Below are 72,089 nucleotides of genomic sequence, written 5' to 3' on the forward strand. Positions count from 1 at the left end.
AGGTTATGATTGTGAGACGGGAAAATTCCCTTGACTCCCTCATGGGACTTGTGACTGGGGTGGCTTGTTTACTTGGCAGCCTCACTCAAACCCCTTCCAGGAGGAGGAGCACACAGATGAGCAGGTGCAGGAGCTGGGACAAGTGCCTTTGGGTGCTGGCAGGAAAAAACCCCGTACCAAACCATGGCACAGTGTCTTGGGGTAGCCCACGACCTCTGGAGTCCCAGAGGGCATGTGTTACAAACAATGCTGTTTTAGCTTTGCTGTCTGCTGATTCCTTAAGTGTTAAACTGCTCAGTGACTAGTCAGTGTGATAGCCTTTTTGAGTTCTTGCACCCAGTGCATCCTGAGTTCTTGTCCAGCATCTAGGAAGAATCAGGTCACATGAATGGATTGAAGGGTGCCGTATGTGTAGGACTCTATGGAGTGATGGAAGTGGTTCTTAGTGGGGTGGGGAGCTGGAAAAGGGATGGAGTGGGAAGATAATCTTCCCCTGGAGTTTGGCCATCCCTAGTCTCCAATGTCCAGCTGCCTATTCTTCTCTTGACATTCAGACACTTCTCTTCCCTTCTCTGCTGCACCACTCTGTTCCTCTGCCAGTAGAGTTTGGGGTTTTTAATGGGTACATGTTGGGGGGCATTGTGAACCAGGATGGTTTTGGAAAAGGCAACATTCAGGCAGGAAAACAGGAGTGCATGTTCTCATTTATGGCCACGGGTCCAGGCTTGACAGCAGAGCCCTCGCCAGAGACCCCACACTTTGCTGCCTAGTATTTCCCTGTCTCCTTTCTGTATCAATTGTAGTTACATCTAAAGATGTATTAAGCTTTGAAACACGGTTAGTGGTTTATAAGAGGAATCTGGAACTAAGACTGTGAGAATTGCAGGCAGCAAGAAAAAGCATGGCTGCAAAGGATGCTGTTCAATGTTCAACTTTACTAACTTTTCAGGAGACAGTTAAGAAAATAGCAAGATAACTATTAGATATGCAAAGTCACTGAAGTCACAGCTTCTGATAAATCCTTGATATTAAAGTATCTTTAAATAGATTTGAGAGGCAAGTCTGTATTTCTTTATAAATTTGGCTTAAACTACTCATTCAAACAATGTTTCTTAGAGATAGAAGAGTCAAATTAACATAACTGAATTCTTAAGTAGGTTAAACCAAGGTGTAATTATACATTACTATCAACACTTAAATCAAAATCCTAATTTGTTACATAAGGAAGCTTTATTAATTCTGGTAATATCTCATCATCCATGATTAACTTATCATATGAAAGTGATCAGACATACAATTATGCTAAACCCATAAAATGCTGGGTAAGTTTTCTTATTTTTATTATTCTCAGACATCAAAATGCAAAAGAAAATAAAATATTTTAAATTTTAGTATATCAAAGCATATAGTCTAATGTTTTTGTAACATTTTTGAACACTCATAATTGAAACTCATATTAAATAGGGAAATAACCATGGGTATCTAAACAAATTTTCATAGTACAAAGTTTAAAATACAAACGTCTTTATATTGTACTATAAATGACCATAGTTCTCTAGATATATGACCCATTAATGGTATCGTACCATGATATTCAAGTATTCAAGTAAGTGTTTATATGTACAGTGTTAGAAAACTAATCAAAATAATATAATGTTCATTCTTATGCAGACACAAGGTAAGATCCAGAAACCCTTCCAAAACTTCTTAAGACCAACCTATTCCATTATTCATTGAAGAGGAAAATTGTGAACTTCCAGTTTGGACTCCATATGGGTGAGTAGAGGTTATTAAATGGAATTAAAACTTTCATCAAACTGTAATCAAATGATATAAATTGCTAAAAATTATATAAGGAAGGTCAGAAGTCCCATTACACTCATTTTCCTTTTAAAGCTATAATATTAGTCTTTAATATTCAATAGCCTGCTAACAACAAGAAAAATTCATGAAACTAGTATGCATCTAGTATACTTGGGCTTAAGCAAGATTCTATGGCAAGCAACTCTCTCTGTTATTTCAGCATTTTCTCTACCACAACCAGCTTTGCCCTCCATGGTCCCTGCTGCCCTCCAGCTAGCTCATGCCACTTTTTAATATCCTCCCATGGGCACTGACACATTCTATTACCCATCATTCAATTAAAATTTAATCTAATGAGCTACCTTTACCTATAAGACTTAGTTGCCTATATAAAAAGGAAAAGCTTATAGATTATATTTCACATTTTTACAGGGAATAAATTGACAATAATTATACCATTTATATAATCATTAATGATTCTTTTTTTAAAAAGTCCAAATAGTGTCAGACCAAGAGGAAAGATGTTTTCATATATTCATTCATTTAATAGACACACACACACACACACACACACACAGGAATTAAGTACCTAGTGTATATCGGGCCTAATGCTACTATTGAGAATGCATTGAGGAGAAAAGCCACACTATTCCTGCCCTTCGGTAGCTCACTTTCTGGAGTGATAGAGGCATTAATCAAATAATATAAGAATAAACATGTAATTTATAACTGGGTTAAGTGCAATAACAAATAACTTAGTTGTGCTATGACGGGGTATAATTGGATATTTGACCTCATTGGGGCATGATGGCTGAACTGAGAGAAGAATATGTAGATGTTCACTAGGCAAGGGAGGGGGATGGGGGAATGAAAATGGTCTAGGCAGAAGCATCAGAAAGGGCAAAATCCCTTTGAGGAGTGCATGTGTATGAATCACCACTGCTTCAAGCTCTCTGAGTTGGAGCCAGAGGTCATGGTGGCATTCTTTCCCTTTACATCCCACTGTTTTCCCATACATGGCACCAACTCACCAGCTTGGTCAATCAATCTATGCCATAAGTCTGAGGGGTCTTATGAAATGAAAAAAGCAAAGCAAAACAAAACAAACAATAAACAGAATAAGCCAAGTTATTTGTGAAGTAACTATGATAAATAAAATATGCAATTTCCTAGTTTCTTTAGTTAAATATCTTTAACAATTTAAGCACTTACAATGTGATTGTGATACTGATTATTTCTAATGATTTGGCAATAAATCAATTAGATGGTGTATTCTAAAAGATTTTTAAATTTCTGAAGCAAAGACCTATTTAACCTATATGGAATTTAGATATGATTGATAATATGATTATTAGCATACATCTTTTTGGATACTTAATATTGCTTTGACATTTTCACACATCGATTTCTTTGCATAAACAAGTTTTTATAGAGAGAGCATAAAGAATAAAGAAAAAAGGTTAGAAAAGTCGTTCATTTTCTGACAAATTAGTTTTCTTTATCTGTTAAATGCTTTTTTTCTCTTTTGGAGCATTATGCTCCAAACAAATAGTAGAACTTGATAGTGATTATTCCCTCATGCCAGACCTGGAATGCTCTCTATCACAGTCCAACTGTCCACAGGGTCCAAGTCAGAAACCAAGGCATTTTAATCTTGAAAAGCAGGTAGTTTCTGGAAAAAGATAATCAGTAGTGATTCTTTATGCAAGATAAGAAAGATAGGAAAAAGAAAGAAAGAAAAAAACCACAAATGCTTCCACTCTGGAAATACTCTAGTGGACAGGCAGATGTTTCCATCTGGGATGTGTGCGTGTCTGTATCTATCTACATATCACTACATTTTCTGGTAGTGATATTATATGGAGTATCAATAACCTGCCATGTTATTTCTCACTATTACTACATATATTCCTTCTCCCTAGGAAAATAACATGGCAGATTATTGATACTACATAAATATCACTACTGGATACTATATTTATACTACATACAATATAACTTTCATCTTCTGGGTCTGAAGATAAAAGTGATAAACATAATTATTTTTACCCTAATCAATGTTTTATGTCTTACCAAAAAGTAAAACCACTTTACAGATAATAGCATGAAGTTCATGGCTGCCTCAGTTCTAATCCTAGGACATTGGTAAAATTATGTAATTCTTTTAAATATTTTAAATCTTTATCTGTAATATGGAGGTATTGCCTTATAGGGGAGTTGAGAGAATAAAATGATATAGGCTACATATACATACATATACGTAAATATATTTTTACATCTACAAAGTATTATATGATCATGTATAATATTAAATACTTTATAAAATATATATAGGTACGTATGCACAAATTTATGTTTCTGTACTTATCAAGGGCAATATAATGATGCTTAGAAAAAAGACAAAATCTGATATCATAATCAGATTAATAAGAATATTTTTGATTTCCCATCATAAGCCTTATGTAACCTAAAACATGGTGACACAAATTATCATCTACTACACCAAAAATATTCCCCGCTGTTTCTTGTACCGTTACTGCTTTTGGCTTGGAAACAGGTCCCTCATAGCCTTCCTCTCTGGGTTGCTCATGTATTCATGCTTTCTTGGCCCTGCTGTTTATTTCCTATTAGACAGCTGTCTCCCTGAACCCAGCAGTCTTTCATAGGGACTCCCACTGGCTTTTATCCCAATATTGGATCCAAACTCTACCATTTTTCCCTGGATTCTAACTGAAACCAGGCTGTCATTCCTAAGGAATCAGTGATAAAGGTTGGGATATAATGGAAAGGAAGAACAATATATAGAATGTTTTTCTCAGGTTCCCTTGTAAGTTCTGCTCCCTCCTTGTGGCTAGGGTTAGGAGGTTTTCTCTTCATTACATTCAAAATGTTGGTTACCTCCTTGCCCGAGAATCCTGGCCAAATCAAACTCTTACTTTTGAATAGAAAAAGACTTTATACTTAGTCCTGCCTAAAGCTTGCTTCTTGAATACATCAATCTGATTTTTTCCAAGGTATTTGACTCTGGGAACATCTGTTCCCTTCAGGGGAAACCTCATACTGGACTCTGGGTGTATGGTCTGGTCATGTGGTTCTAACATGACAGTCACATAAAATCTGTTCAGCCAATCTTAAAAACACCATGTGTGTTAATCATAGCCAGGCCAGGTGTGGATTGCCAAGCTCAGTTCTGTTCATTTTCATTGTCTTCTCATTCCAGGTTAACCATGTTTTAGGATTATAGTAAATTATTTTGGCATACACCCCACAATGGATCATAAATTTAGATATGTTTAGGGGTTTGACAAATAATGTAAATGCAGAAGTCGTGTAGGACAATGGTTCTCAAAATGTAGTCCTGGCACCAGCAGCATCAACCTCAATCACCAGGGAACTTATAAAAATGCACATTTTCAGGCCCCACTGAACACCAAGCAGGTCAAACACTTGGGGAGGGGCCCAGTAATATGTTTTAACAATCCCCACTGGTGATTCTGACTCATGCTTAAGTTTGAGAACCACTGGTATCAAATAATGGGGAGTACTGGGTGACAGTAAACTAGAAAGTGCTAATGCATTTCTATGTTGAATCTAAGGTCAACAAACTGTGTTGCCCCAAACAAAATAAAAACACCACATCTGAGAGGACAATATATCCCAGGGAACATGAGTTTATGCACGCAGATTAAAAGGATTTGACACCTTTAATTTCTAGAATGCCTCAGATTTTATTTAGTTGGTTAAGTTTGAACTGTCTAGAAAACACCTTCCCTGTGGTTATCCATCTTGCTGTGTTCAATTATTTGCTCTCTAAATAGCATAGTCTTAACCATTCAGATCCTTTGGAGTCAATGGGACATTCTCATAAAATAAGAATAGTAGACCATATTTGCACATTCTGTGGAATAGAATGACCTGTCTCAATCAATTTTCTTATTGAATTGAAAATCAATAAAGCTCATAAAAAGTCTTGCTGAAAATGTAGTCCAACATATTTGCTTTATAGACAAAGAAAATGAGATTGGGAGAGGCTGAGCAACATGCTGAAGATCAGTGAGTTGATGTAAAAGAGTTTATGTTTTGGTTAGCAGAAGAAATCAAATGCATATATATACTACACACTGGAAGAGCTATATTCTCTTTGAAATTAATATTCAAATTTATAAATTATGAGTATGCAACATATATGAAACAAAAATTCTCAATATAAATGCATATGTGAAATTATAATCAAGGCCAGGGTGAAAATTACTCAATCTTTATGAAAAAGGGGTATGTATGAGGAATTCTTTAAGTATTCCTATTATAATTAATACTTTTGAATATGTGCAGCATGCAGCATGACAAAATAACTCAATTTTATTTTCTGTCTTGATTCTTTTATCCATGGATCATATGTTAGAGTGCCATATATACTTGAAGCTCCTTTCACTAAATGACAGATTTATAAGAGAAGGGTTCTTGTTTGCCAGGTTCCTGTAGTATCCCACTTTCAAGAGTTCTTGGCACACCGTCAGTTTTCAATAAATAGTGGTTGAACAAATGGAAGTGAAGACAAGCTATTTATTTTTCCTGCCTACTCACATCCCTTTTTCTGAAATTATGCTCCTTTAGCCTTAGCTGAGTACACAGCAGAACCTGTATTTCAACCCTTTCCACGATGACTGATGGAATGCATACCTGAGAGAGCCTGGGATAAATATGGCCAATTACTTCCCTGTCTGGAAAATATGTAATTGGGACACAGAGGCTTCATGAGGCTGTGTTCAGCACTTGAACTGGGTGACTATTAGATTGACTATTTTCTGTGAATTTGTTATGGTCAAGTGATGATGAATCACTTCTAATCTCTCAGGTGCTAAGAATACTGCAGTCAATAAAATGTGCCTTTATGCTTGTATCTATAAGAATGTATAGATTATAAGAAATAATTCCATAAATCATGTTAAGAAGAAACTAGTGTTATGAAGAAAAATAAAGCAGGGTAAGATGATAAATTTTTCAGTAGGGCAGTTGGGGACCGACTCTGCGCTAGTAACATTTGATCAGAGACTTGAATGAAGTGAGGAGCAAATCATATGGAGATTTGGAAGGATAATGATGTAGGCAGAAAAACATCAAGCGCAAACACTTGAAAGAACAAAGACTTGGTGGAGTGAAGTGAGTGAGATAGATTATGATAGGAGATGACACTAGAGACATATTCAGGAGCGGGATTGGAGTGCCAAAGTAAGGACTTCAGAAATTATTCTAAGAGCACTATTAAACATTCGAAAGTTTTAAAAAGAGGTGTGACTTATGTTGTGAAAAGGTGGTTCTGGTTGCTAAATAAATGGAAACAGAAACAAATTGAGGTGCTAATGCTGGTGAAGAATAAGATAATCGCTTAGATTTAGATGGCAGTGGTTGATACGGTTTGGCTCTGTGTCCCCACCCAAATCTCATGTCAAATTTTAATATCCAATGTTGAAAAGGGGCCTGGAGGGAGGAAATTGGATCATGGGGCAGACTTCTCCCTTGCTGTTTCATGATAGTGAGTGAGTTCTCATGAGATCAGTTTGTTTAAAAGTGTGTGGAACCTCCCCCTTTGCTCTCTTGCTCTCTCTCTCATGTTCTACCATATGAAGATGGTGCCTGCTTCGGCTTCTCCTTCTGCCAAGAGTGTAAGTTTCCTGGGGCCTTCCCAGAAGCAGAAGCCTGTACAGCTTGTAGAACCATGGGGGAAGTCTGCCCCATGATCCAATTTCCTCCCACCAGGCCCCTTTTTCAACTTTGGAGATTATAATTTGACATGAGATTTAGGTGGGGACATAGAGCCAAACCATATCAACTACTATCACCTAAATCTAAGCCATTATCTTATTCTTTACCAGCGTTAGCACCTTATTTTGTTTCTGTTTCCATTTATAAGCCACAGGGGTGGAGCTGCCCAAGTCTTTTGGAGGCCACCTTTTGCATCAGTGTGACCTGGATGTGAGGCATGGAGTCAAAGGAGATTATTTCAGAGCCTTAAGACTTAAAGACTGCTCTGCTGGGTTTCAGTCTTGCATGGAGTCTGTGGTCCCCTGGCTTTGGCCAATTTTTCTTTTTTGTAATGGGAGCATTTATTCAATGACTGTACCCCCATTGTATCTTAGAATTAATTAACTTTTAAAAACTATTTACAGATTCATAGGCAGAAAGGACTTGCCTTGTCTTAGATGAGACTTTGGACTTGGACTGTTGAGTTAATGCTGGAATAAGTAAAGAATTTGGGGGCTTGTTGGGAAGCCATGATTGTGTTTTGAAGTGTGAAAACGACATGAGATCTGAGAAGGGCCAGGCCCAGATTAATATGGTTTGGCTCTGTGTCCCCACACAAATCTCATGTCAAATTGTGATTCTCATTGTTGAAGGGGGACCTCGTGGTAGGAGATTAGATCATGGGGTGGACTTCCCTTTTGCTTTCACTGTTATATTGAGTGAATTATCATGAGATCTGGTTGTTTAAAACTGTGTAGCACCTCCCTCTTTGTTCTCACGCTCTCTCTCCTTTTCTGACATGTGAAGATGGTGCCTGCTTTTCTTTTGCCTTCTGCCATGATTGTAAGTTTCCTGAGGCTGCCTAGATCAGAAGTCTGTATAGCCTACAGAACTGTGAGACAATTAAACCTCTTTACTCCATAAATTACCCAGTTTCAGGTATGTCTATAGCAGTATGAGTATGGAATAATACAGTGGTTGATGTGCTAATGCCTACATTCAAGATATATTGTGAAAGTAGAGCTGAGAGGAACTGATGGTTTAGATGTGAGGTGTTAGCTAAATAGATTTACTGGGTAAATCTGCTAAGTGAATATGATGTCATTTATGGTAATGAGAACACTTGGGGAAAAACAAGTTAGCAGGAGGTTGAAGTGGGCAACAGAATCAAGAGTTTGGTTTTGGGCATGCTAAATTTAGGATTCCTATTAGACATGGAAACGAATATATTAAGTAGATACCAGGATATGTGTCTAGAGTTCAGCAGAGTGATTTATCAAGGCAGTTTTACTGGATTAGTGGAGACAAAAGGATGTTTGAGGTGAGTTCAAGAGAGAATAAGAAGAAAGGAAGTAAAGACAGTGGGTACAGACAATTGGTACAAAGAGTTTTTTTGAAAGGAGATGGAGAGAGGTTACAAGCCATAAGGGGATTGTTGGTCTAAATAATTTTTAAGATGGAATATTTTAAAACATTTTAACTTGAACATATGTACAACTATGGTAATAATTTTGAAGAGTATAGGAAAATGATGACACAGGAGAAAGGGAATAATTGTTAGACTGATATCCTTGAGAGGATATCCTTGAGATGAAGGGGTTGGCTATAGACAGGGAAAAATTCATCCACACTAACAAGAATGGAGTCAGTATATATGGGGACAGACACAGGATAGTTGGAGGACAGTTGGTCAGTATGATGATAGAGGAACATATGCTTTTCTGATTGCTTTTATTTTTTAGTGTAAGATGAGGTAAGTTCATCAGTTGAGAGTAAGATATGAGAAGGTGTTGGAGGTTTCTAGAGAGATGAGGTATAACATTGTCTTCTCCAAGTATGTAAGAGCAAATTAACTAGGAAAATATCTTGCGCACAAGAGAAGACTGAAGGAAGAATAAACCTAAAATCTAGAAAGAAGATCAAGTGTTACAAAAGAGACAGAGAGAGTAACCTTGGTTCTAGTCCCACAAAAGGCTCATTATACCATTTGCCATTGGCGATGTCTCTGTTGCATAAATCCATTTCCCCTCCCCGCGTTTTTTTTTCTGAAGCTATTTGAAAATAGCTTGCAATTATTATTGATTCTTGATGAAGATACTGCATAAAGATAGAAGATATTATTGTCATGTACTAATCAAACTGTATTTGGTTCCTGGCAATTCCTTTGAAGTCTTTAAAGCCTTTCCCACTTAGTGAAAATCATCACCTCATAAAGGCAGAAAAAAAAGTTAATTTTCATCCTTAGAATTACGTCCTGGAGGACACAGACTGAAGTTTACATCATTAAAAGGTGATTTTGAAGAACATGAGATCAGTCAGTGTCAATTTGTTTCCGAATCCCCTTTCCTCTCTATACTAGACAAAGATTCTACTGGCCCAGGAAGATGTAGAAAATTGGGTATGTGTACTTCCAAACTTTTTACAAACCATGGCATTCCTAAAAATTTAAAATATTTGCAAAGGCAACCAGCTAAGGGCATTCTACAACAAGCCCTAGCCAGCCACTCCAAAGAATGAGAAGATCAAAACCTTATTACACTTGCACATTGTATGCTTTTATTAAGATATTACATTTACCACACAAATACACACAACTATTATGTATCTATAATAATTTAAAATTTTAAAAATTTAAAAATTTTATTACACCTGTAAGCCATTTCCAGCACAGGTGCACTGTGGTACAACTGTCGGGAAGTTGTGATAGAAGAAGGGGGAGGGCACAGATACTGGTACCTGTCCATTGGGGAGATCTGAAAAGACTGAGTTCTAATTCTTACACATACACTTCTGGCCTGAAGATTGTGATTCTTTAAAAACAAAAAGGAGAGGGAGGTCAGGAAGGGAGAAAGAGAGAAAAAGAGAGAGAAAGAAAAAACACTTTATGAACTTACGAAGAGATAAGAGAGTATGGCTTCTTGTTCTTACTTCCTCCTCTCCAGCTGCCTCTATTTCAGGATTAGACAAAAGAGGCTTTCCTTCCTTTCAGGAAGCACGTTGATATGTACTATACTTTGCCAGTGAAAGGAGAGAAATGAGAGCTATAGATAATGTGTGAAATCAACTAGCCCTCAGGTGTGGCATAATATCAGCGTTAGAAATTTACTGAATAAGTTGAATGACTGAAATTTTAATAACTAGTGTAGCTTAAAATGTCCTGATTGGGAATGTCGTGTATCTTTGATTTGCTTCTGTTGACATGGATTTGAGCCTCTTCTTGTTGAGTATGACTTTTTATTTTGGGGTGATTTAAATGAATTCATACAGCATTTGAAACATCCCCAGACAATTTATTAATTATCTTTACAATGGAAATTTTAGTTTCTTTTCTGAGATGTTTTCTCTGGGCTATGAAGTAATTCAGGTAAAAATTGTGAGTATTAAGAGAGATAAGTGCACACGCTGCCGCTAGTGCTGGAAATAAACGTCCTTCAAGGGCCATGATCAGTAGAAGAGAGAAGGGGGTTTTGGGGGAGTGAGACTTCCCTAAATAACTTGCACTGAGTGGCCCAAAATAAATCACATCACATGACTGTGTGAGAGTCAAGTAAGAAAGAAACATAATTGAGTCATTACAATATTGATTCCAATTTGGAGATGATAACTGTCCTAAGAATTAAATCTACTTAGTACATAGATTCATCAGAGAAAATCTTGATTGTAGATAAAAGACAACAAATTCAACAAATAGGAAGAAAAATTTATATGCCTATTAATTTGTATTGATTTCTTATAGTATGTGAATTAGAAACTTGACTAATTTTATTTGCAGCAAAATTTTTAAGACAGTGATGGACCTTAGGAGGAATGTAATTGTGATTTCCAAGAGTATGGGACACAAGACTGAGGTTCAGACATACATGCTGGTGTGTAGTGAGATGATACAGGAAGAAGAAACGTGTATTTGGATCTTTATCACAAGCAGAAGCTGAAATACGTTTAGAGAAGAATATTCAAGATTCTTTAATCTTGCTGTTCAAAATATATTCAATTTTTTTGAGAAACTTGAAGTTTTTGTCACATTTTCCCATTAATGATTAAAATAAGAAATGAAATTTAGAAATGTTTTTATATGCAGTGTATCTAGATAAACTGCAGTAATTTAACTGTCTATTTTTCTAACCTGTGAATAATCTGTGGTAACATGTCTTGTGTTCTGTTAATTTGGTGTGAAGACGTAGACAGCCTTCTGTTCTTTTGTTTACAGAGTCTCTTAACTTTGTGGCTCCCCTGGCACTAATTTATTTTTTTGCTAAAAGGTAACAGAGTTACAAGTGCAAACATTTATTTAATTTGTTTAGATTTATAAAAACCATGCCCATTCTCTAGGCCTTCGGGGCATGAACCAGATAAGAACATATGGTGTAATTTATTATTTTCTCAACTGTAGTTATGTGGAAAGGCATTGTTTAAATGTCAATGAGGAAATTTCAGATTGCACCTCTTAGAACAGTGATTTCTTGGATAATGCTTAGATATATTTAATGAAAGTAAATTTTATTTTCTTTAAATAATTCACGAAGACCACAATTTTCAATCTTTTTAGAGTAGTAGGATTTGTTCAGAATTCCTTTCTACTCCAGGAAATTCAACTAACCTTTTAGTTACTGCTGTTGGGCACATCATTTTTTAGAATATCTTTGTAGTATACTGTAAGTAAATTTATAATATATTCAGACTGCTACCAGTCATGATTTTTTTTCCAGCACCAATAGTCCAAATTCCTAAATGAAAAGTATATTTTAAAATGTGATGTCAAAGAATATATTTTTAAAGAGCACAATTTTATCCACATTAAGTTTATATTTTCATGATTACCGTTGGCAGAATGGTTATCATTATTTTAGATAGTATAAAAGTGACTTCTGAACAGGGAAAGAATGGATGGGTCATGCAAGCCAAAGTTTCAGAAAACAACAAATTGTTTATGTATGTATTTATTTATTAATTTATTTTTACTAGAAACCAAGCCCAGAAAATATGAGTTTAAGGTTTACCTATATGTCCAATACAAGAGAAAAAAGAACAATCTACTTCTTTAGAAGGTTCTACTTTGATCTCCTGGTAAGTGGTTGAGAACAATTCTGAAATGCTGGTTGATTTTTTTCAATTCTTCCAAGTTGCTAATGTTGTTCATGTGCCTGAACACACACACACACACACAGACACACACACACACACAGACACACAGACACACACACACACAGACACACACACACACACACACACACAGACACACAAACAGACACACACACACATTCTTCCAGGGTATTCTTCAGTGGCACCGTGGGTTGTTTTTTTCTCTCAATTTATATCTTAATTTTTTTTTTTTTTTTTTTTGGAGACAGAATTTTGCTCTTGTTGCCCAGACTGGAGTGCAGTGGTGCAATCTCCACTCACTGCAACCTCCACCTCCCGGGTTCAAGCAATTCTCCTGCCTCAGCCTCCCAAGTAACTGAGATTACAAGCATGCGCCACCATGCCTGGCTAATTTTGTTGTATTTAGTAGAGAGTGGGTTTCACCATGCTGGTCAGGTTGTTCTCCAACTCCTGACCCCAGGTGATCCACCTGTTTTGGCTTCCCAAAGTGCTGGGATTAGGGTCGTGAGCCACCGCACCCGGCCTATGTCTTAATTTTTATTGCTATTTTTGTCAGAAAGTCTTTGCTGAACTCTTGGGGTACTCATATTTTAGGGATCTGTACTATTTTAGCTGGTAAACACCACCAAGAATCTCAAATGTGTCAGGATTACATTATCCTTCCTCTGCGTTCTTAGACAGGTCTACATGGCCTACTGTAATTTTTGAAGAAATCTTCCATTTGGCGAAAACTACGTATGTCCTATACTGTTAACATAGAGTGTCAAAAAACGTAATCCCAGAACTTTGGGAGGCCGAGGCGGGTGGAATACGAGGTCAGCAGTTCGAGACCAGCCTGACCAACATGATGAAACTCCGCCTCTTCTAAAATTACAAAAAAAATTAGCTGGGCGTGGTAGCGGCCTCCTGTAATCTCAGCGACTTGGGAGGCTGAGGCAGGAAAATCGCTTGAAACCGGAAGGCGGAGGTTGCAGTGAGCGGAAATTGCACCACTGCACTCTAGCCTGGGCAATAAGAGCAAAACTCCGTCTAAATAAATAAGTAAATAAATAAATAAAAATATGATACAACTTGGAGAATTCGAGGATCAACTCTTTGAAAATTGGTCTAGAGACATTTTTCTCATGCAAAAACCAGCACTATTAACATTTAGAAAACAACATTTGGTTGAATTAAGAGAAGAATGTTATGAAAGGATATGTAGAGATACTTATTTTACAGATATTAGAATGGATGTTTACAGTTTCTAGTGGTTCATATGTTTTATATCACTTATTACTTATGCTTTTTTAGTCTATTAATTTGGATAATAGACTTAAATACCTGAAGTTTAACAATGAATTTCTTATGGCTTCAAAACATTTCATTCTAGGCAGTTACTTGCTCAGTATTTCACAGCAAAAGAAAGACAGCTGTAAATGATCATGGCTTCCTAAGCAGTGTCTCCAGCTTCTATCTCCTGAAGCCTCAGATCTTCAGTGATCACTTCCACTTGGCCATTATGTGGAGAACAAAATGGAGCTAATCATTTTGAATCTACTCTTACAACTTTGTGCATTTCCCATCTCACAAAATGTATACTTTGTTTTTTCCTCCTCCTCATCACCATATTAAACAATGACAAATCTTTTTGATTCTGTCTCCTCAATATCTCTCAGATACAGTCATTAGCCATATTGCCTCCACTTTTTTTTTTTTTCTTTCTTACTCCTAGGTTGTAGCAACATATCCCTAGTTTCTTTTCCTGCCATTAATTTGCAGTATTTCAGTTTGTGAAAGTAATTTTGTGAAATGTCAATCTGAACCTGATATGACGTGCTTACAACCCTTTAATGGCTCTCTGTTGCCCCCGTTATGACATCCAAACAGCTTAGCACAGAACACAAAGCCATTGGTGATCTAGCCTTTGCTTACTCTCCACTCTCATTATTCTCATACATAGCTCAGCAGAAGTCATTAGGAGGATGGTCTATGTTACTGTGATGCTGTCTCCTTGATCTTATATGGAAGATAGCTTTACACTGAGTGTCTAAGGTAGCCAATGTTCTAGTTATTAAGAAAAAATGGGAGAATATCTAAACATCTCAGTCAAAATTTGAGGGTGGATAGCTTTGGCTAGTGGAATTCCCTTGTAGTAATAAAGAATTCTTTAGCATTAAGGGACATTTGTAGGCACTCACGGTGGTGAATATTTGAGTTGCTTCATTTAGCAATTATGAAAAAGCTGCTATGAACATTCTGTTGATTTTCAGTAGGTTGAAGTTTTTATTTTGCTCGGGAAATACCTAGGACTGGAAGTGCTGGGTAATAGTATAGACCTAACGTTTAACTTTGTAAGGAATTGTCAGTCCTTTCCCAAGGTAGTTTACACTCCTTCCAGGAATTTATGGGTTCTAATAGCTCTATATCTTTTCCAATGTTTGTTGTTATGTTATTTTAATTTTAGGGCTGTTGGACATTATTTATTAATGTTTTATTGCAATTTTAACCTTTTCATGTGCTTTTTTGCAATCATATTTCTTCCTTAAGTGTCTGTTCAAGCCTTTTTCCTGTTTTTTTTTTTTAAGGGAGTATATTGCTTTTTTATTGCCAAGTGGTAGTATCTATCTATCTATCTATCTATCTATCTATCTATCTATCTATCTACCTATCTACCTACCTATCATCTATCTATCTAAAGTGACTGTAAGCGTTTGTCAGTTAGATGTTTTTCACATATTTTTTCCCAGTCTATGGTTTGCCTATCCATTGTCTTCATTGTGTCTTTTTCAATGGACATACATTTTTGATTTTAATGAAGTACAATTTAGCATTTAAAAAAATTTATGTCTTTGTTTTCTGTGTCCAGTCTAAGAAATCAACATTTCATGGTAAGCCATAAAGATATTCTTCTGTGTTTTCCTCAAGAAGCTTTAGGGCTTTAGCTTTAAAATTTAGGTTTATGATCCATCTCAAGATAATTTTTATATATGATATAAAATAGTGGTTGAGTCTCACCTTTTTTCCACATGAATATCCAATTATCTCAGAACCGTTTGCTGAAAAGACTTTCCTAATTTAATTACTTTGGGACCTCTATTGAAAATCAATTGAATGGGATTTCTGCTTCTGCCTGGCATGTGGAAAAATGGAAAGTGTGCCCTGTCCATTCTAACAGCTATAAGTAGCTAAATAAACCGTAAAATCTTAACTCTTTGAGCCTATCAAAGAGCTGAAGTAGCAGGGCAATCAAGTAACATGAAATAAAAGTGAAAATGATCCCTCCAGGGATAATGACACATATAGAGTAGCTTATGGGTGGCAGAGTGTAGGAGAAAGAATGGCTACTAGGTAAGCAATAAGAATCAGTTAAAAATTTAACATATTATTTGAGGCCGAGTGTGGGCTGGAATGTCAGATCATAATTTGTCACAAATATCTGTTGCTAGGTCTCATAAAATTTCACGCAGGGCATGTACAACTTAGTATACGGTTAAATAGTGAGAGAACCCTGTGCAAAATTTCCGCATCTCCTTTTTTTCTATTCTGCAGACTCTAACCAACTTAATGGCTCAGAACTGTAGTCCTTGTTTCCCCAGCTAAGAAGAATCCTTGTGCTCTGTTTGGGTTTTCACCTCTCTGCACTGTGGTCTAGAAAGTGTTTCCAGGAAGAAAGCCAGTGTGATTGTTAGGCTTACTTATGTATTTTCCTATCTGTGCTCTTGTTCCCTGTATGCTGTCCTCTGAAAAGAATTGCCTTATATATTTCATAGTTTTATAGTTGTTTTTTGCCGGAGGACTAGTCTGGCACCAGTTACACTTTCATGGCCAGAGAATGTTCTTTTCAAGATCTTCTGCTTGTTAGTAAAAGAAAGAACACAGATGCACAAACATTCAAACATTCAATACAAACACAAAGAAAAAGTTTTTTAAAAGTGAGTTAAGTAAATTTCAATATTTTCTTAATAAACCACATCAAAGATGGATTCTGAATTTGAAACGTTTCTCTTTAACAATTGTTTCATTTTTATATATTTAACTTCTCTTTATCTCTTTATACTACATATTCTCTGCCTTATGACCTTACTTTTTCTTTTCTCTTGATAAAGTATTTTAAAATGTATAGTAATAGCCAGTGAGAGAGATGACTAGTCCAGGATCCATCTCCCAGAGTGTAATGGACCCCAGATTATATAAGCAATTTGAGTAAAAATCTGTTGCATAATTCATAGACTTTTGTGAAGTATAGTGATTTTCTGATGATAATTTATAATTATGGGTGGAGAAATATTTAGATATTTCTTTATTTTTCAACCAGTGAACAAGACATTTTTTCAAAGTGTGCAGGCACCATCTCTTCCTGTTCAGGTCCAGAAATAATCTTTTTTGGTTTTTATTTTCAAAAGTACTATTCATGCCCAATTTATTTTCTGTTACCATCCCATGATAAGATCGTTAACAATGCTTTTCTATCTCACAACGCTATGGCTCTTTGAAGTGGACTTGTATTGAAATAATATAGGTCTTTTTGCTTCTGTAGTTAGTTTGTTATTTCTATTCATGTAATGCTGATTACTCAGTAATAATGATGCTCTATTATCTATTGTACTGCCCATAGACACTGGCTTCCAATGATTTCCTCAAAGATTGTTGCTGTGTTCAATTCATAATGACCACAATTGTCAGTCTTACCCAGAGTATGCAGGCAAATCTGAATAATAATTCATTTTCACATTAAATTTATTATTCAAAATTTTCTAGTATAATGGTAGAACAATGCAACCTTCAAACAATGTATTCTTTTGACTGTAGTCATTGCATTCACTACGTTTCTAGAAGGTGATCTTTCAATGTGGACTGGACCTCTGCCTTCCACATACGGCACCCAGTGGGCTGGGTAGGCAAGAGACCCAGGGAGGGAGAAAGACTAGTACGATTAGTTCAAGGAATATCCATGTGTGTCTGGCATAGTCTAAGACTGACCCAGGAGCTTATAACCTATTACATTTATCAGGAAAAGAAAGAACCGAAGAAAGACTGATGTTATGTGCATGATTCTCTAAACCTTTTGCAGAAGATAGTGTTTGACATGTGCATAAAGTCTGCTAATAAAGGGCTAGAGTGATCTCCTTGAGTGTTAGCAGAAAGCAGATGGATGGTAAAAGTCATCTGCTACCTTCCAGGCACCACTGGACTAGAGGTGACACTATGGTTGGAACAAGGGCAAGAGCTAATGAATGAGTCCACATATGTCACATGCGTGACTTGAGCCCAAGGCTCTATGGTGGTCCATCAGCAGCCCAGAGCCTTTAACTCATCCTATCTCCAATGTGAGTGAGAATCACCCAAGTTAAAGTGCCCACACCATTATGGTAGCTCAATTCTGTGAGATCCCATGGAATAAATATCTCAACAAACAGCTGAAGCAATATTTTTGCCAGGCTGTCTTTATAGGCCTGATGCTCAACCATGATACCCAGAAAGACCATATAGATTGAGTGAGTCCTAGAGCCTCTCAGAGCATCCAGTTGAGTCTATGTACTGAATAAAGTGTCGCAAAATACCCCAAGTAAACATTCAGGTGCTAGGATTTATGTCTATGCTCAGTCTGGACTACACTCACATGGGACTGGTGGCCCCAAACCATCCCAGGCATAGGAGGGGGACTTAGAAAATTTTGAGGAAGGCACTTGGAAGTGTGCATTTCTGGAGGTGTGGGGCCTAAGGTGGAGAACCAATGTTCAGATATAAAGACAGTACCGAGGCAGACCTGAATTAAAATGCCTAGGACATCCAAACTTTCAAAATGGTTTAATGAAATAATTTTTTTAAAGTGGAGATAATCCAAGCTGATCTAATTAAGAATGAATTGTATTCTTTTTAGTATTCAGTGTGACTATATTTAAGTACTCGTAATAATTTAAGAATTAATAAAGCTGTATATATGCACATATGAACTGATTCTTTTACTTGAAACTTCATAAATTAGTGATGTCTCCTGAATAAACAAAAGAAAGAGCATTAATGAATATTCTGTGTGAGAAAATGGTTTTCTTCCATGCTATTATCCACAGAAGTTGTATGGCATAAAGCAGTGCATTAATTTATGTGTACTAAATTAATTACCTTGAGTTTGAAGAAATGGGAAAGAAGGGCTAGTATTCCTGAATTTGTGCAACAGATATGTGATTACACTATCCCTGCACTCTATATGTTCAGAAGTTTCAAGGAACCACAGTTTTCTGGAACTATTCACAACTCTGTATAGCATGTCCATATATCTCTATATTATGGTAAAATTGTTTTTTAAAGTTAATAACATAATTTTACAAAACCCTTGATTTCTAACCTTTCTGAATGTTAGAGATTGCATATTGCTAAGAGTAAAAAAATTCTCATAATTTTTATCCTTGGCTAGAATATAAAATTTTTCTCTTTCAAGGTCTTTTAATTTTAGAAAGATGGAAAGGCCTGAAATCTTTAGTTAGCTTTGAACTACAAGGATTCTTGGGCCTATAGCTACCATTTAAATAATGTGAAATCACATAAATCCTGCATCTATGTGGAGGATAAATAAATAAACTGGCAAAAGGAAAAATATCAGTGACTCTAATTAAATACTATTCACAGAACCAAACCAAACCAAACCAAACCAAACCAAACCAAACAAAAAAAAACCTACAAGAATATCTATATAGACACCAGTAGATATTTGAAATAAGTTAAGCTTCCCCAATCTTGCACGTAAGGAATAAATTGAGTGAAATTGATGGTGTATTTGGCCATAGATTAAGATGAACTGAAATTTTTAAAATTCAAAATTCCTCAGTCTAGATGAGTTTGATGCTTGTCAGAAGTCATTAAGAAAATCCGACTAATTCTAGTGATTTCTTAAACCTTAAAAACATTACAGCTGTACCCACTGTCCCTGAAATAGGAAATAGACATTTCTATAGAAAGCACAAGCAAATAATTCACAGTGATTATGAACTAGAAAATGCAAGAAACTTTTCAAGTAAGAGATCTGACCCATTAAATTATTCCTGAATTTACGTGGAGCAAGACTCCTGGATCTATACATTTTGGTTATGTATCCAGGAACCTGAAACGTTTCTTAAAGTCACTTCACACCTTTTAATCTAATTATCTCAATTCCATTTCTCATACATACATTTCTTATGCTTCCATAGGAATTTTAGGAAATATTGAGGATCAGGGAGTCTTATAAACTATGATTTCTCAACCTTAGTGCTATTGATATTCAGTGCTGGATAAGTCTTTATTGTGGGCTGTCTTGTGCATTGTAGAATGATTAACAGTGTTCCTAGTTTCTACTCACTAGATGCTAATAGTGCCCTGACCTTCTTCCTCTCATGACAACCAAAAATGTCAGGAAACATTGCCAAATGTCCCCTAGGGGGCAAAATTGTGCCCGGTTGAGAATAAATGCTATGCATTAAAATTATACAGGATTTAGTTTCATTGTTGACAAGGAGCAACTGCAGAATTTTTCTGCTTCCCCAGAAAAACAAATACTTTAATATGTGGGAAGAACAAAGAATGATGTAATTGTACACATTCCACTGATTATATCCATAATGCATAGAAGTAAAAAGCTTAAGACTGACTACAGCACACAAATATATATCATTTAATCTAAGTATCATCCTGCGTACTGCAGTTGTTTGTTTCTTACTAAGGTTGAATTAGTCACCAGCATTTACAATTAGACTATTTCACCGCAAAACCCACCAGTTATTGAAATAATTATGACTTCTCTTGAAAATTAAGTTCTGGCAAAACTGCGCCCCAATTCTCAAAAGAATAACTCACTAGACATTGCCCTCTTTAGATAGGACATGTGTTCTCTATTTTATCACACCTGACCTATTTTTACAATTTGCATTCCATTACCTACATAGTCCTATAATAATTTGAATTTAAAACTTCGATAAGTCAGAAAATTTAATGTTGAATCAAAAGCTCAATTAACTTTAAGGAATACAGTCTAAGCTCTAAAAATAAAGAAGAAAAAGACGAGTATTAGTGGAGAGGAGCAATTGGTATGAGGAAGAGAAAGAATGATTCATTATTTTCTGCAATCCAGCGGACCTGGGTGTTACATGTTGTTATAGATTTTAGCAATTTATTCACTTATGAGAAAATTCTTTGAACTTTTCAAAATGAGTTTTGAATTTGTAGTGGGATAACAGACAATATAAAAGTAGTATTATCTGTCTTTCATCTATCTCGAGTTAATTTTTGTATAAAGAAGGGGTCCACTTTCAATTTTCGGCATATGGCTAGCCAGTTATCCCAGCACCATTTACTGAATAGAGAATTGTTTCCCCATTGTTTTTGTCAGGTTTGTGGAAGATCAGATAGTTGTAGGTGTGCGGTCCTATTTTTGGGTTCTCTATTCTGTTCCATAGGTTTATGTGTCTATTCTTATATCAGTACCATGCTATATTGGTTACTAATGCAAACTAATGCAGGAACAGAAAACCAAATACCACATGTTCTCACTTATAAGTGGTCGCTAAATGATGAGAACACACACACCTAGAGGGAAACAACACGTACTGGGACCTTTCGGAAGGTGGAGGGTGGGAGGAGGGAAAGGACCAGAAAGATAACTGATGGGTGTTAGGCTTAATACCTGAGTGATTAAATAATCTGAGCAACAAACCCACATGGCACAAGTTTACTTATGTAACAAGCCTGCACATGCACCCCTGAACTTAAAAGTTAACAAAAATAAAAATAGCATTATCTGGACTGCATTCATAGTATTGAAAAGATCAGATAAATCAAGTTGTGGGCTAGACACACATTCTATCAAATAAGTAGAACTATGGGTCAATTTTCATGGCACCTTAGGAGTATGCATTTTTCTCTGAAAATGTATAGGGATGATTATATTATGAATGTATGTTCTCTAGCTAGTAATAAATACAGTACAAATTACCATGAACAATTAGTCATCTCCTTTTGTTATTTTATTTTAGATTCCAATTGTGAAAAAAACTTGTGCCTAAAGAATATAGTTTCTTTATAGAATTGTTTTGAAACCTACCATAGGTATTTCTGCCCAGGTAGGTATAAAGTCGTACCTTGGGGGCTATGGAGTATAGTTTGGTTTCATTAGTTCCATTTTTTATTAGTACTACCCTGGCAAAATGCCTTCCAAATTACCATAAGCAGAGATCTTTTAGTGACTCAAATTGACACAGGGTGATTGTTCCAAATAAGCATAAATGTAGTATTTAGAGAAAAATTTTAAATATAAGTCTTTATGGATCCAAGAATTCTGGGAAAATAATTCCATGTCTTTGAGAGGTGATTCTGTTGCAACTTTTCAAATAAATATAAATTCATATCTATGAAATACATATTAGTGCCTGGATGCATTTTGCTTTTATTTAGCACATGCTATTTGGAATAATTTTTGGAATACTTTGTTATTTGCATGTAGTTATAAAATGTAAGTAAATAAAATATATATTGAAATGTTTCAAAATATTAATATTGAAAAATAATTGAAAGCAGAAGCAGTCAGTAATAGTTGGTAAATCACTAATTCATTGTAAATGAATAAATATTTAAAGTAAGAACACTGTTTACCATCCATAAGAGTTTTTGTTTTATTCGTCTTAAAAATCAGAGATATTGGGAGTAACTCATAAAATTTTTAGTCAGAAGAAAGAAATATTACAGTTCCTTTTTTGGAGTCAAACAAAACATTGCAGTAAGAATCAATGTTCTAATAATTTTTAATGTATGCAGATTTTATAGATAACCTAGAAAATAATATTATCATTTAGAGGAGTTCTTTAGCACTTACTTATAATTTATAGTAGAATGAAAGCTCTGTATTTTTTTATTAGAAGTTTTAGTTATGAAAGACTAGAAAAAAGGCATAGTTTTCTAATCTGGTACTTTTCTTTTTCCCCTCCAATATGTTAGTATTAGTTGGCAATAGATTCTCCCTAGCTAACCTTAACTTAAATATAGATAAATAAAGTTTTTTTCTTAATGTAGTAATAACTTGAAGGTATTCCGCAATTGGCCTTAGCTTGGTTCATTGGTGTCTGGGCTGGTAATTTCTTTGGATGGTTGAATTAATCCCTCAGGCATTTAAGACATAACCAAAAGGAAAATATAGTGCTAGTCACATTTCTTCCTTTTTATTAAGCATGTAAAAGGCTTTTTAGTTTTCCTTTTGTGTCCCGTAAGTCAGCACCATGTCACATGATGCTCCTGGCCATAAAGGACATTAGAAAATTGAATATTTGTATTTATCAACTTTTACAGTAATAGGCAAACAAGGAGGTTGGGAGGAATTATTGACCACAACCTATGTCTAAATAATAATTTAGTTTAATTTGATTATGAAATAATATGTCATATAAATGGGATTGAAGATTAAATGTTTTTAAGAAGTCACTTTTCTCCAGTTTATTGCAATCACAATTCTAGCAGGGTTTGTCTGGGGAAAATTGACAAGTTATTTCTAATGTTTTCATGGAAAATCAAAGGCTATGAATCAAGGCAATCTTGAGCAAGAACAAAGCTGGAAGATTTATATACCAGATATAAGATTTATTATTTGACAATAGTAGTTAAGACTAAAGTATTAACAGAAGGGTAGACAAACTGAGCAATGGAGCAGAATAACTGTTTCAGAAATCACATGTATATGATCATTTGATTTGTAACAAAGGTGACATGGCAGTGCAGGGGGAAAAGAATGGTCATTTTAACACATGGTGCTGGGTTAAAGGTCTAGATAGAAATAAAAATAAGTGGCAATTCCCTACTTATACCATGCAAAGCAAATCATTTCAAGATGGATTGTAGGTTTAATAGGAAATAGAAAACAATAACGCTTTCAGAAACTATTATAATCTCTCTCTCTTTCTCTCTTTCTTGATTTCTCTTCAAATTTCTTTCTATCTCACTTCCTCTCTTCTTAATGAAGTACCTGAAAATTGTCCCTAACCATTTTATTAGGAGAAACTAGATTTAGATCTCTGAAGTTGTATAATTAATTGCTTGTGTTATGAGACTTGGGTAGGTCTGAGAGGAATGAGAGTATAAAGTGAGTCTCTAAAATCAGCCTATTGATTGCATGTAGGGAAGTTGCCATCCACCTCCTGCTTTTACTCCCATTCCATGTTTAAGGAATTATACAGAGGGAGATTTTGTAGTACTTGTGCGGCATCAGTTGGTAACAGATGTCCGAAGCAGTCATTTGTTTAAATAATCCCAGCTTTTACGATCGACGGCTTAATTTAAGCCATATGTTGAAAATAACACTTATTTCTGGCCACTGCTTTTCATGGTCAGGATACAAATGTATGGATTTTTCAAGTGCCTGTTTTTCCAGAGATTTTCTTAAGCAAATGCCATGAATTTTCCAATAGAATAAATACTTGAAGTTTAAACGGATAAATAATGAAATCTTCATCCCTCAAAGAGGGATTCTAGGGCAAAGTGCAAGATGGAAAATGTTGGGTGTTGTTTCAGGTGACAAAGCTAAACTGCTATGATTTTAGGGACAGGAAGAAATTCCTTCTGGGCTGAGGGATCAGAGGTGATTTTGTGGAGAAACTGACATTTTAATAGGAATAGGTAGTCAGAATTTAGAACTACAGAGATGTAGTTTGAGGCATTTCTGGGCAGTGAAAAGACCGTGAGTAGAGTGATACAGGTATGAAATCAATATACTCCAATCATCAAATATAATTTAAATAATCAGTAAGCTGATTAAAATTATTATAGTGAAAACCCATGGCTTACAGTAACAAAATTACAGAAATAAATGGGAATGAACTTAATAAAGAGGAAGGGTTTAAACTATCTACAACCAATGCCTACCTGGAATTTCTGTGATTAAACTGCTGAAAAAAAGTACGGGTTTGCACCATTCACGATTGTTAAAACATGATAAACTATTTAGAAATCATTCTCTCAACACCATGCCTGTTAAAAAGAATCCTCAAGACAAAAAAATCCATACCTAAAATAAATATCACAATGAAAATTACACATAATTTTGTATAGTACATGTGTTTAAATTAGTGTGACCATGAACTGTAGTTTCTGTGATAAGAAATCATTCAGAAAAGCTCAAAGTAAAAGTAGGTTGCATGGGACAAATAGGCATTTTATATTGTCTGACACTCATCCCTGCAGTAATTTAATGTTATCTTATATGAAGTAGGTCATTTTGTACAGATATAAACTTTCTGTTGTGTACTGTTCTCCCTTGACATCCATGTTATATTGACATTGTAATTTTTTCTGTAGTTCTCAGTAGTTCTTATGCCACCTCAATTTGTAAAATCACAAGGTTTTACCCATATTACAAATAAGCAATACAATGATTACCTAGTTACCTAAACTTGTCTATTTTTAATACCCATAGGTATAAAAAGAAATTTTTCTTTCTATATTTCATTCAGAAACATGTTATATGGACACATTTATTTATACCTAGAATTATATCAATTTTGTTTTATGTAAAGCTTTATGAAGTAGGTCAAACAGGAAAAAAAAACTTGCTAAGAAGTATGAAGGTAATATATATTGGTTTAGCAAAGACTGAATAATGTAGAACCTCATCTATCTCATTGCTAACTTATTATTTTTTACTTTTAGTTTTTCCCATCATTGTTAGATAAACACAACTAGGATAGAAACATTCTGATGTTGACATCTTATAACCAGGCCAGATAGATGCAGTTTATTAGAACTATGTGGAAAAATAGAATAGGTTTTTCAGAACTTACCTTGGAGGCAGAGTCTGGCATAGATTAAGATGTCATTTGGAGTTTAAGATTTTGCACACTGTCCTTTTGGTCCTTCTATTCTTTATGAGAAACCATTGATAGGCCAGAAGATAGATATATTTAGAAAATTTGAATTGGATGAGCACAGCATGTAAATAGAATTTTGTGTATGTAGGAGCAAGACACATCCAAATTCCTGAAATTGTTATATTCTTGAGTAGCTTTTTGTTTTGCTTTGGTTCAATAATTTTCTTTTTTCTTTGCATATTTTCAGTGTACATTTCACTTACTCATCTCTAAACTCTTTCTGAGAAAAATAAATTTATTTCAAATATGTTCTAACTTTCAGAATATGTCTTTGGAGCCCCTCTTTATCATGATCCTGGGATTTCATTTGCCTTTCCATGAGGCATCCTTGATGTTCTGGAATTTTTCTTGATTTACATCTTCATTTTGTTAAAATATATCCTTTAGAAGCTTCCTGGCAAAGGATACAAGCTTTCTGATTAATCTTTTGAGAACTTGAGAATTGCATATTTAAAAACGTACATATTCTACCTTCATGTTAGATTGAGAGTACAGTTCAGTATGGAATTCTAAGTTGAAAATTGAGAATATAGTGACTGAAAGCATGTTACGTTGGCTCCATCATCTTTTTTCTAGTGTGATTGTGGAAGAATTCAATGACATTTCTTTCCTAAATGTTTGTAACAGCATTCCTTGTCATTAATCTTTTCTCATCTCTCTTACTGAACACTTGGTGAGTATTCCAAGGAGAAAACGCATATCCTTCAGATATCCCTCTAGAATGTTTTGAAATTATTTTCTTTATAATATACCCCTCTTATTTTTTTCTGAAACTGTACTTATTCAGCTATGGCACATGCTGAATTGGATCCAATTGCCGTTCTACTTGCATTTTTCCTTTTCTCTCATTTCTCAAAGATTTTCCCCACCTGTATCTCACCTACAACTCTTGAGTATTATTTTTCTCCAATCATTATTTTCTCCAATTATTGTAAGAAAAGTCAGGAATACTGTACTGTTCTTACCAAACTAAATAGGCAATGACTTCTAAAATATTTGACAATTTATTAGTTAGAATAGTTTGTCTTAGATGAGTTTCCCTACAAGCAGAGTTTGAGGAGGGATTTTCATTCAAGTTGCTTATGGAGGGTGCACTCTCTGGAGAAAGAGAATGAAGGAAGTATCCTAGGTCAGGAGAAGGAGCTAAGCAAGGTTGCCCTTTAGTTGAAGTCCAGCTTCAGTCTGATCCCCTGAGAAGCTTTGGATAGGAATTACGCATGAACGTGGTTTCCATCTTGAGGAAAGTGGGCCTATCAATTAGTCAATAGTTAATGTGGAAGAAGGTCAGAGGGAATGTACAACTAAAGTCATTCCCTGAATAAAGAAAATCTGTGGGTAACAGCCAACAGTGGCAGTGGTGTGCATAGGCCTGCCTGATCAAGGAGATCTGCATGGAGCAACAGCAACATCTATGACACGTCTTTACCACTTGAAAGCATTGAATATATTCATCAGGCACACCAAACAGCAAAGTGTTTTATTTGGTTTATTGGATAGCTTGATACAAATGAAGGTGTTACATTTCATCTCAACAGTTTGATTTTGCAAAAACTTTAATAAGGAAGATGATCTTCAGTTTTAATAAAAGTAAAATTAAAATGTTTAGTATGCTATATGCAGTGTATCTACATAATTCGGCAAACTGTAACTTACGCTCTTTTAGATCTTGCTAAGGAGTCTGGATATAGGGAAAATGGCTTAGTCTTCAAAAGCATTTTTTTAAACAAAATTCAATTTATTTGTTGGTTTGCTCAAAAGTGATTTTTTGGTTTGATCATTTTGCTTTGAGCTTACTAGTTGTTTATGCTTGACTACCAGGCATATTGCAACTCAGAAGTGGGTAATAGTCCAAAATCAGAATAAGTGATTGTAACACAGCAGCCAAGATGCTGCCCAAAGGAGTAGTCATTAAGCCTTTCATTTACCCTCAGATATTTATAAAGCATTATGATTGTCCTAAATACTGGAGATTCAGATGTAAAATACATCGTCCTGATTTCAAGAGGTTTATATTAGAGTATATGTGTGTGGAGGGATGAGGAGATACCAGTTAACAAGCATAATTGAATAGCGTAAGTGCTGTCATGTGTGCTATAGACCTAGAGAGTGTCAGTAGCTCACCCAGAATGGGAGTAGGAAGTTAGAAAACACAGCAATAAAAAATTAACCTCGATTTTGAGTTTTAAAGCATGTGTATAATTTTATCAAGTGAAATAGTAGTTTTAGGCAATGAGTGTTATACTGGACCAACAGGAATCACTAAAGAATTTTGAGCAGGAGAATGTCATGGTAATATTTCTACTTTAGAAATAAAATGTAGTTTCTTAATTTAATCTATGTGCATTAAAGGGAAATTCTAGGAACATGGTGTCTGAACTCAGATCTGTGAAGTCTTCTCTTTTAAACCCTTCTTGGAGTGAGACCATAGCCATGATGGAGTAGGAAAATTGATGTTAACTGGTATAAGTAACTTTACTAGGTACCCTTAGTTGTGGTTTTGTTTATTACTAGCCTGTTTGGGTTCCTAGGGCTTCTCTAATTGGTGTCTTAGTCAGTTTGCACTGGTGTAACAGAATACCATAAACTGGGTAGCTTAAACAACAAACACTTATTTCTCACAGTTCTGGAGCTGCAAGTCCAAAATCAGGGTGACAGTATAATTAGGTTCCTGGTGAGGGTCCTCTTCCTGTTTTACAGACAACTGCTTTTTTGCTGTATTCTCAAACAGCAGAAAGAGAGAGAGAGCTCTGGTCTCTTTTCCTCTTATTATGAGGATGCTAATCCATCATGAGGGCACCATCCTCATGATTTTTTTGAACTTGATTACCTTCAAAGGCCCCTTCTCCAAATACCAATACAATGGGGGTTAGGGCTTCAACATGTGAATTTGTAGGGGGACATAAGCATTCAGTCCAAAATAACTGGTTTTGAAAAGTTCTGTCATCATCTCTTTAAATATTTCTTCTACTCTTTTATATCTCCCTCCTCCTTCTGAATCTCCAGTTATATATATGTTAGAACCTCTACCAATTTTCATGCTAATTTCTGTAATGCATTTAAAAAATTTATTTTAGATATTTTCCTTTGACCATTTTTACAACTAATATAGAGCAGATTACTAAATTGTGGTGTAGTCACACAATTTAGTACTATCCAAAAATGAAATGAGTAAACAATAGCCATCACAGCCCCTATGTCAAGATTTTGAGATTTAACCCGAACTTACCCTACAAAGTTGTTGTATGCACACAAAAATACATATAGTATAATTTCATGTGTATAATGCTCAAGAATGAACAAAGTTAAAAACAATAAATTCTTTTGATTATTCATAGGTGGTACAATGAAGACAAATGAATAGAAATAATAGGCAAGGGGTGATGGGGGGGTGTGCTGCCAAAGACATGATGGAGATGGGCACACAACTGGCTTTAAGGAAAGATCCATTCCTTAACCAGAGGACTATCAGTGTTGGTATGTAGGTGTTCATTATATTATTCTTATTGAAATGAACAGAAACAGTTTAAACATTATTTTGTCTATATGATATATTTTCTCCACACAACTAAAGAAAACAAAGAAACTGAAAGTCCAGTATGTTGAGTTTCTTGTGTGAGAGGTAGATAGAAAGGAGTGAGCCCAGCTGTGATAGACGACTGTGAAGAGGAGGAAGAGAGGGAAAGTTCCAGAAGGAATGAGTTACTAAGTAAAGAGGACTCATGCACAATGGTTTGCACAATGAAATAGAAAGTGACAACATTGAGCCTATCACTTGATACGGGTAAAGAGGGAATAAATATCCTTTGAAAATGCTATGGGAACAGCCATGTCACTGGGGGTATGCTTTGAAAGCTTAAGTCAGTGGCATGAGGAGGCACAACATAGGAGGATAATATTTTGGAAAACCATAGACAGGAGGTACAAACTATTTGTGAAATGAGATAAACACATTCAGTCTTGAAATCTTTGGCAGGACAGTGTGCAGTTGCCCTGTGTTTAGATTGAGGAAAGGTGGCTGTTTCTGTCTATTATTGTCAGGTCAAATAAGAGAAAAAATGACCACAAAATGAGTCGTTCTCTCTGCGGGGAAGAATTAGTTTTGAGCCAGTTTCTAAACTGATGAGTTTGGCCCTCTGACTTAGGTATTTATTCCTGAAGGTCCTAATGGCCTCATGGTGCTAGTGAGGACCTATTTCTGACAGTGGTGTATTTCTTCCAATTTGTAATCAATGCACATACAATGACCTTAAATAATTTATGTTGGGAAGTTGGGGGCAAAGGGAGGGAGAGCATTAGCACAAATATCTCAGGCATGCGGGGCTTAAAACCTAGATGACGGGTTGATAGGTGCAGCAAACCACCATGGCACATGTATACTTGTGTAACAAACCCACACATTCAGCACATGTATTCCAGAACTTAAAGTAACATAAACATGAAAATAAAAAATTAATAATTTATGTTATCTCAGTTCGGATCTAAGCTATGTGGGCCTCTCTAAGCACATAGATGATTTGCATACTCTTTTACCCTTTTATAGCTCTTTGTTTGAAAGAGGAGGTTGGGGGAGGTAGATCATTGATAAAAGTCTCTCTTACGTCTTTGCTTGGCTAAATCTTGCCCACCTTTCATTCAGGTTCTAGTTTATACATGACTTCATGAGGGAAGCCAGCCTTCATCTCTCATGTCTGATTTAGACACTCCTCTTATATCCTCTAGTATTCTGTCCTCTGTCAGAACGCTAATCACACTCAACTGTCATTACCGGCTTAATGATATTGCAATGTTTAGTGAAAATCCTCTGGATAACTTAAAATATCCTTCTCCAGTAGCCGTGAACTTTAGCAGCTCCAGGAAATCTTGTTGTCAAATATTTTATTTATGCCCGTCTTTGCACAATGCTGTATTAGGACAGCTTTTTCACATAGCACTTGAGAAGTTTTTCTTTTATGATTGACAGTTGAAGCCTGACAAGGGCCAGCCAACCAGTCAACACTGACTCATTTAGAGAACAACTTCATCTTAAACTGTTGAGAAGCAAGGGTGACAGCAGCGTGTTTCCACACTATTAATATGTTAAGAGAAGGCAAGTAGGGTTTTTTCCCCCAGCTAAGGCAATAAAACTAAAATACTGAAACTGTCAGGCTAAGCTAAGCAAGGATAGCCTGGGTCAGTATTTGGTGATGTCTCTGAGGAATACCTTCTGCAGAATAGCTATTTTAAGAAATAAAACAGTAACGGGCCTATCTTTGAGTCAGTCTTGCACTAGCCTTTTGGTTCAGAAAATGCCACACCAATGGAAATGGTGCCTTAACAATGATTCTTACTTTTGGTCTGTTATACGTGTGATTCTTATTCCTCGCAGGAGACTTTCCCATGCAGAGTGAATCATTTTCTGCAGTCCTAGAAGCTGGCGAATTCAAACTGAAACCTTTCAGGAGCAAGCGGTTTACAATTCAATGAGTAAGAGCAAAATTTATAATCCATCCTCTTCCTCCACTCTCCCAACACCTTATCAAGATGTTCTGAAGTAGCAAGGCCAGGCAGGAAAGGCCACTGTCTCATGCCAGAAAGGTTGGGGTATCATATACAAATTATAAATGCCTAACAAATGCTGAGAAGGAACAAAATTCACTAAGCTGCATATTTGGTATCTTGGGAAAATAAAGTGGAAATGAGCTTTTCTCCAAAAAGAGCGGACAGAGCAGTTTTAAAATAACCAAATAATTATTAAGACATTGTAAATGGTGATGTATGAACAAATGTGTCAACTAGCAATTACTTTGTGTGAAGGGGGCAAAATATTATATGTAAGTGTTTAAAATTGTCATTCTCTTCATTCAGGAATATTTCTGTATTTGTCTCCTTGACTCTTGAGTTTTGTTGTTGTTAATACTGGATGAAGAGGAGACAAGATGGATCTGGAGGAGCACCGACAAGCAAATGACAGAGTCCTTTCAAGGAGGATGGAGAAACGTTGGCACATACTCTAAACTGAAAGACTCCTCTGATAGATGTCAAGCAGAGAAGAGATTCTCTGCATGTTTGGAGCAGTGGGCAGGAGTGGAGGAGGAATACCTGCATAGACAGGAAAGTGTGAGAAAATATGCATGCCAGAAAGTAAGGGATGTAGCAAGAGAGAGATTTGAAAGCTGCTGCTCGAATGCATAGATACTTTGAAAGACACACAATTAATACCATCACTGTAGACTGCAGTAAAGATGACTTTTTAGTGCATTTTGGATGTCAGATTGATGAGTTTCAGTTTGTGTACTTGTTCATAAATCAACACTTTGCCGAGACTGGCTTAGAGAAAGTACAGTTATATTCAGGGATGATATTCAAAACAACATATATGAACACAGACCAATAAGACAGTTGCCTGACCAATTAGGATGGAGGCCAGCCTTCATGCGAAATGGTGTGTAGCCACTCACGACCAGTTTTAAATTTCAGATTACCATTGTGAGCTCTTAAAAGAACAGTATTGTTCTTAGTTACTTTAAACAGAGTCAAACAAAACAACGAATGCTTTTATTATATATATCTCATGATCCATATTATCATTTTTCACAATCATTAAAAATTTGAGGCCACAGAATTAAATGAAACTCCATTAAATCTTAGGGCTATAATGCTATAGCAGGGTACTTCATATAATTGAGAAAAAAATTTAAAGAAGCCAGGGACACAGAGTAAGGCTTAAATATTTTAACCTTGATTATTTTTCCAACATTTAAAAAGCAAAAAAATTATTTAAAAAAGTTATTAGAAATATAATCATTAGACCAGTTAAATAGCAAATGAAGATTTACCAACTTTTATTTGTTATTTTATATAAGTTTCCATAGCTTTTAAATAAGGATAAATTGCTTTAGATTGTGCCTAATAAAAAGATTTAGAAGAAAATAATTTTCTCATTATTAGCCAATAACAGATCTGATAACTCTTAAAAGCTAAATCATTTTGAATAGAAACTTCTCATATGATATTGCAATGGGTTTTCTAACACCTTAAAATGTAATATTAGTAAAATAAATTTTGAGATATAATGATGGCCATCATGTTTTTCTGTCACCCAGGCTGGAATGCAATGGTATGATCTCGGCTCACTGCGACTTCTGCCTCCCGGGTTCAAGCGATTCTCCTCCTCAGCCTCCTGAGTAGCTGGGACTACAGGCATGCGCCATCATGCCCGGTTAATTTTGTATTTTTAGTAGAGACGAGGTTTCTTCGTGTTGGTTAGGCTGGTCTCAAACTCCTGACCTCAGATGATCCGCCTGCCTTGGCCTCCCAAAGTGTTGGGATTACAGGCGTGAGCCACCATGCACAGCCCGTACTATTTTCTTTAGAGACAGTAGGTTCAGTGGATTAACATAGATGTTTTGGGCCTGTACTGTTTGCCTTGAATAGTACTAAAATTTAATATATTTTAATAAGGAAATAGTGGTATTAAAATTTACAACTTTTTTGTAGAATGGTAGAAAAATATTTCTAAAAAATACTTTATGGCAAGTTACAAATAAGAATGGGCTGTTTTAAAGGTAATATATAATTGGAGGAAACCAATTTAATATTTTTGTTTCTCTATATCCATGCTGAGCTCTAAAATTCTGTGGATACATAATTTGGCCCTAAGTTGTGATTAATTGATCATTGTAAAAGAATGGAAAAAAATGACAGGGAAATAGGAAAATAACTTTCGACACTTACTAACATTTATGTAGATTTGGTTATTTTACCAAATTTCACAGTTTGGTGTGATCTCAAGGAACATGTAACTGAAATTTGCACAAGCCATCAATGGATGATGTGTAGGTAAAGTGAGCTGTTAGGTACACAGAGGGAGCAGTTCTCTGCAAACCTATCTTCAGTAGGTTAAGGTAAATAACTCTGAAATCCACAAACAATGTAGCTATAAAAATAAGTGTCCTCATATAGCAAGAATATAAGACACACATTCAGTTCATTTTATACTTCTACTTACCTTCTCTCATGTATGTATATAATACTGTTTGGATGTTTGTCCCCTCCAAATATGATGTTGAAATGTGATCCCCAAAGTTAGAGGTGGGGCCTGGAGGAACATGTTGGGTAATGGAGGCGGATCCCTCCTGAATGGCCTGGTGCCCTTTTCATGGTAATGAATGAGTTCCACTTCTGAGTTCACAGATTGTCTAAAAGAGTGTGGCACCTCACCCTCCTCTTGCTTGTTCCCTCTCTCTCCATGTGATACACTTGCTTCCTCCTTCACCTTCTGCAGTGACTGGAAGATTCCTAGGCCCTCATCAGAGGCTGAGCAGGTGTTGGTGCCATGCTTGTACAGTCTGCAGAACCATGAGCTAAAATAAACCTCTTTTCTTTATAAATTACTCAGTCTCAGGTATACATTTACAGTAATGCATATGAACTAACACAGTATAGAAACAGCAATGAAAGACATTTTTGATTACATTACATTTTGATATTACATTATTGATTCTTTTCTAAGTCACAGTAAAGCTCTCACCCTATTAAATACTATTAGTTACTTGCTGGCTCCAGACCTGAAGCGATATGTTGAAGTCCGGTCATACTTTTATTCTTATATTTAATTACTAATTGTTTATTTTTTTGATCAAGGCCAGGCTTTAGGGGTAGCATAATGAAAATAATACATCATTAACTTTAATTTCCATTTAAGACAGGTAATTTCTAAGAACAACATTGACCTTGACTAAAATTAATGCAGAATACAAGTCTGATGAGTATTACTTGCTCCATAAAGTAAGATTTTCAAGAGTCTTAGCATTTCTAAATTCAATTCCCAGATTCTCTTCAATCTCAATCTTAAATCAAATTCTAACTATAGACTAGGCATACTGGCTCACATCTGTGATCCTAGCACTTTAGGAGGCTGAGTTGGGAGGATTGTTTGAGTCCAGGAGTTTGAGACCAGCCTTGGAAACAAAATGAGACCCCATCTCTATAAAACATTTTTTAAAATAAAAATAAATAAAAATAAAAATTTCTAACTTTAAACCAAACTCTAATAATTTTATGGTCTCATGAAATTAACAAAGTGGCAAGTCAACTCCTTGATCATCAGTTCAAACTGAGATCTCTTGTCAAATTTATTTTATGACTTGAAAATTTGGACCATTGCTTGGATAGTTTTGGTGAGGTAGGGGCTCCTAGGAAAGAGTCTGAACCCCCTAGATGGGTCATATGGAAAACTCAGCCTTCCTATTCCTTCCTAGAATATTCTTCCTCCCTGTTAAAATTCTGCCTCATTTTCCTACTCAGGAACTTTCAAGGAGACAATGGAGTCCCATATATCTTTGGTTATAGACTTTGGTTACAGCTTTTGATCCCAAATAAGGGGAAATGGCTCTAGTGCCTATGACTATTTCCTGCCCCTATAAGTAGGAAACAGCTATTAAAGAGAAGAAGACTTTGCTCTTCTTGTATCTTTTACATCTTTTCCTTTTTTACAAATACATCCTATAACTGAGAAATTCATTCTTTCCCTAATGCTTACATGCTGCCATGTGGAAGAGAAGATCATTGCAGGTAGTTAATCACTGGCACTGCTTTTATAATATTGCTCTCAGATAAAGTTTTCTGACTGGAAAATGAACTAAATTTATTTCTTATTGATAAAAGGATTTTCACTTATTTCTTATAACTGACACAAATATGAACAATCTCTATTCTACAATAAGTTGTAATCTTGCTATGCATAGTTAGCAATTTTGCCAGCATGCATTAAAAACAATATAGGAGGCATATGTATACATTCAATATACTCTAAAATGTGAAGGAATAGATATCACTAAAAGTGAAAATTATATGCTAGCAGAATGCCAGCAATATTCTAAGTCCTACATTATGCTTCTGGAAAGCTTGGTCTGGAAATACCACTGTTGAGTATGGTAGTAGGAGGTAGGGGTAGTTAGAAGAGTCAGAGTTAAAAGTAAAAAGACAAACACAAATCAAAATCACAATGAAATACTATCTCATGCCAGTTAGAATGGCGATCATTAAAAAGTCAAGAAACAACAGATTCTGGAGAGGATGTGGAGAAACAAGAACACTTTTACACTGTTGATGAGAGTGTAAATTAGTTCAACCATGTGGAAGACAGTGTTGCAATTCCTCAAGGATCTGGAACCAGAAAAACCATTTGACCCAACAATCCCATTATTGGGTATATACCCAAAGGGTTATAAATCATTCTGCTATAAAGATACATGCACATGTATGTTTATTGCAGCACTATTTACAATAGCAAAGACTTGGAACCAACCCAAATGCCCATCAGTGATAGACTGGATAAAGAAAATGTGTCACATATACACCATGGAATACTATGCAGCCATAAAAAACAGTGAGTTCATGTCGTTTGCAGAGACATGGATGGAGCTGGAGACCATCATTCTCAGCAAACTAACACGGGAACAGAAAACCAAACACCGCATGTTCTCACTCATAAGTGGGAGTTGTACAATGAGAACACATGAACACAGGAGGGGAACCTCACAGACTGGGGCCTGTCAGGGGGTGGGGATCAAGGGGAGGGAGAGCATTAGGACAAATACCTAATGCATGCAGGGCTTAAAGCCTAGATGATGGGTTGATGGGTACAACAAACCACCAGGGCACATGTATACATATGTAACAAACCTGCACATTCTGCACATGTATTCCAGAACTTACAGTTAAAAAAAAAAAAAAGCAAAACAGGGGAAGGCAGTGGGGTTGTTGAAAAACTTTGGAAAGAGAATCTGCTGAGACTGCTTGAGTTTGGGTAAGGCAGACTGTAGGCCTTCAAATACTTAAAGATGCTCTATTTCTAGATATCTTTGGAGCAGTCTTCAAGTAGTTGTCACTGTTGAGATACTTTACATATAAACTTTTTGCTAGGTCAGCCCTCTTTAGTAATGTTTTCATTTAGATACATTCATTCAATTCATTTATTTAAAGACATTTGAAGAAGATAATTCCACTTTGATCAGGTATGTGTGCAGCCACCAAAAACAGTGTCATTGAAACATCACTCACACCTAAGTTTTGCTTGATTTACATAGAATTCACCTGCAAGCAGGGTTGAATTAATTTGAGAGGTTACTATCTCAACTATTTGTTAAGTAGATTGTTACTAAAATGAACAATATATTTTGAAGAGCTTAATATTTAAACCGTTTTAGACAAGAACAAAAGTGTTTTTTTGTGTGTGTTTTTGTTTTGTTTTGTTTTGTTTTGTTTTTTCTGAAGTACTTAAGGCAATGCTAGGAGTGAAGAGTTAGAATAGCAATAAATATATCCAGGTGTATGAAGAATCTGGAAGCCAGAGGTTGCATTAAATATCTCTCTTTGAAGCAAGGAAACCTGTGAAAGCTGGAAGTATTATTTAAATAAATGGGTTTTTAAAATCTTATGCAAACAGGCACCTAGCAGATGGAAGGTCTTGCCATGGAGGGGGCTTTCTGGCTCCAACAGGATCCAAACCCATAGTGTTGCCTATGAGATGCCACAGCTGTTAACGGGTGAGCAAGAATAAGAAAGTTAGCCTGGGGTGAAAGAATTAGAAATAGGAGGTAACTGGCCGGGCGCGGTGGCTCAAGCCTGTAATCCCAGCACTTTGGGAGGCCGAGACGGGTGGATCACGAGGTCAGAAGATCGAGACCATCCTGGCGAACATGGTGAAACCCCGTCTCTACTATAAAATACAAAAAAACTAGCCGGGCAAGGTGGCGGCGCCTGTAGTCCCAGCTACTCGGGAGGCTGAGGCAGGAGAATGGCGTGAACCCGGGAGGCGGAGCTTGCAGTGAGCTGAGATCCGGTCACTGCACTCCAGCCCGGGAGACAGAGCGAGACTCCGTCTCAAAAAAAAACAAAAAACAAAAAACAAAAACAAACAAACAAACAAAGAAATAGGAGGTAACTGAAAAACCTTAGGACTAAGGAAACATGAATGCTAAAAGCACATAAAATGACAAAGGCCAGGGGATGAGTGTAAGTGACTGCAATCAGCATCTATACTGTGCAAACAGAATTCTTCATGAGAACTGATCATTGTAGCCCTTTCCTCTTTCTCCTCAGTCATGAGCATCACTAACTCTGTACCTACAGCCTTAGTAACCTGTCTTGGTGATGAATAACAGTTGCATTGATTCTCACAGACTCCTTTTTTGTATAGCAACATATTTGACCACATCTAGATCTAATATAATGCAAAGTCAACCAACTAAATAACAATATTTTAGTCAAATCCACCTTTTAACATTGGATAAATCAGGGATTTTGACCTCTTCAGATCTATAACACACCTATCTATTTCTTGGGATTTTTTTTCTGCTAATCCCAAAATAGGCAAAGGACACGCAGTTACAAAAAGGTCTTTTAAGGATATACAGGCATTCTGCAGAGATATTGTAGTTTTGGTTCCAGACCACTGCATTAAGCAAATATCTCCATCAGATGAGACATGAATTTTTTAGTTTCCTGGACATATAAAAGTTATGTTTGCATAATACTGGAGTCTATTTAAGTGTGTAACACCATTATGTCTAAAGACAAAAATGTATACATTTTAATTTAAAAATGCTTCATTGCTGAAAATGCTAACAAGCATCTGAGCTTTTAGTGAGTCCTAATGCTTTTGCTGGTGGAAGGTCTTTCCTGAATATTGATGGCTGCTGATTGATCAGGTGATGGTTACTGAAGGTTTGGGTGGCTGTGGCAATTTCTTAAAATAAGACAATGAAGTTTGCTGCATCAATTAACTGTTCCTTTAATGAATGATTTCTCTGTAATGCGTGACACTGTTTGATAACATTTTACCCCTACAGTAGAAGTTTCAAAATAGGAGTCAAACCTTTCAACCCTGTCTGTATTTAGTAACTAATTTTATGTAATATTCTAAAACTTTATTTGAAATTTCAATAATGTTCACAGCATGTTCACCAGGAGTAGTTTTCATCCTAATAAACCACTTTCTTCGCCCATCTATAAGAAGCAGCTCCTCATTTGTTAAAGTTTTATCCTGAGATTACAACAAATTAAGTCACATCATCAGACTCTGTTTTTAACTCCAGTTTTCTTGCCATTTCTACAACAATCGTAGTTACTTCTTCCACCAAAGTCTTAAACTCCTCAAAATCTTTCATGGGATTTGGGACTAACTTTTTCCAGATGCATGTTAATGTTAATATTTTGACCTCTTCCTATGAATCACAAATGTTCTTAATGGCAGCTAGAATGGTGAATACTTTCTAGAAGATTTTAAAATTACTTTGCTCAGATCCATCATAGGAAGCACTGTTTATGGTAGCTATAGCTTTACAAAATGCATTTGTTAAATAAGACTTGAAAGTTGAAAGTATCCTTTGATCCATGGGCTGCAGAATGGATGCCATATTAGCAGGCATGAAAACAACATTAACTTCCTTGCATATCTCCATCAGAGCTCTTGTATGACTAGACACATTGTCAATGAGCAGTAATATCTTGAAAGAAATTTTTCTTTCTGAGCAGTAGGTCTCAACAGGGCTTAAAAAATTCAGTAAGCCATAGCTTTATTGTTCCATTTACAGAGCACAGGCAGAGTTGATTTAGCGTAATTCTGAAGGACCCTAGGATTTTCAGAAGATAAATGACCACTGGCTTCAACTTAAAGTCACCAATTGCATTGGCCCCTAACAAGAGGAGCAGCCTGTCCTTTGAAGCTTTGAAGCCAGGCATTGACTTCTCTTCTCTAGCTATGAAAGTCCTAGATGGCATCTTATTTTAAGAGAAGATTGTTTTGTCTGCATTGAAAAATCTGCTGTTATGTGTTGCCACCTTCATCAATTGTCTTAGCTGCATCTTGTGGATAACTTGTGATTTATATTCTACATTAGCACTTATTGCTTCACTTTGCACTTCTATGTTATAGAGACAGCTTCTTTTTTTTAAACTTCACAAATCAAGCTATGCTAGCTTTAGATCTTTCTTTTGTAGCTTCCTCATCTCTGTTAGACATCACAGAATTGAAAAAAGTTAGGGTCTGGGTCTGGATTTGGCTTTGACTTAACAAAATGTTGCGGCGAATTTTATTTTCTGTCTAGACCACTAAAACTGTCCCCATACCAGCAGTAATACTGTGTTACTTTTGTATTAGTCTATTGTCTTACTACTATGAAGAAATACCCAAGACTGGTAATTTATAAAGAGAAAATGGTGTAATGGACTCACAGTTCCACATGCCTTGGGAGGCCTCGTAATCATAGCAGAAGGCGAAGGAGGGGCAAAGGCACATCTTACATGGCAGCAGGAAAGAGAACATGGGCAGGAGAACTGCCCTTTATAAAACTATCAGATTCTGTGAGACTTATTCACTGTCATGAGAACAGCATAGGAAAATCAATCCCCATGATTCAATTACCTCCCACTGCGTCTCTCCCATGACATGTGAAGATTATGGGAGCTACAGTTCAAGATGAGATTTGGGAAGGGACACAGCCAAACCATATAATTCCACCTCTGCCTCTCCCAAATCTCATACCCTCACATTTCAAACAAATCATGCCTTCCCAACAGTTCACCAAAGTCTTAACTCATTTTAGCAGTAAGTCAAAAGTCCACAATCCAAAGTCTTATCTGAGACAAGGCAAGACCCTTCTGCCTATGAGCCTGCAAAATCAAAAGCAATTTAGTTGCTTCCCAGATACAATGGAGGTGTAGGCATTGGGTAAATATGCTCATTCCAGATGGGAGAAATTGGCCAAAACAAAGGGGCTATAAGCCCCATGCAAATCTAAAAGCCAGCAGGGCAGTCAAACTTAAAGCTCCAAAATTATCTCCTTTGACTCCATGTCTCACATATATGTCACGCTGATGCAAGAAGTGAGTTCCCATGCCCACAGTGGTGGGCAGCTCCAACTCTGTGGCTTTGCAGGGTATAGTCCCCCTCCTGGCTGCTTTCATGGGCTGGCACTGAGTGCCCGTGACATTTCTATGTGCATGGCACAAGCTATTGTTGGATCTACCATTCTGGGGTCTGGAGGATGGTGGCCCTCTTCTCACAGCACCACTAGGCAGTGCCCTAGTGAGGACTCTTTGTGAGGGCCTGTGCCCCACATTTCCTTTCCACATTGCCATAACAGAGGTTCTCCATGAGGGCTCCACCCCTGCAGAACGTCTCTGTTTGGACATCCAGGTGTTTCCACACATTCTCTGAAATCTAGACAGAGGTTCCCAAACCTCAATTCTTGATTTCTGTGTACCTGCGGGCTCAACACTGTGTGGAAGTTGCCAAGTCTTGGGTCTTGAACCCTCTAAAGCCATGGCTTGAGTTGTATCTTGGTTCCTTTTAGCCACAGACTGGAGCGGCGGTATACAGGGCCCGCCACGTCCCTGAACTGCACAGAGCAGTGGGCCCCTGGAATGGGCCCACAAAACCATTTTTCTCTCCAAGGCCTCTGGTCCCATGATAGGGGCTGCCAGGAAAGTCTCTAATATGCCCTGGAGACATTTTCCCCATTTTCTTGGTGATTAACATTTGACTCTTTGTTACTTATGCAAATTTCTGCAGCAGGCTTCAATTTCTTCTCAGAAAATGTTTTTTTGTTTTGTTTTGTTTTCTATCACATCATCAAGCTGTAAATTTTCCAAACTTTTATGCTCTGCTTCCCTTTTAAATATAAGTTCCATTCCAAACCATATCTTTGTAAGTGAATAAAGTTGAATGCTTTTAAGAACACCCTAGTCACATATTGAATGCTTTGCTGCTTAAAAATTTCTTCTGCCAGATACCCTAAATCATCTCTCTCAAGTTCAAAGTTCCACAGATCTTTAGGGCAGGGGCAAAATGCTGCCAGTCTCTTTGCTAAAGCATAAGAAGAGTCACTTTTGCTCTAGTTCCCAATGAGTTCTTCATCTCCATCTCAGACCACCTTGGCCTGGATTTTATTGTCCATATCACTATTAAGATATTGGTCAAAGTCATTCAGAAGTCTCTAGGAAGTTCCAAACTTTCCCACGTCTTCCTGTCTTCTGAGCCCTCCAAGTCTCTAGGAAGTTCCAAACTTCCCCACATTTTCCTGACTTCTGAGTCCTTCAAACTGTTTCAGCCTCTGCCTGTTACCCTTTTCCAAGGATGCTACCATATTTTCTGGTATCTTTATAGCAGCACCCCACTCTACTAGTATCAATTTACTGTATTAGTCCATTTTAATACTATTATGAAGAAATACCTGAGACTGGGTAATTCATAAATAAAAAAAAGTTTAATAGACTCACAGTTCCACATGGCTGGCGAGGCCTGACAATCATGGTGGAAGGTGATGGAGGAGCAAAGGCACGTCTTACATGGTGGCAGGCAAGTGATCATGTACAGGAGAACTGCCCTAAATAAAACCATCAGACCTCATGAGACTTATTCATTATCATGAGAACAGCATGGGAAAACCTGCTCCCATGATTCAATTACCTCCCACCAGGTCCCTCCCATGACATGTGGGGGTTATGGAAACTAAAATTTAAGATTAGATTTGCATAGGGACACAGTCAAACAATATCAGATTTCTTATCATTCATACATTCACTGGAGTAGCACTTACAATTTCTTTCAAAAACTTTTCCTTTGCATTCACAACTTGGCTAATTGTTTGGCACAATAGGCTTACTTTTTACCCTGTTTCAGCTTTCAGCAAGCATTAATCCCTTACTTTGATTATTTATCACTAAGTTTTTGGTATAAAAATAAGAGACATGCCACTCTTTTTTTCACTTGAACACTTGGAGGCCATTGTATGATTATTAATTTTCCCTATTTCAATATTCTTATGTCTCAGGGAATAGGAAGGCCCACGGATAGGGATCTACATGGGGTAATAGCCAGTAGGTGAAGCAGTCATAACACACACAACATTTATCAGTTAAATTTGCCACTGTATATGGGAATGGTTCCTAGCACCCCAAAACAATTGCAATAGTAACCTAAAAGATCACTGATCACAGATCAGTGATCAGCCTACACCGGGTCAGGATCATCGATATCACTGTCTTCCACCTCCTTATCTTTTCTCACTGGAAGGTCTTCAGGGGCAATAACATGCACAGAGCTGTCATCTCCTATGACAACAATGCCTTCTTCTGCAATACTCCTGAAAGACCCGCCTGAGGATGTTTTAAGATGAACTTAAAAAAAGTAGAAGCTGTCTACTCTAAAATAATGATGAGATGTATAGTATAGTAAATACATAAACCAGATATACCATAATATATATAATAGCAATAAAAAATTTGAAATATTTTGAGAATTACCAAAATGTGACACAGAGACATGAAGTGAGTACGTGCTGCTGAAAAAGTGGAGCTGATAGACTTGCTTGATGCAGGGTAGCCACAAACCTTCAAAGTGTAAAAAGTGCAATATTTGCCAAGTGTAATAAAGCGAAGTGCAATAAAATGAGGTATGCCTGTACACGAAATATACTCCAGCCATTATCCCTTTTTTGCTCACTGGGTGATAGTGTTATTTTATTTCCAGCCTTTTCTCTATTTTCCCAGAAAAATTGACAAATAGTGGTGTAAAATTTCAGGAGCCTGATGACTGTGTTTTGTTAAGAACATCTTTGTAGGAAACCAGCTTTCTGTTTTTGGGAAATATTGAACATAGAATTGCTGGAGCTCAGAGCTAGAGTGATTCAAAGATTACCTAGCCTAGTTCTTATATTACTGGTGCTCATTCTTCTCCCCTGCGCTTTTATCAATTTTGTATTTATTTCATTCCACCAGCAGACAATTACGGCACTATAAAGGGTAGAATCATAGGTTGTCTAACAAAGGAGATAGTTTCTGAGAAATGTGTTATCAGGTGATTTTGTCATTGTTTGAAAAGCATTCACTGTGCTTGCACAAACCTAGATGGTATAACCTACTACCTACATAGGCTATATGGCATAGCCTACTGCTCCTGGCTACAAACCTGTACAGCATGTTATTGTACTGAATACTGTAGGCAATTATAATACAATGATGAGTATTTGCATATCTAAACATATCTAAGCATAAAAAAGGTACAGTAAAAATATGGTATAAAAGATAAAAAAAAAAAAAAAGTAGACTTGTATAGGGGACTTCCCAGGACTGGAAGTTATTCTGGGTCAGTGAGTGGATGGTAAGTGAATGTGAAGGCCTAGGACATGACTGTTTACTACTATAGACATTTTAAATAATGTACACCTAGACTATGATAAATTCATAATGCCTTTCCCTTCCTCAATAATAAATTAACCTTAGCCTACTGTAACATTTTACTTTATAAACTTTTAATTTTTTCAGTGTTTTTACTCTTTGGTTATAACACAGCTCAAACATAAAACACATTGTACAGTTGTACAAATTTTTTTTTATAATCTTACTCTATAAGCAATTTTGCTTTTTAAATTTTATTTTTATTTTTTACTTTTTAAACTATTTTAAAAAGCTAAGACACAATAGCTGGCACAGTGGCATGTGCCTGTAGTCCCAGGTACTCCAAAGGCTTAGGCAGGAGTATTGCTTGAGGTCAGGAGTTCAAGTTCAGTCTGGACAACATAGCAGAACTCCATCTTTTTGTAATAAGAAACCTAACCCAGCTTCTTGAAAGGCTGAGGGAGTGGGAGTATCACTTGAGTTCAAGAATTTGAACCTGTAATGAGCTATGATTATGACACTGCATTCTGTCCTGGGCAACAGAGGGAGACTCTGTCTGTGAAACAAACACATTAGCATAGGCCTACACCGGGTCAGGATCATCAATATCACTGTCTTCCACCTCCTTATCTTTTCTCACTGGAAGGTCTTCAGGGGCAATAACATGCACAGAGCTGTCATCTCCTATGATAACAATGCCTTCTTCTGGAATATCCCTGAAACACCCGCCTGAGGATGTTTTAAGATTAACTTAAAAAAAAGTAGAAGGTGTCTACTCTAAAATAGTGATGAGATGTGTAGTATAGTAAATACATAAACCAGTAACATAGTCATTTATTATCATCAAGCAATATGGTATGGCTGTGACCTACCCAAAATCTCATCTCGGATTGTAATAATGCCCACGTGTCAAGGGTAGGACCAGGTGGAGATAATTGGATCATGGGTCAATTTCCCCCATACTGTTCTCGTTATAGTGAGTTCTTACGAGATCTGATGGTTTTATAAGGGGCTTCTCCCTTGGCTTAACTGTTATTTTCTGATTCTTTCTCCTGCCACCCTGTGAAGGGGTGCCTTCTGCCATGATTGTAAGTTTCCTGAGGCCTCCCCAGCCATGAGGAACTGTGAGTCAATTAAATTTGCTTTCTTTATAAATTACCCAGTCCTGGGTATGTTTTTATTAGAAGCATTAGAACAGGCTAATACCCCTAGTATTATGTACTGTACATGGTTATATGTGCTATGCTTTTATACAACTAGCAGTGCAGTAGGTTTGCTTACACAAGCATCCCCACAAACATATGAGTAATGTGTTGTGCTATGACAATGCAACGGCTACTGCATCACTAGGAGATAGGAACTTTTCAGCTCCATTTTAATCTTATAGGACCACAGTTGTATATATGGTCTGTCATTGATGGAAACATTGCCAAGTGGCACATAACTGTACCTTTATTGCCCAAAAAGTAATGTCCCTTCAAACCACTCCCAAATTAGTTTCATTAAGCTTATATAAGTCTCAGTCATAAAATTCCCAAAGATCACAAGTGAATATGATATACTCTGTGTGATTGTATCCTTTTCTTCCTTTCCTTATATTTATGCCCACATTTACTTATTCCAATATTTAAATTTATGTCATGTATAGGGTTGTGGAAGAGGGAATGGCTACATTCTTTAAGTGGCACCCAGTTCACTATAATTTTGAATGATTAAATGATCATAATAACAAGTTAAGTGTATGTATTTAAGAGTATAAGAACGTTCAGTTGTGGATAATCTGCATTCAGTGTTATTAAAGGTAGAAGACAGAGTTGTGAAATTTTAAAAAACAGGATAAAAGTATTCAAGATAAATGAAGTGTAATAAGGAGTAATCTAAAATGATTACTGATAAATCAGTGCTTAAAGATTGAAAATCATCTCAATGAAATGACTCAAGAATCAGAAAATTACTTTGGATGTTAAGAGAGTTGGCAAAATGACATATCTATATCTGTCTGGTGAGGTTTCACTATTTAATGTCTATTAGTAAATTAACTATTTTTACAATTAGAAATTCAACTAAGTTTTTAAAAGCTAAGGATATAGAAGGAATGACAGACCAATAAATATATAGAGAGAAGATGGAAGAGAAGAAAGAAGAGAATAAAGAAGGGAAAAGAGAAAAAAGAGAGGGAAGAGGTAGGACCAGGGGCTGTGGCTCACACTTGTCATCCCAGCACTTTGGGAAGCCGAGGTGGGTGGATCACCTGAGGTTGGGAGTTGAAGACCAGCCTGACCAACGTGGAGAAACCCCATCTCTACTAAAAATACAAAATTAGTCAGGCGTGGTGGCACATGGCTGTAATCCCAGCTACTCAGGAGGCTGAGGCAGGAGAATTGCTTGAAGCCAGGAGGCGGAGGTTGCGGTGAGCTGAGATAGTGCCATTGCACTGTAGCCTGGGCAACAAGAGCGAAGCTCCGTCTCAAAAAAATAAAAATAAAAAATAAAAATGAGAGGGAAGAGGTAGAAAAGAAGAAAGGAGGGAGAGACAGAAGAAAGAAAGATTGTGGGTACAGGATGCCGAAGAACTTGATTTATAGTCACTCAAATCTTTTTAAAGATCAAATGGACCAAACAAAATAAATACAAAAACAAAAGTCTGCTGAGTGTTTAAGGTTTGTACTTTTAAAATGTTTATTCTTGGCTTTTGCAGTCACACCCAGAGGAAAAGTCACAAGGCCCAGAACTAGCTATCAATTCCCCAAAGTAATTAAAAAACCTGTGAGTATACATCACCCGGTAAACTCTCAGGGAATTGGTCTCTCTCATTTCGCAGCTAATTTTTCTCAGCTAATTTTGGTGCTGAATTAACATTTTCTTGAGCTTCTATGTGGAAATGCCATCTGCTGTATAAATGTAAAGCATGTAGAAATGCTCTTCAGTCATTCCCAATGAGCCCCTACCTCATTATATATATTTATTATATATATACATATATATTTATTACACATATACACATTATATTTATTATATACACACATATGTGTGTGATATATATATTTATATACACATTATATATATTTATTATATATTCACATATGTGTGTGTGTGTATGTATGTATGTATTTGTTTATTTATTTATTTTTGAGACAAGATCTCAATCTGTCACCCAGGCCGAAGTGCAGTGGTGCTATCTCAGCTCACTGCAACCTCTGCCTCCTGGGCTTAAGCCATCCTTGAAGTCAACCTCCTGAACAGCTGGGACTTCAGGCATGCACCACCACATCCAGCTAATTTTTAAATTTTTTGTAGAGACAGGGTCTCACTTTGTTTCCTGGGCTGGTCTCTCGGGCTCAAGTGATCCTCCTGCCTCCACCTCCCAAAGTGCTGGGATTATAGGCATGAGCCACTGTGCTCGGCCCCTACCTTATTAATTAATCATTAAAGAAAAGTATTTACTTTTTCTCTATTAGGAAAGGGGCACTATAAAGAGATAAAAAATAATACAAATAACATGTTTCAGAAATGCAGCTATTGATTTACTATACTATGATAACCTTTGAGTTAAGGATAAACAAATAATGTAACTAACTGAGGAGTATTTTCTTTGGGTTAAGACTTTTACTAACATTTAGAAATCAAGGTTTGTTGGACGTGGACAAGAATTAGTGGACTGAGGCTGTCCTTCATAACTTCTTAGTTCTGCTGTCTCTTCTTCATTAAATGAGGTCCCCTGTCCCTCCTGCCAGGCACTGGCAGCTCTAATGCTTCCAAGGCAATTCTACACCACTTTTGTAGGACTTGTGTGACTGTAGTGTATTATCTGCCTCTGTGTCTAGTTGCACTAGGCTGCAAGCTCCTTGAGGACAGTGCCTGCTTGTTTACAATTATATACTTAATACCTTTAACCACTATCCAGCAAAGGCAAAGTCCCCACTTCTGGGATGCAGGTTACACCACACGATAGCAGAGTGTCAGTGAATTTTTCGTAGAATGACTTGTCCCAACCCAACTTGCACCCATGATACCATAATTTATTAAGTATTTATTGAGCACCTACTTGAGTCAAGCACTCTTCCAGGGATTGAGGACAGATTTGTGAATGAAACTGACCATGTCCCTGACCTCATGCAACTTGAATTCTTGTAGGAAGACATATGAATAAATAAAGATATAGTTATACAAGTATAAGAATAAATAGAAGGCAGAATAAAAACATAAATTGTAATGAGGGTAATATTTCAGTTAGATGGTCAGTTTAAGTTGAATGATCATATTTTTTCTGGGTTTCCGAATTTACCTTCTCACTTAATGCTTTGGCTTGACTGTCTTATTAGGTGCCAAGTTCCACATATTTGGTCTAGAATTTTTCTATTGTTTCCTTTTGACTCTCCTTTGGCTAGGGACACCTTTAGCTATAAGACAAATCTCCATCACATCTAGTTTGAGCTGTCTTCAGAACACCATGTGTCTAAATGGAAGGGGAAGGGGCTCCAATGATGAAGTATATAGTGGCAATCTGTTTGTGGATCTACCCAATACCTCTTCTTCTCTTTTTCTGAGACCTCCATTCCTCTTTTAGGGACATGCTTTATGTTCGATTTAAGTATGGCTTCTCTTTAGAATTGATGCCATTCTATCTAATCCCTGGCCAGTCACAGAGTGGGGCAATTATACAAGCTAAGATAATCACAGTAATCTATCTTTCTGATTACAGTGATGAGTACAAAGATGGGCATTTAGCTCAAACTAGGCCAGAATCCTTGTTCAGGATTTTAAAAGTAGAACAAGTAGGTAAGAATTTCTTTAGTCTCGGATCACAGAGTCCTAGGGTGTTATGTTATTAAAGTTATTCAGAAAACAGAATCCATTCTCAGTTTTCTTGTTGTTATGGGCTTTTGATATGGAGAACTAGGAGTTTACGCTTATTGGAAGAGCTGAGGAGTTAAGGTTGGAGAAACCACCACCGTCTTTTTCCACTGTGGAACTGCAGCTCTTCCAGAATTAGGGATAGTCTCTAGGAATTTCCCACCAATTGCTGCAATCTGCTGCAGTAAAGTGGCAAATCAGGGTGCTGATATGTCTTATTGTGTTCATCTGTGCTCCTTCTCTCCCACCTTCCAAATTTTGTTTGAGTGTTTCTCATTCCAAAGTTAACACCCATATACTATACAACAAGGGACATTCTTGGAAATGTATTTCCTGGTTTTTCTTCTGTGTTACAGAGTCCTCAGAGGTGAAGAAGATAGTGGTAATGCAGAATTGATAACACAGAATGCAGCACTGCTGTGATCCTTGTATCTTGGCAGACTATTACCCTTCCACTTGGAAATGAAAAAAAAAAAAAATAAACTGAGTGAAGCAGTGAGAATAGAAAAAGGGAGAGGAAGGTAAGGCAGAGACAGGGAGGGAGAAATCCAACTGTACATATTTAATCAGGAAATAGTTCTTGTTATTTTGGGGGGGATGGCTAAGTCTTTAGAGTATCTTTTAATGTATAGGTTACCTCCACTTTAATTTTTTTCTTATACTTAACTTATTGAATAAATCCAGTTGATTTTGACCTTGGACTTTCCCAAATTCTTGGGTCTATTGCATCCCCATGGGATAGTTTAAGATGCTTCTCTGTCTTTTGTGTTGGAAATTGGATCTACAGGCTGGTTTCCAGTTATGTTGAATTTATTTGGCAAAACTACTTCATAGCTTTATTGTGTTCTTTCAGGAGATATAAAATCTTTGGTCATCTGTCTTTTTGTTATGGTAGTATAGATGTTCAATGTCTATCACACTGACTTCTTTAAGAATATGTATGGCCGGGCATGGTGGCTCATGCCTGTAATCCCAGCACTTTGGGAGGCCGAGGCAGGTGGATCACCTGCGGTCAGGAGTTCAAGACCAGCCTGGCCAACATGGCAGGATTTTTTTTTTTTAAGTAGAGACAGTAGAGAGATAGACTTAATCTATCTAAGATTAATCTCTAAGACAGATAGAGTTAATCTCTCTAAACACTCTGTCTCTACTAAAAAAAAACACACACACACAAAAATTAGCCCAGTATGGTGGTGTATGCCTATATTCCCAGCTACTTGGGAGGCTGGGGCAGGACACTCACTTGAACCCAGGAGACAGAGGTTGCAGTGAGCTGAGATTGTGCCACTGCACTCCAGTCTGGGTGACAGAGCAAGACTCAGTCTCAAAAAACAAAAAAGAATATTTATTTGTTCATATGGTAATTTCTTATAGAAAACTCATATAGGAAAGGAAGATATGTAATAACAAAAATTAATTTCCTGCAATCTTCCAAAGGAGAATAATACATTTTTAAAGTATAACTTGTTGCAGGAAGTCAGGGACCCCAAACGGAGGGACCAACTGAAGCCACAGCAGAAGAACATAAATTGTGAAGATTTCATGGGCATTTATTAGTTCCCCAAATTAATACTGGTATAATTTCTTACGCCTGTCTTTACTGTAATCTCTGAATATAAATTGTGTAGATTTCATGGACACTTATTACTTTCCCAATCAATACCCCTGTGATTTCCTATGGCTGTCTTTACTTTAATCTCTTAATCCCGTCATCTTCTTCGTAAACTGAGGAGGATGAATGTTGCCTCAGGACCCTGTGATGATTGTGTCAACTGCACAAATTGTTTGTAGAGCATGTGTGTTTGAACAATATAAAATCTGGGCATCTTAGAAAAAGAACAAGATAACAGCGATGTTCAGGGAACAAGGGAGGTAACTTTGAACTGGCCAACAGTGAGGCGGATGGAACAGAGCCATATTTCTCCTCTTTCAAAAGCAAATGGGAGAAATATCGCTGAATTCTCTTTCTCAGCAAGGACTATCCCTGAGAAAGAGAATGTGCCCTGAGGGCAGGCCTATGAACCGACCCCTTAGAAGCATGCCGTCTTTTATGGTCGAAGCCGAAGGGATGAAATAAGCCCCTGTCTCTTGTAGTGCTCCCAGGCTTATGAGGATGAGGAAATTCCCGCCTGATAAATTGTGGTCAGACAGGTTGTCTGTTCTCAAACCCTGTTTCTTGATAAGATGTTATCAATGACAATGCGTGCCTGAAACTTCATTATCAATTTTCATTTTGTCCCATCCGTTGGTCCTGTGATCTCGCCCTGCCTCCATTTGCTTTGTGATATTTTATTACCTTGTGAAGTATGGGATCTCTGTGACTCACACCCTATTCGTGCACTCCCTCCCCTTTTGAATATCGCTACTAAAAACTTGCTGGTTTTACAGCTCGGGGAACATCACGGATCCTGCAGACATGTGATGTCTCCCCCGGACACCCAGCTTTAAATTTCTCTCTCTTGTGCTCTTTACCTTTATTTCTCAACCCAGCCGAGACACTTAGGAAATAGAAAAGAACTCACGTAACCATCGGGAGCGGATTCTCCCGATATAACTTTTAAAGTGCTAGTTTTAAAACACCTCAGCAAGAGAAATATTGTATATAGTCATACACATATGTACAATTAAGACCATGTCAGAAAACCTGTACATAAGATGCTCTTACTAATCCTTCATTATTATTTATTTGACCTTAATTTTCAGAGTCTAAATTTTAATTCCTTAATAACTAGTAGTGAATCTATGACAGAAAATTAATTGTCTGGAAGATCTAATAACAATGACAGTCTAGGGAGAGAAATTTTTTCTTTCACTATAAGTATTTGTTGCATTCAATACACCCAAAGGTGAATATGTCTGAACACACAGAACACTTTTGTATTCAATAAAAATATATTTCAATAAATAGCCCAATAAAATAATTTTACAAAAGTGTTACACACACAGTCTTAATTTCGTTAAAGGAACAATCTTGTGCTTAAACCACTCAAGGCAATGTTACCAATATAGAGGATTTTAACTATTTTAAGTTGATATAAAACTTAATTTGGTGGCAAGGTTTTTGTATAATTTGGATATTCATCCCTGTCCAAATCTCATGTTGAAATGTAATCCCCAGCCAGCGTTGGAGGTTGGAGGTGAGGCCTGGTGGGAGGTGTTTGAATTATGGGGGTAGATCCCTCATGCATGGCTTGGGCCTTCCCGTTGGTGCTAAGTGAACTCTAGCTCATTTATAAGTGTGTGGCACCTCCCCCACCACTCTCTCTCTCTTGCTCCTGCTTTTGCTATGTGATATGTCAGGTTCCTCTTTGCCTTCAACCATGAGTAAAAGCTCCCTGAGGCCTCCCCAGGAGCTGAGTAATGTCGGTGCCATTCTTATTATATAGCCCTCAGAACCTGAGCCAATTAAACCTCTTTTCTTTGTAAATTGCCCAGTCTCAAGCACTTCTTGATAACAATGCAAGAACCACCTAATGCAGTGCACATGGAGAATTTATTGCAAACTATGTGGTATACAAACAATTTTTGTTTTTGTCACTCAGTGACATTCAGTCATCTCTTAAATCACCCACAGATAAGAAATTGTGGAAGTAGTCAATGATCGTAAGATCGTAATTAAAAGCAAGGATCCTACTTTCAGGACAGTGACATCAAGTATACCACTTTGAAAGTGATTTTTTTTTGTTTGTTTGAGATTTTTGTAATGATTGCATGTTTACATCCTAAAATTATTCCATAGGGCTTGTAGGAAACAAACATGCCATTTAGGGTCTGCTGTAGCCTTATTTAAAGGTTTCCCTCTCAACACTACAGTATATAGTAAAGAAAAAAACCAGACAACTAACAGAACATCTTACTATCTGCTGATATTCAGAGGAGCAACGCTTGAAAAGGGTTTTGAAAAGGATGTTAGAAAGCAAGAATTTGTAGAACATACAATGACTAGCCTATAGAGTTAAGTGTCTTATAAATCACCTAAATGTATATTGAAGTGTTTAGAGAGATTGACTTTTATTTAACTTCTTGTTAAGAATTCTCTAAATCAAAGATTAAGCTGTAAGATGATGGTAAATATATCTACTAGTGAATCTTATTTATAAAACAGAGCAATAGCACATTTAAGAATTTGTAAATTTAGATTCTCCTCAGATGTGAAGACGTTAACACTACGCTATGATTCAACGATTAGCACATTACAGATACATTACTTTTCAGCTATTTGGACACAATAACACTTTTGGACATATGAACACTAGTGAATTTTTGTCATAAAGTACTTATTTCAGAATAATTTAAATTTTAAAAATGTGGTACTCTCACTTTCTTCTGCTTTTTATTTCTCCCTTTGTGGACAAAACACAAAATATGAATTGATTTATGTTTAAAAGTTGAAAATAACGCCTATGTAGGTGCTAATCAGCAGTTTTGCTTTCTACTTCTTGTGAACAAGAAAAGAGATTAGCTTTAACTCGGTACTCACACGTCTTCAGGCTGTTGAATTGTTCACTGGGCTAGAGCTTCATGCTCTGGTTGAGCTGACATTTCAGGTAAGCTTCTCAAGGGAAGTGTGCTTCCTAAAGACAAGGAGATTTATGTAAGCGCATGACAATAAAGCATGTGTAAGTACAACCTGGGCAACCCATGCATGGGTGCCATTCATTTGAGTTAAACAGTTACTAAAAGCATTTACTGCCTTGTGAATAGAAAACAAGAGACTTGAGTCGGCTGAAAATATCTGTCTGAACATCATAAACAGAATTTGAAGCTACATGGGCTAACAAGTCTGTCCTGAACTAAGTTTCTGGATGGAAGAGTCTAATTAAAACAATTGTTGACTTTTTGTTAGGTAATGAATATATTTGTTTTCAAGCTTAGATTTCAGTTTATTATACGGTTTGCTTAATAAAGTCCCAAATATTTTCATAATATAAGCTACCTCTTTCAAAAAGCAATAGATTAGAAAAATTAAAAAACCAAAGGGATATAACTTGCAGTGCTATGCTGAGAAATTATTTTTCTATTATGTTTAAGGTAATATAATTTACTGAAATTTGATTTGGATATAATTTTTCAGGAATCAAACTCATATATGAAGCAAGATACTAAAAGAATATAATGTAGACATCAATCTAAATAAATGGAAAAAGTTTAAAAATTATTTCTTTGTATTAACGTATGATCAAAATTGACAGTTTGACATAGTCAAAGAATTAACCAATTCAATTACCAATCAGTGAAATAGACAAATTGTTCTCAGATACAGTCTGAAACCTATTAATATATTCTGTGGCCATAAGTTATCACATACTTTCCATATGAATTTTCAAGCTCCAAATCAATGAGTAAGATTATCACACCATGTTTGTGACAATCAACAATTTAAAATGGAGAATGAGATAATAATATAGGCTTGATTAAAAGGGCTTAGCCATAGAGGTTATGAAAACAGGCAATGTGTGACTGCTTTAAAGCAACATACATATGTCTGAGGATTCTCAGCAGGGATTATGCCCGGGTTTAGTACCATTTTCAAGTATTTCAGCAAAATAACATTTGAGTGACTGGAATAATAATTTGTGTTTTAGGAATAAAATAGTTACCTTATTGCATTATATTGCTTCTCTTCAGTGCTTGTTATCATGGGGGGGAAAAAAACCAAAAATAAAATTTGGGCTTTGGCCCAATTCCAAATCCATTTTTTGCTGAAACAAAGATATTTTGTTATGGAATGGATTTTAGTATGTTGACAAAACAAGAAACCAAAAATCTAGAACAGTATCATCTCTGGTCACATAACAAGTCTCAACAAATCATAGACATGAGCAATATCACTAAATAATGCAATTTTTCTTTAACACAAGTTATCATGGAAAGGGGCAGCTCAGGAGCAGAGTGAAAAGATAAAAATTAAATCCTAGAAAAATGTACATGTGCTGCTCTGAGATACCGAGTAAAGTGCTGAAATTATTTCCTAATATTTTGGCTTCACCTGACAAAACCATCTAGCCAAAAAAGGAGAATTAGAGGGTGAAAGAGAGAGACAATTCATTATAATATTCTGTTCACTACCAAGAGTCAAAAGTGAAAATAGCAATTTTAGTCTCTTGTAACTTTGAGGAGTACTTTACTAGTATACTTTATTTTTCTCTATGTAATAGATTCTCGGCATGCACTTAACAATTCCATTAGAAAAATGTTAAAAATAAATGGTATAAATTACATATTATTACTATTCCTGTTTTTATGCTAACAGAGTTGTTGTTGATTATGGATTTTTTTGGTCTATGACTGTAATCATCTATGATTTCTTTCTTTTTGACAAGAGGCCAAGGACAATTTGATGCCACCATTTCTTCTGGATCAGTTACCATTAGTGACCTATAAATATGGTGAAATAAGTTACTATTACCCTGAGGCAGCAAGGATTTTAGGACTCAGACTCTGTCTTTCTGCCCTTCGTCCTATCTCACCTTAGTGGAATGGAATGCCTCAGTACATTTTGTGACAACCTATATAGCTTGATGGGTTAGTTTGCTCACTGGGTAATACAGTTACAATAATTCATACCTCATATTGTCCTACAAATGCCCTGGCTCTGAGCTCTACTCTACTTAATACTTCTTCACAGAGATTTTCAAAGCCAAAATATATCTTAAGATATTCATAAGCAACCTTCACCAAAAATGATTGTGCAAATATTCGTTTGGGGTGAGGGAGTATTTTTTTTTTAACCTTTTCAAAAAAAATTGTCTCGTTGTGATCACAGTGAAGTTAAAGTTATCTAGTTGGTGCTAGCTATCACATCGAAAAGATTTTATTTTGGACCTCGATCATTTCCATTCCAATAAATAAATCAACAAGCACATTTTTGTGTCTCTGTCTTTTTAAGTGTGCATGCCACAATTTTGCTAGGGTTGCTTAGCAACCACAAAGTAGTGAGTTAGCAGGATTGAAGAGTGCAATAAAATAAGCAGTTATATTTACGTCCTTACAGTGAGAGGGATCATGTTGGTATGGTCAGCCTACAGGCCTATGAAATTTACAGCATTCATTGTTAAAATTGTGGGCCAATTTTATAATAGTATTTTTGGTCATCAAGTCCAATTGCATTACAGTGCTGAGGAATACCATCTGCTGGTTTCTTACATAGTTATTCATTATATTACCACTCAGGCTTTGTAAAAATTTCAATGAGCAGTTTACTCTTAAAATAGATGGTATATGAGAAAGATTTAAGCAGCGTTCCCAATCATCTTTTTTCAACATTTTAAAACTTATGGCAGGATTTTGTTTGTTTTTCTTTCTTCTGTTTGTTTCATGAATTCTGCTTCATGAATTCTATCTTAATGGTTTAAGTGGAAAACACTTAGTGAATGTAATATGTTTTAAGAGACACAACAGAAACTTTTGTCTACATAAAGTCAAGGGAATAAAATATCCAACTCACTTACAGTAGCAAGTATGCTACAAATATATGCTAATTGAATAGCTGTAAGTTTAATTACTTTTGATCAGAAAATTCTCCCTTATTTACATTAGGGAATACACATTGAAAGCTTTAGAAGAACATGGTCTAAATGCCATAAATAGGTCTGCTTTCTGGGCCACTAAGAAAGCCATTTATTCAGTCATCTTTTTATTTTTTTAAATATATTTTAAATTCTGGGATACATGTGCAGGACGTGCAGGTTTTATTACACAGATATACATGTGCCGTGGTGGTTGCCACACCCATCAACCCATCATCTACATTAGGTATTTCTCCTAATGCTATCTCTCCCCTTGCCCCCAACCCTGACAGGCCCTGGTGGGTGATGTTCCTCTCCCTGTGCCCATAGGTTCTCATTGTTCAACTCCCACTTATGAATGAGAACATACAGTGTTTGTTTTTCTATTCCTGTGTTAGTTTGGTGAGAATGATGGTTTCCAGCTTCATCCATGTCCCGGCAAAGGACACAAACTCATTCTTTTTTATGGCTGCATAGTATTCCATGGTGTATATGTGCCACATTTTCTTTATGCAGTCTGTCATTGCTGGGCATCTGGGTTGGTTCCAAGTCTTTGCTATTATGAATAGTGAGGCAATAAACATATGTGTGAATGTGTCTTTATAGTAGAATTATTTATAATCCTTTGGGTATATACCCAATAATGGGATTGCTGGGGCAAATGATATTTCTGGTTCCAGATCCTTGAGGAATCACCGCACTGTCTTTCACAATGACTGAACTAATTTACACTCCCACCAAGAGTGTAAAAGCATTATTTCTCCACATCTCTCCAGTATCTGTTGTTTCCTGACTTTTTAATGATCGCCATTCTAACTGGTGTGAGATGGTATCTCATTGTGGTTTTGATTTACATTTCTCTAATGACCAGTGATGATAAGCTTTTTTCTTATGTTTTTGGCTGCAGACATTTCTTTGAGAAGTGTCTGTTCATATCCTTCACCCACTTTTTAATGGGGCTGTTTGTATTTTTCTTGTAAATTTGTTTAAGTTCCTTGTAGATTCTGAATATTAGCCCTTTGTCAGATGGATAGATTGCAAAAATTTTCTCCCATTCTGTAGGTTGTCTGCTCACTCTGATGATAGTTTCTTTGACTATGCAGAAGCTTTTTAGTTTAATTAGATCCCAGTTGTTAATTTTGGCTTTTGTTGCCATTACTTTTGTTGTTTTAGTCATGAAGTCTTTGCCCATGCCTATGTCCTGAATGGTATTGCTTAAGTTTTCTTCTAGGGTTTTTATGGCTTTAGGTCTTATGTTTAAGTCTTTAATCCATCTTGAGTTATTTTTTTGTTAATTAATTTTTGTATAAGATATAAGGAAGGGGTCCAGTTTCAGTTTTACGCATTTGGCAAACCAGTTTTCCCAACACCATTTATTAAATAGGGAATCCTTTCCCCATTGCTTGTTTTTGTCAGGTTTGTCAAAGATCAGATGGTTGTAGACATGTGGTGTTATTTCTGACACCTCTGTTCTTTTCCATTGGTCTATATATCTGTTTTGGTACCAGTAGTATGCTGTTTTGATTACTATAGCCTTGTAGTATAGTTTGAAGTCAGGTAGTGTGATGTCTACAGCTTTTTTTTTTTTGTTTAGGATGGTCTTGGCTATTCAGGCTCTTTTTTGGTTCCGTATGAAATTTAAAGTACTTTTTTCTAATTCTTTGAAGAATATCAGTGGTAGCTTGATGGGAATAGCATTGAATCTATAAATTACTTTGGGCAGTATGGGCTTTTTCACGATATTGATTCTTCCTATCCATGAGCATGGAATGTTTTTCCATTTGTTTATGTCCTCTCTTATTTCCTCCAGCAGTAGGTTTGTAGTTCTCCTTGAAGAGGTCCTTCACATCCCTTGTAAGTTGTATTCCAAGGTATTTTATTCACTTTGTAGCAATTGTGAATGGGAGTTCACTCATGATTTGGCTCTCTGTCTGTCTATTATTGGTGTATAGGAACGCTTGTGATTTTTGCACATTGATTTTGTATCCTGAGATTTTGCTGAAGTTGCTTCTCAGCTTAAGGAGTTTTTGGGCTGAGACGATCGGGTTTTCTAAATATACGATCATGTCATCTGCAAACCGAGATAATTTGACTTCCTCGTTTCCTGTTTGAATACCCTTTATATCTTTTTCTTGCCTGATTGCCCTGGCCAGAACTTCCAATACTATGTTGAATAGGTGTGGTGAGAGAAGGCATCCTTCTCTTACCTCGATTTTCAAATGGAATGCTTCCAACTTTTCGCTCCTCCCCCCACCAAGCTTGTGCATCCCAGGTCAATTTCAGACTGCTGTGCTGGCAGCAAGAATTTCAAGCCAGTTGATCTTAGCTTGCTGGGCTCCGTGAGGGTGGGAGCTGCTGAGCTAGACACTTGGCTCCCTGGCTTCAGCCCTTTTTCCAGAGGCGTGAACTGTTCTGTCTCGCTGGTGTTCCAGGTGCCACTGGGGTATGAAGAAAAAACTCCTGCAGCTAGCTTGGTGTCTACCCAAACGGCCACCCAGTTTTGTGCTTGAAACCAAGGGCCCTTGTGGTGTAGGCACCCAAGGGAATCTCCTGGTCTGTGGGTGTTGAAGACCATGGGAAAAGTGTAGTATCGGGGCCGGAATGCTCCGTTCCTCACGGCACAGACCCTCATGTCTTTTGGCTAGGGGAGGTAGTTCCCTGACCCCTTTCACTTCCCAGGTGAGGTGACACCCCACCCTGCTTATGCTTGCCCTTCGTGGTCTGCACCCACTGTCTAACCAGTCCCAATGAGATGAACCAGTACCTCAGCTGGAGATGCAGAAATCACCCACCTTCTGCATTGGTCTCACTGGGTGCTGCACACCAGAGCTTTTCCTATTCGGCCGTCTTGCCAGGGAACCTCTCAATCATCGTTTAAAAGCTTATTATTTATTATACACTGACCTGATAATTAAGGGAAGAAAAAAAAAGTTTTCTTTTTTTTTTTCTTGCCATCCAGAAAGTCACAATATAGTAAAAGTGCTAATATTGATATATTTTAAACAGGTGCTATTGTGGAGGTGCATTACCCAACAGTTTGATAGTGTAGAGGAAGTGATAGCTTTGTCTGGCGGAATCTGGGTAGATCTCACAGAGCAGCTGTTATTTGTTCGGGATATTGGACAGTGAGGAGGATTCAGTGGAAGAGAAAGAAGCGAGGGTAAGTACACTCAATGACACTGAGTGCGTTTTCATGTGGTTGGGTAATGGGAAGCTGGGCTCAGAAGCAGGCATTTTCAAGAGACAACCACTCTCCCCCAGCTGTCTGGAAGTGATACTGTGTCATGTGGAATTGGAAGACACACCACCATAGAGGTAAATTTAATCCGGCTGGTTTTGCAAAGAAATTTAATCTGGAAAATTTAGAGTGTTTTAGGTCATTCATGCATTTCTATAAAGAAATACCTGAGATTGGGTAATTTATAAAGAAAAGAGGTTTAATTGGCTCACGGTTCTGCAGGCTGTATAAGCATATCGCTGACATCCTTCAGCTTCTGGGGAGGCCTCAGGGATCTTTTGACTCATGGCAGAAGTTGAAGCAGGATCAGGCACATCACATGGCAAAAGCAGGAGCAAGAGAGAGAGAGTGGTGGTAGGGAGGTGCCATATACATTTAAATGACCAGATCTCAGGAGAACTCACTCACCAACTGGAGGACAGCGCCAAACCATGAAGGATCCACCTCCATGATCCAGTTGCCTCCCACCAGGCCCCACCTCCAACACTGGGTGTTTTATTTCAACATAAGATTTACGTGGGAACAAATATCCCAACTATTTCACAGAAAGAGTCAACATAAATAATAGGTCTCAAGGGCCTAAGTTTTCTCTAGGCTTCTATCCAACTTGTGGGCTTTCCTGCAAGCCTTATTTGTGCATCACCAACTACACAAATAGGCTGAATACTTACACAAAAGGAATTGTACTTCATATAATGTCTGAAATTTGATTTGCAGAGAATTTTCCACATTGGGTGTTGACTTCAGCAAGGAATCTTTCTAAAATCTGTCAACTTCCGCATCCCACATTTCCCCCTCCACATGCTTCCCATGGCGTCTAGTTAGAAAAATTTGCAGCTAATAGCATATTAGAAACTTAGCAAGATTTGAAAATCTTTGTTTTTTCTTATTACAAATGTCTTGAACTGTTGTCAGAAAACAACATATTTGGGTTTTCTGGGGGGTGTCAGTCATCTGATATCCCCTGAACAACATGTTGTTTGGATGTGTGTGTGTCTGTGTGTATACAGATGTACATATATACATATGTATATAAACATACATATATACACACACAAATGTGTGTGTGTGTGTGTGTGTGTGTGTGTCAGCCAACTTGGAAAATCAGATTTAATTCTTCTGTGGTTATTTGACTTTCCAGGTTTACTATTTCTCATGTCCCAGTAAAGTTTGGAAACAGCATCACTATCACTGGGCACTGAGGGTATATCAGAGTACCATAGCTCTACCAAACTGGTTATGTGAATAATCAAATAGAAAAGATCCATGTAAGACAGAGAGTCATCTGAAAGCTATTGACAGGGCAAAATGAAGACAGGCAACTGCAAGCAATTGAGCAGAATAAAATCGATAACAAGAATACCGTGAAATACTTCACTACTTGACTCTGAATGACACTACCATTTATTACTGGGTAGTGACAGAAACAAGTGAATCACCAACAGATTCCTTAAAACAAATGTAACATGAAGCCAGAGTCAAGAAACAGAGCCATGAGCAATAGGTCTGCAGCCACATGTGTTATTTTAGCCTCACTGCTATACCACAGAAGCCCTTTTACCATCAATGCTAATTTTGTCAATTTGCTAGCAAAGGTCAAAAATAGAATATTAGCATAGCCTTATGAGTTCTAAAAGAGGAGCTTTAGGAAGAAAGCAGGTGGCTTTATACACTACTCTGAGTAATTCATCTTGCCCAGTTTGAATCCTACATCTGAGAAGGAAATGGATATGGCATCTGTTCTCTTACATGTTTAATTTTTTATTAAACTCTTTTGGTTTGAGATAATTGTAGACTTACAGTGATAAGAAATAATTCAGAAATCTTATCTGTTTTTTACCCAGTTTTCCCCAAAGGTAACATCTAGCAAATCTGTAGTACAATATATAACACTCAGGACACTGACATGGGTACTATCAACAAAGAGCATTTCTATCACCATAGGAGTCCTCATGTTAACTTTTGATAGCCAGACCACTTTTCCCTCTGCCCTAGCCCCATTTTAACCCTTGACAACCACTAATATGTTTTCTAGTTTTATATTTTTGTCACTTCATGAATATTACATAAATGGAATCATACAACATGTGTGGTTTTTTACTGATCATAATTATCTGAAGATTCATCCAGGTTGTTGAAAGTATCAATACTTCTATTTCATAGTGTGAATGTACCATTGTTTGTGTAAGCATTGAAAGACATCTTAGTTTCTTCCAAGTTTTAGTAATTATGAATAAATCTGCTAAAAACACTTGTGTACAGGGTATTGTGTGGACATAAGTTTTCAACTCATTAGGGTAAGTACCAAAGAGTGTGAATGTTAGACTGTATGGTGCGAGTATGCTTGTTTTGTAAACTGTCTTTCAAAGTGGCTGTGCCATTTTGCATTCCTACCAATGATGAATGGGAGCTCCTGTTGTTCTACATCCTTACCAGCATTTGGTATTGCCAGTGTTTTATCTTAGCCATTCTAATAGATATGTAGTGGTGTCTCACTCTTTTAATTTGCAATTCTCTAATTACATATAGTGTTGAGTGTCTTTTCATATGCTTATTTTCCATCTGTATGCCTTCTTTAGTGAGATGTCTCTTCGGATGTTTTGCTAATTTTTAACTGAGTTGTTTGTTTTCTTACAGCTGAGTTTTAAGAGTTCTTTGTATATTTCGGTTATCAGCCCTTTATCAGATATGGGTTTTGCCAAGATTTTCTCACAATTTGTCATTTGACTTTTCATTCTAATACTGTCTTTCAGAGAGCCATTTTTAATTTTAATGAAGTCTAGCTTAAGAATTTTATCTTTCATGATTATGCTTTTAGTGTTGTATCTAAAAATTCATCACGAAACCCAAGTTCGCCTAATTTTTTTCCTATGTTATTTTATAGGAGTTTTATATTTTTCCGTCTGACATTAAGTCTCTGACCCATTTTGGCCTAATTTTTTGAAAGGTGTAAGGCCTGTGTCTCGATTCAGTTTTCTTGCATGTGAATATACAGTTTTTCCAGCACTATTTGTTGAAATGACTATAATTTATCCACTGAATTTCATTTTCTTCCTTTGTCAAAATCAGTTGGCTCATTAATCATGGAATAGATGTCTCTATTCTTTCATGAGCACCTCTCTTTCTTCACCTGTAGCTTTATAGTAAGTCTTAGAGTCGTGGAGTGTCAGTACTATGATTTTGTTCATCTCCCTCAATATTGCATTGGCTATTCTTGCTTTTCCATATAAACTTCTGCTTTTCTCTGTAAACTTTTGAATCAATTTATCAGTCTCTACAAACTATTTTTTAAAGCTGATTTCTTGGATATGCTTCTGCCACCCCATTACTGGCTGGTGAATGTAGAAGTTCAGTTTCACCACTAGGCCTTTGTTGACATCTGAGTTATACTTAGACTCCTCAATATTGTTATGTAAAGGTGAGAGTTTTGTTCTCCATTCTGTCTCTACTGGCATCATTATGGTGTGTTATTGTTAATGCTGGGTGTTGGTGAAGGTCCTGGCTTTAAAAAATTTTTTTTCTAGACAGAATCTTGCTCTGTTGCCCAGGCTGGAGTGCAGCGGCGTGATCTCAGCTCCCTGCAAACTCCACCTCTCAGGTTCACGCCTCTTCCCTCAGCCTCGTGAGTAGCTGAGACTACAGGTGCCCACCACCATGCCCAGCTAATTTTTTGTATTTTTAGTAGAGACAGGTGTTAGCCTGTTAACCGTGTTAGCCAGGATGGTCTCGATCTCCTGACCTCGTGATCTGCCTGCCTCGGCCTCTCAAAGTGCTGGGATTACAGGCGCGAGCCACCGCGCCCGGCCCCAAGGTCCTGGCTTTTAACTGAGTTTTCTCTGACACCATTCTGGAATATGTGTTGAGGTACTCATTACAGTCTCATGAATGTGGATGTCTAAGATATGTACTCAGCCTTCGACATGGAAAAAGGGGACACAGTTTTGTTCTGTGGTATTTGGCTGGAATTGAGTGAATGTTGTCTACATGCTTTCTGCCTTTGCTAGGTTGACCCTTTCAATCATACTTTTTTGGGGCTTTTCTTTCTGTGGTTGTAGGTATTTCTGAATTTCTTGTTTCTTCACTCTTAAGTCTAGGCTACATGAGGCAAAAAGAAAACATAGGGATCTTACCACCATGTTGTTCCTTGAGTTTTGAGGTCCCTAGGCATTCTTCTTTCTTCTTTTTACCTTTCAGAATCTTCTGTATGTTTGTATGTCCAGAGTTTAAGATGTACTTATCAGGAGGAAGAGGGAAATGCATGTCCACTCTATCATATCCTGGTAGAGGAAGTCTCTCTCTATCTCTGTGTGTGTTGAAAATGCTGCATATTTATCAATTGAGAGACAAAGAGGGACTTGATTAGGGAGGGCATTGTGTGCCAGGGAATTCCAACTAAATAATCAAAAGAAACCAGTGGAGAATTTTGGAAAAGAGAACTGATGTGACCATGCAGTATTTTATTAATTTTTTGATGCAGTTTTAGTCTATAGGATCAATTAGAAGGAGAAGTAACAGAAGGCCAATTAGAAAACTATTACAGTAACTAGATTAGAGTAGCTGGGATGGTGAAAAAAGAAAAGAAAGACGGAGTTCACATTATATTTCCTTATTAACAGCAACAACAAACATGTGCTGTGGAGATGCTATGAGCAAGGTGATGGCAGAGATAATGGACATAAAAGATGAAGAAGACGTGGAGTCCTTTTTCAATGAGTCGAAGTCTAGCAGAGAAGAGATGCATATGAGAATAATGGAAAACTTGTAACAGGTCAAGAGACTAAACTATGAGTTGACAGGGAAAGTGATGACATAGTCCAAAAATGAAAAAGCGTGGAGAAAGAGTAGCTTTTAAGAGGAAGATCAAGTTTTAGACGTGTTGATTTTAATGTGAAGTGAAATATCCTAACACAGATTCTCTGAAAGCCTCTGATTGATGAAAGACTGGAATTTAAGTTAAAAGTAATGATCAGAATTAATGTACAGCTTTAATAGAAAATTTTACCTCAAAGACTATTTTGTAGAAGCTCTTGATATAATAATTTTAAAATAGAATAGCCCTACACCATGATTTATTGGAACTTTGAATACAACCCTTAATAGGGTGGAAAGAGCATGGATTTTGGAATCAGGATTAGCTAAGTTTAAACTCCAAACATTGCTTACTAGTATTTGACCTTAGAGCTTCAATTTTATCTGTCAGATGGGGTTCTATTACCGAGTAATTAATGTTATTCTGTGGCTTATATAACATGTGAGTTAAAATGCCTGACACATAGAAAGAACTTACAGGTATTGATCCTCTTCCCCTTTATTGACCTTAGGTTTGTTTTGGAAGCAAATACCACATTCAAAATTCATTTGAAGTTCTTTGAGAAATCTCCAAACTTCTTTCCACAGTGTCTGAACTAATTTACAATCCCCCCAATAGTGTATAACCCATGTAACAAACCTGCACGTGTACCCCGTACATCTAAAATAAAAGTTGAAGAAAAAACCCAAAAAACAAAAACTCCACAAAATTTGTACTATGCTTTGTATATTTTCTTTGATGCAGTTTCTGATTTTTTTTTTTTTGGACCATTGATTATAGTTTCAAACCTAAACATAAGAGTGAAAATTTTATTCACTGTTTTTGGCCGTTAATTGCCCATTACATGACAATGTCAAGCTACACAATTTAGCTTTTTCCCAATCACCTTCTTTCTGTGTCAGGCTCCTTGAGGTTATTCATGTTTCAGACTCCAGTTTTACCTGCTCAGAAAGTGCCCCCAGATGCTTTCATATTTACTTTCTTTTCCTAATGTTTTCATAGTCTTCACAACACTAATAATTACTTAAAATTATCTTGTTCATTTAGATGTTAATATATCTATATTATTTCTTTCTTATTCCCCTCCACTATGGTCTGAATGTGTCCCTCCCCCTCTTCAAATTTGTTGTTGAGGCTTAATCCTCAATATGGTATTAAGAGGTGGCCTTTGGGAAATGATTAAGTCATGAGTGGATTAATGGGATTAATGTCTTCACAAATGGGATTAATGTCCTTATACAATAGGTCTGAAAGAGCTTGTTTATTGCTTCCCCTTTGACCATGTGAGGATGAAGCAAGAAAGTAGGATCTATAAAGCAGCCCTCACCAGACACCAAATCTGCTGTCATTGTGATCTTGGACTTTCAAGCCTCCAGAACTGAGACAGAATTGCATTTCTCTTGTTTACAAATTACCTAGTCTAAGGTATTTTGTTATAGCAGCCCAAAATGGTCTAAGAAATGAGTACTGAGAAGTGGGGATGTTGCTATATATATATATATATATATATAAATGTGGAGGTGACTTTGGAATAGGGTAATTGATAAAGGTTGGAAGAATTTTGGAGTGCATGCTAGAGAAAGCCCATATTGATGTGAACAGACTGTAAAGGGCAAATCTGGTGGGGGCTCAGAATAAAAAGAGAGCTGTAGAGAAACCCTCAGTATTCTAGAGATTAACTAAGAGGTAGTGAAGAGCGTACTGGTAGAAACATGAACAGTAAAGGCTGTTCTGATAAGGTTTCAGATGGAAATGTGGAACAAATTATTGGAAACTGAAGGAAAGTGAATTATTGTTTTAGAGTGGCAAATAATTTGGCTGATTGTGTTTGTGTCCTTGTGTTTTGTGGAAGGAGAAATTTGAGTGATGAAATGGGATATTTGGCAGAAGAAATATCTAAGCAAAATGTTGAAAGAGCAGCATGACTTCTCTTGACTGCTTATAGTAAAATGCAAGAAGAGAGAGGTAATTTAAGGACATAACTTATAAGCAAAAGGGAAGCAGAACTTAAAGATTTGGAAAATCCTCAGCCTTCTCAGCCAATCTTGTAAGAAACAAGAAGGAATGTTTGGAAGAGTACAACAAGCGTGTGGATAAAGAGATCAGTATTCATAATCACTGTGCTATTCATCAAGACAATTGAAAAGTTATCCTGAGGGCATTTTGGAGATCTTTAGGGCTGCCATTCTCATCACAGAGTCAAAGTTCCAAAACGTTGAGAACAGAATGGCTTCAAACAAGGGGCGTAGAGTGCCTGTGGGACCTCAGGGCTCACTGTCAAGCACTGACTCAAGTCTCTGCTCCCTGAATTCAGGTGCAGTACTCCCTGCCCAACCACCCCAGGTGTGACTCCAGTGGGCCCAGGTGTGGCGTGAGCCACGGTAGCCGTCCCTCTAGGGGGAGGAAGTGATAAAACTTGGCTTCATCCACATGGTGCCAACTCTTCCAGTGTACATAGTGCAAGAACTGTAGGGGTATATTTGCCTCCACCTAGATTTCAAAGGGTGCCCTAGAGAACCTCAGGACCCAGAGAGAGAATATCCACAGGGGTAGGATTATTGCAGAGCTCCCCAACTAGGGAAATGTCTAGTGGTGCTGTCACTAGTGTGCACTAGTGTGCAAGGTCACCACAGAGAATCCCTACTTTGAAATTATCTGGTGGATCAGTGGGAAGTGGAGCTGCCTCCAAAACTCCAGAATAGCGCCACCAGCATGCAACTTTAGCCTGGAAGAGCCACAGGCAACTGACATCAACCTGTCATACCAAGGAAATGGGACAGTCTGGAGTCTTAGGGACCAAACCCTGCTCCAATTTGTCTGGAAAGCAAGACATAGAGTTAAAGACAAGACATATTCTCAAGTTTTAAGATTTAATGTTATTTGCTTTGCTGGATTTTGGACCTACTTGAGATCTATTGCCCTTTTCTTCTTTTCTATTTCTCCCTTTTGGAATGGGAATGTCTATCCTAGGCCTGTCACTTGTCCCACAATTATATTTTGGAAGCACATTACTTGTTGGGTTTCATGGGTTCCAGCTGGAAAACAAATTGTGCCAGGATGAGTCATACCTTGAGTCTCACCCAAATCTGATTTAGATTATATTTTGATGAAACTCTGGACTTTAGACTTTGAATTTAATATTGAAATGAGTTAAGATGTTGGGGTGATGGGATGGAATAAATGTATTTTGCATGTGAGAAGGACATGAACTTGGGATGTTCAATTATGGAATTGCTATAGTCTGAATGTGTCCTCCCAAGTTCATATGTTAAAACCTAACACCCAATGTGGTATTAAGAGATAAGGCCTTTGGGAGATGATCAGGTCATGAGAATTCTGCCATCATGAATAAGATTAGTGCCCTTATAAAAGATGCCTGAGATAGTTTGTTCAACCCTTCTTCTTCTACCATATGAGAATGCAGCAAGAAGGCACTATCTCTGAAACAGTGCTTACCAGATACTGAATCTGCTGGTGCTTTGATCTTGGACTTCCCCGCTTCCAGACCTGGGAGTAATCAATTTCTATTGTTGATAAATTACCTAGTCTAATGTATTTCATGATAGTAGCCTGAATGAACCAAGACACCGCTTGCCTGCCTTTTCCACTAATGTACTCCAGTTCCTGAAACAGTGCTTAACACATACCTAGTACTCAATAAATTGATATGTAAATGAATGAAAGATTGAATGAATGAGTAAATATCATTATCTTTGGCAGAAGGGGTTTAGTAGTTCCATGAAACAGTTCCATGGGTTGTATTTTGAGACTTCAATTTTTTAAAACCTCTTTAAGATAATTGTTCATTATCCATGTCATGTAATATTAATTGTGGTGGGAACACTTAATCAAATTATCAATAGCCTCCTCTCCAATAGGCAAAAATAAGTGCTTTCCTTCTTTGTGTGTTCTCGTGTTTTCAGGCTGTGCTATCATGGGTTTTCTGACATTAGAAATCTCAGGGAATCTTATCACATAGCTGCTTACTGGCAGGCAACATTTGTCAATACACCCCAAAGGGAGATACTCTGTAAGAACCATAAGCACCTTGCATTCTTGTCCTCAGGTGACTAATTCCTGAATTGTGCATGAAAGAGTGTTAAATCACTTCAAACAAAGGAGCTCTGTTTAGTTAGGAATCTTGTGTGTTTCATAATTAAAACTTCTTTCTTAAGTCTTTTTTTTCTATGTGATTTCTATCCAATATTTACCAAAAAAAAGAAAAAGTATTTAGAAAACGAATACAACAAATCTGAATGGTCTTCCCCTTGTTGTAAAAATAGATCTTTGTTATTTTGTCATTTCATTTCAAGAATTTTTTTTTACATTGAAAATGAAATACTCAGTAAGAGATGAATAAGCCTAATAGAAATTGAGAAAAGGAGGTAAAACATTTTCTGGGATGAGTGACTTTATTACTTTAATATATATTGTTTAGAAGAGTGTGTACATTCTACTCCTCTGGACAGGGAGAGAACAATGCTGTGACTCATGCATATTTTTCCTAATATCTGTCTCTAACAAATGGCTGGTTTGTTTGTTTGATGACCTTTGCTGAGAGCTTTTGAATATAAGGTTAAGAATTAAGACATTATCAGACAGTGGTGCACAGACGGGCTTCAGCTGATACTTCAGAAAAATAGTATCTTCATCCTCCAGCTATTTTTCCATAAATCCAGGCCACCTTTCTGTTTTACAAGTAACTTACTTTTTAATGCTACTGCTACTTTTTGCCATGATTAAAAATTACCCTACTATTCCTGTCCTCTAAGTAATTGTATAAATAAAAAGTATGAGGTGAAGCAACTGAAATCTCATAAGGGCAATAGTTTTCCCAGATCAAACATGCTGAGTTTTTTAAGGGTCACTTTAAGTTTCTGGCAAGCTTCTTTACATTGCACCACCACAAGTCTGAAAATGAATTAGCTGCTGCATTGAGTCACCTCAGGAAATTAAGTTTCTGTGTTGTGCTGTCTCTGGGACTTGAGCAATAGGTTTCATTTTAGTTAGAAGGAAACTATACTACCAGAAATAAGGTTCTCCTTTCCATTTTCTTCCCCCAGAGATATTTCAGGTTATCAAAAATAATAAAGCAGGAAAGAAAATAAAACTACCAATATCATCCAAGACTGTAGAGAAATTAGAGGAAATTATCAAGTTGGTCAGCAAGACTGAAAACAAATGTTTGAACCTTGTCCACTCTCAATTTTGTGTATGTATGAATGTGTGTGTGTATGTGTATGTGTGTGTACTGAATATCTCTATCATACATGCAAATTTGATTTTTGAAAGGGGCAGAATCACCAAAAATCTTTATAATTTGTGTTTAGAAATTCCACTTTAGACTGTCCTACTCTTTTCCAAATCTCTATCAACCTACACCCTTAGCTGTGTGGCATCTTTTAACATGTGGAAAGACTTTTAATTCTGCTCTTGTACTTCAGGATTAAAATGCAAAAACATATTGATTTAGGCAAAAATAATAATATAGAATAGCATATATTAATATTAAAAACACATAAGGGTAAAGGATTTCACATGTGTTTGGTGACAAATATAAGATGAATATATTAACAGTAATGTTTGCTTATTCTGCCCTGATGATATTAAGATGAGAGGTTAAGTAACTTTTCTAAGACTGCAGTCAGAATTGTTGGAACAGGAAATCAAAGCTAGATCTATTGCACTACAATAACCCTGGACCTTATATTATTGCTTTGTTTCGCATGGATAGAAAATATGGAATAGCTGTTGGAGGAAGAGGAGAGAAGATGACTGAATTAAAGGTGAGCTTTTGATGCTTTACAATTTTAAATAAATATTGTTATTCACTGAAGCTATAATTACATATTGTAGGCAAATGTTGGATATTTTAAGAAGTCTTAGGAACTCTTTAAAATATATATATATAACTAATAATGGATATGTTGATATATATGATATATTATCATTGTATAAAATATATATATCATCACATAAAATATGATATAGATATCTATATCATCGATGATATAGATATATATATCATCGATGATATAGATATATATCATTTATTTAAAATAACTGGAAATGTGTTCCATTGAGAGATAAAGTTTATAAACTGTAATTTGTCTTTCAGATTTTAATGCAACTTGTTACACAAGATGGTCCCAAACATATTTGACTTTTTATTTTCAGAAGAGCTTAATACATAGTTCTGAATATTGTAAGTGCTCAATAGTTCACTCTTGTTTTCGCCAGCTGTTGTCCTTGCACGCACATACATTTTCATATATTACTTTAATAATTTATTTAGTAGGCTGTTTGTATACATATTTGGATTTTTCTACCCTGTTGTCAGATATTGCCCCACTAGTGTGTCTATACCTGATCTCAGAGGTCAGGTTGTTTCCTTTCCATTGATGCTTCCTTACTCATTTTATTTTCCTTTTGAATCCTCATGATACTTGGCATTACTGGTTTAACATCCATCGTTTTTGCAAAAAGTCATTTCCTTGAAAGCAAGGCCATGACTATCTTGCTCACTGTCATATCATCAGCCTCTAACAAAAAGAGTGATAGATAGTAGGAATTTAAGAAGTATTTAATGAATGGAATTGTTACTGAAATTCAGTATTTCCCTTGTAGAATGTAACTGTCCCTGGGTTGAGTGACACATTAATTTATGTTCCATTAAAACTATACATTTTCTTTCTTTCTTTTTTTTTTTCTTTTTTTTTTTTTAGACAGAGTCTTGGTCTGTTGCCCAGGTTGGAGTGCAACGGCCCAGTCTTGGCTCACTGCAACCTCCGCCTCCTGAATTCAAGTGATTCTCCTGCCTCAGCCTCCTGAGTAGCTGCGATTACAGGCGCCCACCACTGTGCCCGGCTAATTTTTGTATTTTTAGTAGAGACGAGATTTCACCATGTTGGCCAGGCTGGTTTCAAACTCCTGACCTCAGGTGATCCGCCTACCTCGGCATCCCAAAGTTTTGGGATTACAGGCATGAGCCACTGTGCCCAGCCCATATTTTCAAACAATATCCTAGAAGTCAATGGTGAACAAGTAAGTGATCTATAAATGATATAAAGATGTTTCAGAAAGTAAGTTACTGAAATTCCAGTTTTGCTTAGGACTAACTTGTGCTTATAATGCTATTTATTATCTTGGAAAGTATTTTTGAGCACCGTGTATCTTCCAGGCATTCTGTTAATGGTAAGGATTAAGAGAAAAATAAGATAGACTAAGGGATTGAACTCTTTAGGAAGATTGGAAAACTTCCGTGAAGATGAACATTACTTAGAACAGAGGTTTCCACATTTTGGATTATGTATACTCATGGAATATTTAGAAAAAGTCTGGATCCCTTTACGTATTTAAAAATTGTCTTTAAGACTTTGTCATATGTTTTTAAAAAGTAAATAATGTTTTTTCAGGCATATTTTAAATGTTATCTCTTAAAAAAATGACCTAGAACCTTTTCCTTCTAAATTTCAGTAGAATCTAAATACTACAGTGCTTTAAATTTTTTATTTTATTTTATTTTATTTTATTTTATTTTATTTTAAGTTCTGGGATACATGTGCAGGACATGCAGGTTTGTTATGCAGGTAAACATGTACCACGGTGGTACCTATCAACCCATCACCTAAGTATTAAGCCCCGCATGCATTAGCTATTTATCCTGATGCTCTTCCTCCACATAGCACTTGAATGTAAGTTACATAGCACTTGAATGTAAGTCACTTAAAATTGTCTATGTCTTTGTGTCTAAGTCTCTGTATATTTGCAGAGCTGTATACAATCTAGACTGAACATGCTTGACCTAAAAACAGAAGTAATACCGCGGACAAAGCATGATGTCCACCATAGTCTTCTCTCTTTAGTGTGTTAAGATAGAATTGATTCCCAGAGTAGCCTGCCATCACTAACTCTGAGGGATGGTGGGCTAATTTTGATAGAAGGAGCAGAGGTGGTAGTTAGGAGGAAGGTGACTCATCATCATTGTATCAGCAGGCCTTGATGATTGGAAA

At 36.6% G+C, this 72,089-nt stretch overlaps 1 long non-coding RNA gene across 1 annotated transcript; it reads left to right on the top strand.

The window, feature by feature from the left end:
• The first annotated feature begins 1,675 nt into the window (after positions 1-1,675).
• Positions 1,676-31,761, top strand: LOC123572232 (uncharacterized). The gene is made up of 4 exons (XR_006696614.2): positions 1,676-1,776; positions 12,508-12,609; positions 30,871-30,968; positions 31,350-31,761. It is a non-coding gene; the product is annotated as an uncharacterized lncRNA (long non-coding RNA).
• The last annotated feature ends 40,328 nt before the right edge of the window (positions 31,762-72,089 follow it).

Source organism: Macaca fascicularis, chromosome 3 (assembly GCF_037993035.2).
Source record: "Macaca fascicularis isolate 582-1 chromosome 3, T2T-MFA8v1.1".
NCBI lineage: Eukaryota > Metazoa > Chordata > Mammalia > Primates > Cercopithecidae > Macaca > Macaca fascicularis.